Consider the following 72089-nt stretch of genomic DNA (forward strand, 5'->3'; position numbering starts at 1 on the left):
TCTCACACCAAGAAATGTAAAAAGGAAAAGGAGAAACAAACATCTTTCCACTTAGCTGAGAGCCTGTGTTGCTGTCAGAGACTGTGAGAACCCTTGTAATGAAAAGTCCTTGGCCTGTTCCTGATTCAAGTAGAGAATTTTTCCTGATTTGAGAAGGATGATTCCATTTGTGCAGCTGAGAGAACCCACCTGTAGATGAGAGAAGGGAATCCACCTGTCTAGTGGCTAAGTGGTTAGAGCATTAAAAAATGTCTTTTTTATAATTTTTAAAGCATAGTGGGATTTGTCTAGGGCGTTTGGTTGGCTTGGACTCTTTAAATCCTTTATAGGCCATTTTTTTAATTTAAGGATATTTAAAAAATAACTCCCCAATTTTCTGTTGGCTCATGGGCAGCTCTCTTAATCAGTTTTGCATTTCTTAAGTTCCTGAATGCTTTGCTCTAGGGAAGATGTTTGTTTAGAACATTATCCTTAACACTCTCTCCTACCTTCTTCACCACATAAAGATCCTTGGTCCATACTCCCAGAGGGGTAAAGAATGGGAAAGCTTAAGTGCACATGAAGCAAAGCACAAAGGACCACTGTAGGGATTCCAGTTCAAGTCCCCAGCTCCCTACCTGCAGGAGGTCGCTTCACAAGCGGTGAAGCAGGTCTGCAGGTGTCTCTCTTTGGGGATTCAGCAGTAGTGGAGTGGGTTAAGAATGGGAAAGCTTCCCCCACACCATTATAAGCCAGAGATGATCAGTGCTCTGGTTATAAAAATAAATAAATAAGTCCTCTCTACCTTGGTTAATACCTCTATACTTCCTGAGAAGCAAAGAGCACACTATTTTTATCCTTTCCTCTCAGAAAGGATACCACAGTGTTTATGCTAAAGACTTGCATAGCTAAGATCCCAGATCTAATTATTAGCACCACCATAAACTAGACCTGGACAATTATCTAATAAAAAGTAAGTAAGCAAGCAAACAAACAAGAACCAGAAACACAACTCCTTCCAGTTAAGAGGCTAAATTGAAAGGGACAGCTCCCTAACCTCTGCCTGTGTAACTGAGCCTGCTTTAATAGTATGGATGCTACAAAAGGATAGGCAATGGAATTTAACAATCATTATGTTGCCTGTGACAAGACAGAGTCAAACAGTGAGCTTCCTCTTGTGCACCTTTACCTCCCGTTGTTCAGAGCTTCTCCTCCAGGAGGCAGCCATATTGGATTTCCAACCCAGTCATGGATTTCTGTATAGATAAGGGAGCAGAGGGCAATATCTTCAAGAACACTGACAACAATGATGGACTAAAACTGCAGTGTGGTTCATACAATTTAGCTGGTGATATGACTTACTGTGTAGTTGGAATTAAATCTGCACAATTTTATAGGCTGTGAGAAAATGGATAGAAATTCATATATATATATATATATATCAAATCTATCATCTATCTATCATCTATTTATCTATCATCTATCTTTTTTTAAACATAACTCCAATGCTTGTAAAGCTTCTCCATATTCTTTTAATTGTTTTTATCTTTATTTATTTATTTATTGGGTAGATACAGCCATAAATCAAGAGGGAAAGGGGAGGTAGAAAGGAAGAGAGACAGAGAGACACCTGCAGCATAGCTTCACCACTCATGAAGCTTTCCTCCTGCAGGTGGGGACTGAGGGCTCAAACCTGAGTCCTGTGCATTGTAACATGCACGTTCAACCAGTTGTGTCATCACCCGGCCCCTATCTATCATCTATATCTATCTATCTATCTATCTATCTATCTATCAATCATATATCTATCATCTATCTCTATCATCTATCTACCATTATCTATCATCTCTCAGAAGCCTTATCTGTGTCTTTTTTTTTTTGATCTGGAAAGTACAAAGAGATACATTCTAAAAATTAATCAATATCCACCATAGTGAAGGAAGTCATAATTATTATTGAGATGTTCTGAGAGACACGTTAAATATGGCTGTTCTTATTGGGGCTGTTCTATTGATCCCCCTAGCATGATATTTAGATCCTTTCTATCTGGGACCAGAACAAATACTTCATCTTACCCTCAGTGGATCACACAGCAAAGCACTGAGGGGCTTACTGGTGGTGATTCCATCCACTCTAGTGGGACATATCTCACATTCAGGTCAAAACAGAGAGCTTTACTTTTAGCCATGAAAGTAGCTATTAGCCTCACTGTTTATAGCAAATGGAGTGTGCCTGGTATCAAGTTGGCATACTGTCATCTTTATCAAATAAGAGGAAGAAAGGAAAAAAGGAGGGAGGGAGGAAGGGAAATGATAGATGAAGACATAAATATATTTCTTATTAATGTCTCTTTTTAATATTTTTTATTTATGAGAGAGAGGAGAGACAGGAGAGAGAGAAAGAGAGAGAGAAAGAGAGAGAGAGGAGTACACTTAGCACTGGCTCATGGTGGTCCTGGTAATTGGATCCTGGACTACTGCACCTCAGGCATGAAAGAGTTTTGCATGGCCACTATGTTATTTTCCCTGTTTTTCATACTAATTTCTTACAGAAATATTATTTAGAGGCCCAGGCATTGGTGCAACTGGTTAAACACACACATTATAGTGTGCAAGGACCCAGGTTCAACCCCTGATCTCCACCTGGAGGGGGGAAGAAGCTTCACGAGGTGAAGCAGGACTGTAGGTGTCTGCCTCTTTCCCTTTCTATCACTTCCTCTTCTTTTAATTCCTCTCTATCTCTACCCATTAATAAATAAATAAAAATATTTAAAAAATATGATTGAATGTATTGAAATCCAGTAGGCAGGTAGCCTTTCCCTTCAGGATGTTAGAATGAGTCTAACCCAGTTGCAGACAGATGTGAAAGTCAAGAAAGTTCAGCTGTTAGTGCTGCAGGACTTTGAACCTGCTGAGTGAGACCTCAGCAGCAGGTGCTGGAGGAGTGGGGCCGGGACTCACAGTCCTGAATCTCACCTGAATGTCTGTTTCCTGTGGGTCAGGCATTTCCGGAGACTGGAGAAACCACTTGACGGTGGCCCAGGCAGAAGCCTTTGACAGAGCATTCCAGGAGAAGATGGTGGATCTCCCTCCAGAGCTGTTTCCCTGGGAGTGACGTCTGAACCAAGTCTCTAGATTCCTTGTGGCTGTTGCCCATTGTTCTCTCATCTTTCTATGTGTACGTGATGAGGGTCATCAAATAAAACTACTTATTTTAGGTGAAACATGGACTTCTCAAATCCAAGAACCTTTAATGGCTTTGAGAACTATTGTAATGGATTCCCAATTCATTTTTTCCCCTTTCTACCTTTATTTCTCCCTCCTTTCCTTCCTACCCTCCTTCTTTCCTCCCTTCCTTCCTTCCTTTCTTTGTCTATGAGGGTTTTTTGATGGGACTCTGCACCCACAAATTTTCACAGCTCAAATAAGACAATTTTTTTATGTAGGCTCATATAAAAGATAACAGACAGATGTAGAAAGATATGGTGGGTGAATGAGAGATACCACAGCCCTGCTCTACCATTAATATATCTTGCACAGATGCTCCCAAGATGGCTGGGGCTGGAGGCTCAAAATCCAGGCCCCTGCATGGTAAAGTGTGACTGTATCAGATGAACTCTCTTTCCTATTCCCATTTACCTCTGTCGGTCTAGCTTCGCAGTTGGGAGACAGACCACCAGGGACTCATGGCTGAGTGGTACACAGATCAGTCTTTATTCATGCGGAACACAGCACAATATAAGCCATCTAAACTAAACTAAAACTAATCACAATCCTGTACTTATATATACACTAGCCAAGTAGGGTGGGAACAGGCTGTGACATAGAGAGGGTGGAGCGAAAAGTGACTGGTGCAAATCAGGGTGTACTACAAGAGGGGGCAGAGCAAAAACACATCAAGAACCAGTGGGGATTAAACCAATGCCCTGCAGGCAGGGTAGTGCTTAGTTAACAGCAGTTATGTAAATAGAATACAGTGTTAAGCAGGGGGGATTAAACCAATGAAACAGAAGGGGTCTTAGAAGCATACCAACACACCTCTTTGCTTAATGAGCAGGAATAAGGCATGTGAAGGTGTACCCATCGTTTCCAGGCTATGTGCACAGAATCATGGTAGCACTTGCTTGCTGGGGTTTCAATTCACTTTGCCCCCTGATCTCCAAGTTAAGTTTCATTCCTTAAGATCTTCTCCTTCTGATGTTTGTTATTCCATATAGGAACTGTCCTCCTGCTCTTCTCTTTCTCCTTATTCTTCTTCTCTTCCCCTCTTCTCTTTCTCCTTCTCCTCCTTCTCCTTCTCCTCTTTCTTCTCCTTCTTCCTTCTCTTTCTTTTATTAGCAATTTAATATTGATCTACGAAATTATAAAATAATAGTGATATAATTCCATAATGTGCCCACCACCAGAGTTCTGTGTCTCATTCTCTCAAATGGAAACTGATGTAATTCTCCCAAGGTCACAGACATGGGCTCATTCTATAACTATCTCCCTGTATCTATGTATCTATCTATGTATCTATCATCATCATCTATCTATCATCTGTCTATCATCTATCTATATATCTAGATACACACACACACACATCTACCTATATTCCACAGTCCTGCCTTTATTTCCTTTCTAGTTTACCACATATATATTACTACTTCCAAGAGTCTTTCCTTGATTCCTCTTCTCTCTCAAGTGAAACCATGCTTCGTTTCCTCTGGTGTTTTCCAGATTTGCTTCCCATTTAGGGAATATTTACATGGGGTAGTTGGCCATTTGTCATCCCAGGAAACTGGATACTGGTCCTGTGTCCCTGGCAATGGGTGGTCTGTGTTTTCACAATTTTGTCCATCTACTGTGGTGGCATAGCTGTAGCTGTGGGAAGAGGGAAATGAGGTCCTCAGCAATTGGCCATCTTGGCCACACCTTTCTACATCCTCTTTAATGTGGATCTGTTCTTATGACATGGATTTCCTCCCAATTTAGTCAACATATCTCACTTTCAGATTTTGCTGCTTTCTGTAAGTAAAACTGAGAAAACTTTTCATTTGTAAATCAGAAACCCTCAAGGGAAGGAATGAAGTTATTGTGTGTGAACTTTTATTTGTTTTTGCCACAGGACTGCTCAGTTTTGGCTTAAGGTGGTGCAGGGGATTGAACCTGGGACCTGAGAACCTCAAGCATGAGACTCTGTTTTCATAACCATTATGCTGTCTCCCTGCCTGAATTTTTGACATCAATGCATACTGCTTTCTCAGAAGAGAATTCCTTACTCCTGCATTTAATTTATCTGGATTTTCATCAGGGGAAAACATGCATGCATTTCTAAATGTTTATGTTTTATAAAGGATTTATTTCTATATTGCTTTAATTTTTTTCAGGATCAGAAGATTGTATCTATGCTTTCCTTCATTTTCCTATTTAGATTAGTTGAATTTGTCTTTTGGCTGGCGAAATAACTCAGGTGGATAGTGCATTGCTTTGCCATGTGCATGACCCAGGCTTGAGTCTGGCCCCTGATGCATTGAAAGGAGCTTCAGTTCTGTGTTCTCTTTCACTCTCTTCCTCTTCCTCTGTCTCACTAACTCTATCTTCAAAAAAAAGTGAAGTTTTTTCTTTTATATTTAAACTTGAACAACAGAAAATTTTAATATTTATTTATTTTCCCTTTTGTTGCCCTTTTTATTGTTGCTGTAGTTATTATCATTGTTGTTACTGATGTCATAGTTGTTAGATAGAACAGAGAGAAATGGAGAGAGGAGGGGAAGACAGAGACAGGGAGAGAAAGATAGACTCCTGCAGACCTGCTTCACCGCCTGTGAAGCGACTCCCCTGAAGGTGGGGAGCCGGGGTTCCTGAGCTACCAACCGACTCCCCCCCTGAAATTTATTTTTATATGACAAAAAAGTTATTGTAACACTTACTTCCTCTCAGTAGATACCAGTTATCACAAGTGGATGATACAAAAGACTTCTTTAAAAAAACATTTGTGATTTAATACTGATTTATAAAATTATAATATAATACTGGTATAATTCCGTAATATGCCTATCACCAGTATTCTGTGTTCCCATCCCCTCCAGTGGAAATTGCAGTAGTTTTCCCATGGTCACATATATGGGTTGACATTATAACTATATCTATCTATAATCTATCAATCTCTGTATATATTTTTGCCCATATTTTATTTCATTTTATTTTGGTTATAATAACAGTGTAGTTTAATTTACTTTATGCTTGACAGAGTTAGTTTCTGTCAGGCTGAGCTTCATTGACGGGAGACAGACGACCCGGGACTCATGGCTGGGTTGTACGCAGTATCTCTTTATTCATGCAGGACGCAGCGCAATCTATACCAAGCTAAGCTAAAAACTAAAAACTACAAACAATCTTATCCTTATAAATATACTAGCCCAGTAGGGTGGGAACAGGATGCGACACAGAGAGGGTGGAGAGAAAAGTGACTGGTGAAAATCAGGGTGTGACAAGGAGAGGGGGCAGAGCAAAAACATATCATGAACCAGTGGGGATTGAGCCAATGCCCTGCTGTGGTTATGTAAATAGAATACAGTAGTTATGTAAATAGAATAGTGTTAAGCATACCAACAAGTTTCCTTTTTAATTTTTTTATTAATGATTAAATATTAATTTACAAAATTACAAGATAACAGGGATTCAACGCCACACCGTTCCCACCACCAGAATTCTGAATCTCCAGTCTCTCTGTTGTAAGCTATAGCAGATCTCTTAAGGTTGTAGATATAATATAATAATAACTATTATTTTTTCAACTGTCAGTCTATATTTGTATATATTTGTCCTCCTTACCCCTTTTTTCCTATGGCCATCTTCTCTTCCTTTCCAAGTTACACATACACATATTACTACATCCAAATGTCCCTCTCTTTTTCCTCTTCTCTTTGGGTCCTAAGGGAGTTGGAGTTCAGAGCCCTCTGGTCATCTTCCCCACTGTTGTTTCTCTCCCACTGGGAATATGGATCAAAATTCTTTTTGGGGTGCAGAAGGTGGGAGTTTTGGCTTCTGCTGTAATTGCTTCTCTGCTGGACATGGGTATTGGCAGGTCAATCCATACTCCCATCCTGTTTCTATATTTCTCTAGTGGGGTGGTTGCCCATTTTTTACCTATGTTCCTGCCTTCACTTCCTTTCTGAGTCATACCCACAACTATTATTACTTCTGAGAGTCCTTCCTTTTTTCCTCTTCTCTTTGATAATGGACATAGTTTCTGCTTTCCTCTGGTGTTTTCTAGATTTGCTTCCCTCTCTCTGATGGTACAAACACAAGATTCATGGTAACAAATGCTTCAAGTCCAAGTGGAATTGGGATTTAGAGCCCTTTGGTCTTCTTCCCTTATCCTCTCCCTTTTTGAGAGTATGGACCAAAGTTGGTTTTTTTTTTTTTTTTTTTTTTTTTTTTGCAGAAAGTGAGAGGAGTTCTTCTTTTGTGATTGCTTTTCCATTAGACATGGATGTTAGCAGGTCAATCCATGCTCTACCCTGTTTTTATAAGAGATCTCTCCTTTATTTTGATATCCAGATGAGTCAGATCAGATAAGGGTCTGTGGGTACCTCTGTGATCAGGGAGAAGCGCGGGGAGCATAGGGACCCACAACTTGTACGTGGAATTTGAACTCCTGGGAGGAACATAAGCCTTGGTTTTAAGCTCTTATAAAATTGGGAGGGGGTCAGAAATCAATGGAATTTGTTCATTCATTTAGGCCCTAGGAATTGTTGGTGTGAGGGCAAACCTCACCCAAGAGTTTTGGTGTGGGAGAAAGGAGACTTTCTGGGGAAAGCAGAGTGCACAGGGGGAGGAGAGAGTGGGATTCTGTCTGCAGAGCTGGTGGGGGAGTGGACTCCTTTCTGTCAGGTTCCTCTTTCTCCCACAGGTAGATGCCACATGTGTCTCCTTAGTTCTGGCTGCTTGGGTCTGGGTCTCCCTGGCTTGTAGGGGGCCCCTCATTAGTCTTCAGAGTCCTGTAGAGAACAGATGCTCAGCCAGGAGCTGCCAGATTGTGCAGAACAACATTCCCCAAGGCACAAGTGCCACAAACAGCTCCCTCATTGTATCACTGGGGCCTCAGGCTCAGGGGCAATATTTACTTTCTTCCCCAGCGATATTTGAGATGACGCTATAACTGCCATCTTCTTTTGGGTGCTCTTGAGTCCCCTCAAGTCCAGAAAGGGGACTTGCTGTCAGTTTTCCAGCTTCCTCCATTCTCACCTCCCACCCATTTGTACACAGTCTACTGTTTCTCTCTAAGAGCACAAAAAATGGTATGAAACAGATCTAACTTAAGTCTGTAGACTTAAGCCTCCAAACTGTCAGTTCTAGCTTGGGCTCTGGAGCCCTGGTCAGTGGATATGACAGATGGTGACTCTTGCCTTGCTGATCACATAACATCAAGCACAGCTGTCTACAACCTGGAGTTCTGGATCACTGTTGGTAGTTGGAATTTAACTTGACTAAAGTCATCAAGGAAAGTGGAAACCTGCATGTTCCAAATCCTCCTTGGGTCTGTGTTCTGTCACCCTGGGCTCTTTCTCCCTGCTGTGTCTGTAAACTTCTGAGTCCTTTGTCCTTTTGCCCTCACCCCCCCCACTGAGGACAGAGCCCAGATCAGGAATACTGTCACTGACATCATGGACTCCAGTGTAGTGTGAGAAGCCTGTGAACTCAGTTCCCAGAACTTAATAAAATTTACTGGATAAATATTTAGTGTATTCTTATTTCTTAACTTCCATCCCTGAGTGAGATAAGAATAATAAAGGGACAAACAAAATAGAACATGAAATGGGTTTGATGTGTTGCATCACAGCAAAGGATTCTGGGTGGAGGGGTGCTTTCAGGTCCTGGTGCAGGACGGTGGAGAAAGTCTTAGACTGGGAGTGAGAGTGTTCTGCAGAAAATTTAGAAATTTCACCCACATACGTATTTACTGTAAACCATGAGTCCTGCCCAATTAAAAAATTAATTGAAATGCTCAAATGAAAGAAAACAATGTTCATTATGTAAATCATTAAATGGCAAAAAGAGAACCATGTCCTATAATCCAGTAGTAGTTTAACATATTTCAACCCTGTATCTCTGTGAGTCTAAAGCAAGTTTTGACTTTAATGAACAAAAGAGAGATTGGGGTTCTTTCTTTGAATTTATGGTGATCTATCTCTGTGATGATTCATTAAATCTCATATATCACTTTCCATTGTCATCCAAATTTATATCTTTCAAGAAAGAGCACATTATAATTCTCAATGATTTGCCAGTATTAATACTTTGTAGCATTTACAGTATCATTTTCTCTCTTCTTTCAAATTAAATTTGGAGTAATCTTTAGAGATTAAGGGGCCATTCCCCCTGTCTCTCAAAACAAAAATTTTTCTTTTTTTTAAATTTTTTATATGTTTTTAATTCATTCTGAATGAAACATGGCTCCACCCCACCTCTGTGAGAATGTCATACATAAAAAATGACAGAAGTAACAAATGCTGGAAAGGTTGTGGGACAAATGAACCCTCCTGCACTGCTGGTGGGAATGTAAATTGGTCCAGCCTTCTGGAGAACTCTCACTAGGCTAGAAATAGACCTCCCATATGACCCCGTAATTTCTCTCCTAGGGGCATATTTTTCTAAAAGCAAAGATATTTCCTATAAATTCACATCAAGAGAGTAGCAGCAACTGAAAGATTATGCCTGGTAACAAGCAGATACAGCAACAAAAAAGCACATGGGATTTGACAACACTGCAACTGCTAAGTCTGAGGAAATTCACTGAGCCACAGGTGGGTGCAGCATATGGTAAGGGCCCATGGGGGGGAAATAAAACAACTTTACAAACAAGTTTGAACAGGGAGATGGCAGCAGGCAGGCAGCAGGTAGGCAGCACTATTTTAGTCACAGGGTAGAATCCAGAGGCTCAGCTGCTAAGAATGTATACTGGTCACTGCTCAGACACTAAATGTGTGTCCTGCTCAGACTGAGATAATGAGCTGCCAGAGACCAGAGTTAAGTCTGAGACAAGGCAACAAAAACCTATTCAGTCCAAAGCTGCCCCAAGCAATATGAAAGATCTCCTTTCATCACCCACCATAACCACAATTTAGAAACAAAATAGACACAGGAACCACCTGCTTGATGAACAACAGATTCCATTCTCAACCAAAACATGGAGGGAGAAAAAAGGTGCTGGGGCTCACATGGGGTGACTCCAGCTGGGAAGATAGGCTTACCGAGACTCCATCACCAGCTCAAGAGACTATGTGATAAAGAAAGAGACTTGGGGAGGATTCTGATATGAACACTCTCCATTTATTCAGGGGTGGGCTTGGGTATATATAGAGAAAGTTAAACAAAGAATATTTTTCAAATACATCAGAAATTACAGGTTTCTTAAAGGTCAGCTAGCCCCTATGGTAGGGGGCTGGTATGACAAGAATTGATGCAGATACATAAAGGTCAAGATAATTAGTCTCCTGATGCAGGCATTTAATTACCAAAACACAAACAGAGGAGGTGCATACACATTAAAAGTCAAGGTGAAGTTCCTTGAACATTGAGGAACCTTGAGAAAAAAAGAAGAGGTCAATAAACATGTAAGAATGAAGTCAGAGCTAATGGCTTCTGTGTAAAGAGGAAGTGAAGTCAGTGGTGGTAGGTCAGCAGAGAGAGAAGACTTGGGCAGGCTGGTGAGGTTAGCTGGAGTATTGTTTATTGGTGAGGTTAGCTGGAGTATTGTATTATTATTTATTTATTGTTAGTGTAGCAGCTAGAAGAGGCTTAGTGAGAGTGACACTTAAAAAGCAATTGGAGGCATTTGGAAGAGCAGGGGTTTGTTCAACAAGAGAGACAGCATACTGAAGATAGTCTAGCCATGAGATATCATAGCTAGAATGAGAAGCAAGAGCTTTAGAAAGAGCCTGCTCTTGTTTGGTTATTGTGCTCTGAACTTGAATTTCTCTAGAGGCAAGGACTAACTGTTGAGAGATGAAAATGTCAGCAGAAGGAGAGTTAGAAGCAGCACTATAGTAAAGTTTTCCAGTGACCCCAGAGGCCCACCTTGGTGCCAAGGGTCATGGATAGTGAATCTGAGAAATCCCTCACCAGAAAAATATTGTTGGGTAGGGTTATACACTGGCATGGAGGCAGCTTTGTAACACTGAATATAACTAGTAGGAGCTCTGTGGATTTTGCAAGACCAATAATGGCATCCACCATAATAATTCATGGCTGTGAGAAAACTGCCTGAATTATCAAAAGGAAAACAAACATATAAACATCTACAGTTGAAAAAAAATGTCTCTTTGACTGCAAGAGTGGTTAGCTTTGACAATGAGATATAATAGATGGACAATTCAAATTTTTGTAAACATTAAGAAGGTTTAGTGTAGTTACTTCATTAATACTTTAGCAAACTGGATATTGGGGGTTCATTCCCCTTCTTTTTTATTTAATTGAGCCTAAAGGTTATAGTATAGGGTATACTGTCATGAGAGTAATGTTCTAAAGGGAACAAAAGTACATGGAATGGGTATGTCTGTTGAAGCAAAACAGGAAAGCATGTGGCTCATAAGGTTTTTGAGCTTTCACACGTTTGAGCTGTAGCCCACATCAATTTAGAAAAAGTATCAATTGAGAAAAATTGAGAAAAAAAAAAGACATTTTTGTTTACCAAACATGGGCAGGTGAGTCACATCAATCTGCCAGAGAGCATTGGCTTTTAAGCCACGGGGATTAATCCTGAAAGTCTGAATAGCAGACGTCTTAATTAAACTAGCAAAGCAGGAGCCAGTAAAGTGCTCTCACTATGGCAGGGCAGGAGTTAAAATTAAAGAGGCTTGTAAAAGATGAGAGAAGTATATAAAAATTTAAGGATATGAGTGACTTTAGGAGTCAGTACACACCCATGAATAAAATATATGAAAAAGAAAAGTTTTTAGTTTTAAATCTTATCATATGAGCAGTCAGTTTTTCATGTGGAGATTATATTTGTAATCATCTACGTAAGAGGAAGAAAACTTGTACCAAGTTAGAAGTGCACTAGAATTGATGATTTGATGGTTAGAATTGGCTTAAGTACCTTCATATGATTTTAGAAGGCTCTTTGTTTATTAAAATATACCAGTATGTTATAGAAAGTCAATACCTAATATGTTGACATGATAAAATTATTACTGTTGTCTTAGTATGATTTAAAAATCTCTTGCCAGTCCCTGTTCAGGGCACCATTATGCTGGGCTAGTTTTGTGGGCGGGAGAGAGATGACCAGGGGACTCATGGCTGAGTGGTACGCACTTCAGTCTTTATTCATGTGGAACGCAGCACAATCTAAGCTATCTCTAATCACAATCCTGTCCTTATATATCCTGAGGTGGAACTGTCAGGTCGGAAGAGGATGTATGTAGGATAGGGGATGGGGAGAAGAAAAAAGTGCGCTAACCAGTGAGGATTAAACCAATGCCCTGGAGGCAGGGTGGTGCTTAGTTAACAGTGTTATGTAAATAGACAGCAATGTTAAGCCGGCAGGGCAGTGCTTAGTTAAGCAAGATTAGAGATAGAGGCTTTAAGCAGGGGGGAGGTGGCTTACTGCCCAACAATCATATAAACAATTTTAAGTAAAATGTTAAAACTTAGTTTGTTGTTAGGATCTTTGCTTATCACAAAGCTTATCACACCATTGGGGCAGCTATGAGCAAGGGAGGGTACAAGATTTAATAGATTTTACACTTTGATTTTGACATGTAACTTAAAAGGCTAAGATGAACCTCATAGCTTAAATGTTTAAAATTGTTGGTATGCTTCTAGTTCTGCTTCTGGGATCTAGTTCTCCTTCTGTTACATTGCTTGATGTTGTGGTCTATTTACATGGCCATTCTGTTATATTGGTTTGGTCTCACTCCCCTGCCTCTGGGAGATTTTGGTTTAGTCTTTGCCTTTTAGCACTTCTTGCTTCTCCCCACCCCCTATCCTACGTACTTCCTGAGTTCCTGATTCTGCTGCCGGAGAAGAAGGAGGCTGGAAAGAATGGTGTGTGATTAGATTAGATTAGTTTTTTTGAACCATTTGCTTGTGAATAAAGAAATACTGCTTCTCTGCTCAGCCGTGTGTCCCTGGTCTCTGTCTTCCACCTGCGAAGCTATCCTGAACCTTGACCGACACAAAATAAATTTTTACTGTTACATTTCTTTTAGATGACAATTTTACACTAAATAATTTTGTTAAATCAAATTTGCTGAACATTAAAAATTTTTTTATCAGGCCAGGAATACCATGTTTAACTTTTTTCCTGGCAAGGCCACTGCTCCACCCAGACTGGGTTATTAGAAAGCCATTCCAAGTGTGGAGTTTGTTACAAACAGTGGCAGTTGGTATTGGGGTGCTGGTAAGATTTATAATTCTCACAAAAGTGAGAGCAACTCCACAGGTGTCTTACCACATCTAGAGATCTCAGCAAATCTCTACCTGATAAATTGGTGTGTCGGGCTGCGCCGTGGAGAAGAGAGGAGATCGGGAGCAAGAGGCAACACAAATCTTTATTGTTGGGTCAGACAGGTGGTTCAGGCCACGTGGAGTCAGCCAAAAATGGCCATCCCCTGCTACCTCACAACCAGGCAAGAGACAGAGACACACAGAGAGAGAGAGAGCGGAAGTGGGAGGGCTTTATAGGGCAACAACCAGGAGTGATGTGTCGGGACAGGATTGGTTGAAAAGGGCACTGTGAGGATATCGCAGGGAGTGGTAAAACCTGAGGGCAAAGACTGCATCTGTATAATTTCCCAACATCTCCTCTTTTTCCTTTATATCTAATGGACACAGTAAGGAAATGTAGAATGGAGCAGGCTTAAATGATTTTAAGGAATGCTGTGCTCAAGTGGGAAGATGTAGGACATTTTTGTGAGGGAGGGAAGGCTTAAATGGCTGCCAACCTTGTGAGATTTATGTGTCACCCCCGTGCTCAACCCCTCTTTAGAGAGAGAGAGACTTACCTGGAGGGACTCATCTCATAGGTTAAGCTCTGCCTGCTCAACCAACTCCTCACAATATCTCTACATCTTTTTCTATCTTTCCTTCTAGTCATCGCGTTGGAGGGGTGACCCAATCCTTTCTCACACGAGATTCTCTCATGTGGGAAGACCCGGAAGGTTCTACTGGACACTTCCACCCTTTGGTAGCTAATATTAGCACCAACCTACTGGCCAGGGATATTCTGGAATGTCTTGATGTTAGGATATCCACAGATGCCTCTGCAGAGCGTAACACCCGCTCCTGCGAGACCAAATCTAATCAGCACCCCCAATACTGACTGCCACTGTTTGTAGCCAAACTCCTGGCTTAGACTGGCTTTCTAATGTTTTTGTTTTTGTTATAGGACAGAAAGAAATTGAGAGGGAGTGGGAAATAGATGGAGAGACAGACACCTGCACACTTGCCTCACTGCTCATGAAGCCTCTTTCCTGCAGGTAATGCACAGGGATTTGAACCCATGTCCTTGCATATGGTAATTTTTGCACTCAACTAGGTGGACCTCCACCCATACCCTATTGTTTTGTTTTAATCGCCAGCTCACTCTACTTTGGGAAAAATAACGATTCACAAGACTGAACATGTGAAATGGAAACAAGATGAAAGAAATGGTACAGAGTCAAACCAAAAAGCTTCTACACAAGAAAAGCAAACTAAGGGGCCAGGGGTTGACACACCCGATTAAATGCTCAGATTACCATGCGCACGGACTCAGGTTCAAACCTTGGTGACCACAGAGAGTTTGAGAAACTTCACAAGGGGTGAAGCAGGGCTACAGGCACCTCTCTCTCTATATATCTCTCCTTTCACTTTCCCTATGAATTTTTAATAAAAATAATTTTTTGTCTTTTTTTAATTTTTAATTTTTTTGTTTATTTTACCAGTGTACTGCTCAGCTTTGGTTTATGGTGATGTGGGTGACTGAACCTAAGACCTTGGAATCTCAAGCAAGAGAGACTCTGTGCATAAAAATTATGCTGTTCCCCCCCCCAAAAAAAAAAACCAAATATTTTTTTAAAGGAGGAAGGAAAGAAGTTCCCTCCCATAGCTCAGAGCCTGCTGGTATCATCTACTTTGAGACTCTGACTGGAAGGTTCAAATTCCTTTAGCAACTGACCCTCCTCCCCACACTCCCCAGCCACCACCTCCCCCCCAAAAAAAAATTCCTGGCAGAGGGAAGGGTCACTCTTGTCTATAAAAGCTGAGCTTCCAGCTGTCCTTATGACTCCCAGCACTGACTGCTTCCAGAGCTCCTAGTTCAAGTCCAAAGGGCATCATGTCAGAGGATTACATATGGCTGGAAGGGGTCCCCCTTTCAAGGAAGTATTTGACATCTAAATACCAGACTGGAGAGTGGAGGAATTTTATGTTCAAGGAAGATGACATCCTGACAGTGAGTTACCCTAAGTCAGGTAAGGAGGCAGAGCAGAGTAGAGACTGTCTGTGGGCATGTGTGTGTGTGGGGGGGGAGGAGGGGGGTCTTCACTCACTCAGCAGATGACAGGCATCTCTGTAATCAGAACATGTGTGTGACATTTTGAAGGCACATGGAGCTTTACTCTGATGACAATCACAGAGAAATACTGGAGCCGGACAGAGATGCCATAAGAACTTCTGAAGGGACAGGGGGTGTTGAAGGTATCCAAGGAACCCCCATCAGTAGTAAGCCCTAATCCAGATTCCCATGTTATACAGAGATGGAGGAGGACATCCAGAAAAGTCACAGGAAAGAACAGAGAGGAGGAGGCAGGAATTGGTGCACCTGCTTGAGCCCATATATGATCATGTGTTGTTTTCGATGGGTTATGTTGTTTTTGCCGGGCTGGCTTCACGGGCGGGTAACAGACGACCAGGGACTCATGGTTGAGCTGTAGGCAGTATCTCTTTATTCATGCAGGACGCAGCACAATCGAAGACGAGCTAAGTTAAACTCAAAGTACAGTACTGTAAAACTCACAATGCTGTCTTTATATATACTTGCCAAGTAAGGTGGAAACAGGATGTGACATAGAGAGGGTGGAGAGAAAAGTGACTGGTGAAAATCAGAGTGTGACAAAGAGGGGGCAGATTAGGCAAGAATCCTATCACTGAACCACAAATGCCCTGGAGGGAGGGTGGAACTTGTTAACAGTGGTTATGTAAATAGAATGAAGTGGTTATGTAAATAGAATAGTGTTAAACAGGGGGGATTTAAACCAAATGAAACAGAAGGGGTCTCATGCATACCAACAATCATGTGCAAGGGAAAACACTTCAGGGTTCTTCCTGCAAGAGGGGTCTAGAAAGTCAGCCCCAAGAACACAGATAGCAGGATGGTGGCTGCCAGGCGGCTGAAGGTGGATGCAGGGGACTGGGAGAAGAATTGATTCTTGGGGGCAAAGTTCAGATTGAACAGACCTGGTATTAATGTAACAAACACACACACACACACACACACACACACACACACACACACACACACCTGAGATCCACTCATGAAAGTGTGATGTATTGATAGGCAGAGTTAATAACAAAATGTCTTCAATCAAATCCAAAGCTGTGAGCTTCGTATATCCTTCTCATCTAGGGACTCACTGGATGATTGAAATCCTCTCCCTGATCCAAAACAAAGGAGATCCCAAGTGGGTCCAATCTGTGCCCATCTGGGACCGCTCACCGTGGTTAGAGGCCAGGAGACTGTATGAAGCCTTAGAGGCAAAGGAAGGCCCACGTCTCATCACCTCCCACCTCCCTATCCAGCTCCTCCCCAAGTCTCTCTTCACTTCCAAAGCCAAGGTCAGTGCTCTGTGGTCAAGGTCTGTGTGGCCAGTGGTTTAAAGACTGCAGTGTGTCTAGGACTCACCTGGAGGCCTGGAGAAATCTGGTCTCTCTTTGGAGGAGGAGAAGTAGGGGTGGAAAACACCTGTGTGGGCCTGAAACTTTGTGTTTCCTAGTGTCAGCTTGCACACCTGAGGACAGGTGTCCTCCACCCCACAGGCTCTGCACTGGCAGGTGTCCTCAGGGCCAGAGAGTGTCTCATCAGAGTCTAGGACACCCCTGTTGTGCGTCCAGCCAGAGTCTGGGGCAGGACTGTGCACTAGACAGCTGCCTTTGCTGCATGAAGAAGCAGCAGGCTGAGTGGATGGAAGCTGGAGGCCTGTCCTGAGGGGTGGGGGGAGCCCCAGGCCCAGCCTGGCTGTCAGGAGAAGCAGCCCCTTCAGACACAGCACAGGGACCTGGGCTCCTCAGCTGGCTCAGGGAAGGTCCTCACAGCCCAAGTCAGCAAAGGGAGCTGTGTGCTGGTGTCAGCAAGCACAGTCTTTCCTGGGGACAGGCAGGGGGCAGGTAGGGTGGGGGGCTAAGGGTGGGGGGCATATAGTGGTGCTGATCCCTCCAAACTTTCAGTTTCTGACCCCAGGGGATGTTTATTCAGAGACAAAAGAGCAGACAAAACAGGCAGAGAAAATGTCCAGGAAATGGGGATAGTCAGGAGTTTTTCTGGTTTCTTCTCTGGGACTTCACCCACTTGCCCTCATTACCCACCCCCAGCACTCCCAGAACTCCCTCAAGGGCATACTCTAGGGGAAAAGGAACCCTGAGGAGCACAGAGCACCATGGGAATTGTAGTTTCTGCTCCCCTTGTGTATGGACTCTTGGCTCCCAAGCTCATCAACCATGGTGCTGAGATCAGTGTTCCCAGAAGGGGCACAGAGACCCAGGATGAAACCTCCCTACATCAGCTCTGAAACCTAACTTCTGGAAGGTGGGGCTATTTTTCTTTCCACTAAAGGTGGAGGCTTAAATATATTGTGCATCTTAGAATTATTTTTCTTGGGGTTGGCAGTGGCACACCTGCTAGAGTGCATAGGTTATCACTGGTGAGTACCCAGGCAAAGATTCACACCCCACCCAGCTCCCATCCCCATCTGTGGGGGGAAGCTCCACAAGTGATGAAGCAGAGCTGCAGGTGTCTCTCTGTCTCTCTTCCTCTCTATCTTCCATCCCCTCTCAATTTCTGCCATATCAAGTACTGAACTACCTAATTACAAGTCATAACAGTCCTACACTTAGAGACAGAGACTACTGCAGTGTTTCTCGGAGGGGCTGGGATAGATGGTAAACGAGGCCCGTGTATGGAGACAGATGGACATTTGACATTGGGTGACCGTCACGGTGCAGGTAACCAAGTGGACATCAGAATGCTGCACCCCTGAAACTTCATTCAGTGCCATAAACTCTGTGACTGCAGTGTCCATGCCTTTTCCAGAGAGAAGAATGGGAAGGAGTTCACTGATGGTTCACTATCCCATTTGTTTTCCATTTTAGATAATTCACCTCATCAGAGATCCCAGAGATGTCTTGGTGTCTGGTTATTTTTTCTCAAAAATATGTTTTTATTTTCATCAATCAGCATCACTGCAAGCGCATTTTGAGTGTTTCATGCAAGGAAATGGTGAGTGGATGAGACATGGAGCTGGGATGCAGAGTCCCCTGTCACCCTCGGGCCATTGTCGTCCTGGCTGCCCCACCTCTCATCTCCTTGTGGGCATAATGATCAGTGCAAGGAGCCACAGCTTCTCAGAGCATGGCCTGACCTGCACAGCAGCAGAACCCAGAGCCCTGTCAGCTGCCCTGCCCTCCATCATCCTCCCACAAGGATCACAGGGCTTCACTGCTACTCTGTGCCCTCCAAGGAAGGCCTCAAGTTATGCAGGCAGGAAGGCAGGCAGGCAGGCAGGCAGGCAGGCAGGCACACACACGCACACACACACACACACACACACACACACACACACCACCCCTTAGATTCCCAGGACTGTTTTGGACTCATCTTTGAAAACTCCGTTAGTCTTCTGTCCTCTGTGTCTCAAAACCCATTAATGATTCTAGGGGCTCTGTATTGCTATTATGAAGAAACCCTACCAAAGCAAAGGTCTCACCAAAACATCAGAGGCCTCAGGTTCCTCCTCTTACAGAAAATGATTAGAGTGAAGCTCATATTCCAGTCTGCCTCTGTGGTGAACATTCATATTCAGAACCAAGGGACTGGCAATGTGTGTGGTTCTCCCACAAGCAAGAGTTTCCAACAATCCTCAGTTCTGACCCAACAAACCCAGATCACTTACCAAAAACACAATGGAGAGGCCAAGCTGTCTGAATCCAGTAGAGTAAACATGTTACAGTGTATAAGGACCCTGGTTCAAGACTCCAGTCACCAACTGCAGGGTGGAAACTTCATGAACCATCAGTGAAGCAAGGATAGAAGTGTCTCTCTGTCTCTCTCTTGTTCTGTTTCACCTTTACTTCTCAATTTCTCTTTCTCTCTCCAATACATAATAAATAAATAACCAATGAATTGACTGACAATTCCTCCTCTTCCTCCTCCCTTTCCCACTCACTGTCCTTGTTCTTCTCCTCATCGTCCTATTCTTTCCCCTCCTCTTCCTCCTTCTCCCCTCATGGACAAGTTGAAGCTGTTTCTTTCACCGTTCCCTAAGGAACTTTGATGTGGTTGTTTCTTCTTGGCTCCAATGTATCTTCTGCTTTATTCACCTGCATGGTGTTCTTGCATGGGTTCGGGCTGGAGGCCTCAGATATGTAGGGTATGACAGGAGTTCCCTGGACCTTGTTATAGATAACATGTTTACACACAGGAGGAAGTCCTTCTGTTCTTTGCCTGAATAAGCTTTATGGAGACTTGGGCTTGACCACCGGACTGAGAAGAAGTCTCTCCTGAGAATCAGTGTCTCATTACACCTTGACCTTGAAGGATAAGAGAGGTTGCATAGACAACCTGGATGGTTGAAAGTAAGGTTCATGTAAGATGTGTCAAGGCAAAAGATAAGGAGTTGAAGCAAGACTTTATTCTTTTGAAAAAAGACACAGAGCTGACACAATGGGATCAGGCAGCAGCACAACTCCACACCCCTCCCTTTTCTCTCTCTCTTAAATTTTATTTATTTTTCCTTTTGTTGCCCTTGTTGTCTTTTTATTGTTGTGTTTATTATTGTTGTTGTTATTGATGTCATCGTTGTTAGATAGGACAGAGAGAAATGTAGAGAGGAGGGGAAGACAGAGAGGGGGATAGAAAGATGGACGCCTATTGACTTGCTTCACTGCCTGTGAAGCAACCCCCCTGTAGGTGGAGAGCAGGAGGCTCGAACCGGGATCCTTAAGCCGGTTCTTGCGCTTTGTGCCACATGTGCTTAACCTGCTGTGCTACCACCTGACTCCCTCCCCTCCCTTATTTTTTCTATCTGATTCAAAGCTGCCCCCCTCCACCCTGGGCCAGGCTTCAGGGCTCAGTCTCCTCATTGTCTAAATGAAGGCAGGAAGAGAACTGAGGGTCTTCACTGGAGGATAATCAGGCACTGCAAGTATTATCTGAGCCTGAAAGAATGCAGAGAGGTGAGCACAGGCAGCTATAGATGAGAGGAATCTTACCCACAACAACTGTGAATAATAAATGCTCCTCTGAAGAGAAGAACTAGCCACATCTGACACCTGCCAAGCATAAACAGATTATAGTTAAAATATGGTTGACTGACTGGAGAGGCAGCATAATGGTTCTGCAGACTTTCAGGCACGAAGATCTGAGGCCTCAGGTTCAATCCCCAGCACCACTATCAGCAAGAAATGAGCAGGCTTCTTCTGTCTCTCTCTCTCTTTCTCTCTCTCTCTCTGTATGTGTGTGTGTGTATATACCTAACTCTGCCTCTCTCATGAAAATTAATATATATGTTTATGAAATGAAGAAAAAAAATATGAGTGACCTTCTAAGATAATGATCTAAGGCATGGGAGCAGGCTATATATAGAGGAAGCGTGGTGAAGACACTCCTGAATTTATAAAAAACAAAACAAAACAAAACAGTCTCAATTTGAAGACACATTTATGGTCTCAAATGAATTATCACTGACCAGGGCTGAGAACTAGTTCACTAGGTAGGGTGCCCATCTTCCCAAAAATGTGTCCTGGGTTCAAATCGCAACACCAGATGGGCAGGTGCTATGGTACCAGGAGAAGTTCTGGTGCCGTGATGTCTCTCTCTGTCTCTGTCACTGTCTGTCTCATCCATATTCCTATCTCTGTCTGAATGGAAACACTGCCCTGGGAGCAATGAAATCTCACATACTCAAGGCCAGGCACTAGGAAAACAAATGCTAACAAGCAAAAAACAAAACAAAACAAAATCTCAGAAAAAGAAAGAGCACAAGTCAGTCTTCATGGGAAAGCTGCAGTGGGACTCTGAGGTGGGAGAGAAAAGCAGAAAGGCAAAGGCAGGGAGGTCACCTTCCAGCATTGGGTGAAGATATCATTTAGTCCAGATGTGCAGATGCTCAGAGAAGGCAAGTGGGGAGGAGAGGGTGGGATCTAGTCCTAGGACCACAAAGTTTCTGCACAGATCATCTCAGAGACCTGGGAGCTGGAGTCAGAGCCTGCTCTGAGCAAACTAGACTTACCTGGTGTTGAATGACAGCTCTCTATCATGATGCTTCCTCATTCAGCAGATTGACACTGACAGGAGGTGTCAATATGCCAGGTTTGTGCTGCTTACACTCAAAGTCAAGATGGTGGGTAGTTCCTGGGGTATACAGGGCCTTTCTCTCACTGCCTTCTCTCCCCATTCCCGTGCAGTCTTGTATGGATCCTGGTTTGAGCACACACGGGGCTGGATGTCCATGAAAGGGAAGGAGAACTACCTGTTGCTGAGTTATGAAGAGCTGAAGAGGGTAACTATGGTTGTGGAGCTGCCATGCACCCTCTATCTCCACCTGCCTCCCTCTGTCACAACCTCTGTGCTCTGCCACCTTCCTGGTCACAACTGGCTTTGTGTAGGCCATCAGCAGTGACACCAGCCCCTGCTCTCCATGCCATTCCTCTTCTTTTGTCACTTCCAAACTCCTGGCTTCTTGTGTCTGGGTCTTTCTCTGCTCCATCTCTCAGCATCTGGAGGGGTGCTCTTTATATAAAAATGTGTTGCATTCTTTTCCCCAAAATCTCTTTAGTGAGGAAATGATGACTCTGTGGCAGTTGTTGTTTCACTGGGTGGATTATCTGTCTCCCAGCAGTGGTGTCTGCACACTGCTCCCCCCACCCATCCAAGTCTCTCATCACCTCTGCACACCTGCACTCTGGGCTCCCTCCCTCCCCACCACCCTGGAGTCAGAGTCCTTTTCTTGGCTGCAATATCTCACCCACAGTCCCAGCTTCACCCTGTGTTTCCCTTTTCTTCCTTTGCTTCTTAAGTGCCACCTATATATCTGACCATCCATTGTTCTTCCTGCTCCCTTCGCTTATCTCACTTCACACGATTCCTTCAGTTATACTCAAGATCTGGAAAAGAACAATACCCTAGCATTTCTCTCAGCTGAGTAGTATTCCCTGTGTTTATGGACCACGGCTTCCTTTTTTATATTGATAATTTAATATTTATTTACAAAATTACAAGGCAAAAGGGGTATAATTCCATACTGTTCCTACCACCAGAGTTCCATATCCCCTTCTACTGTAAGCTACAATAGTTTCCTAAAGTTGCAGATATGGATTAACTATTATTTCTAAAACCACCTGTCTATATTTGTACATAATGGCCCATTTTTAACATCTCATCCCTTTAAAAATGTTTCTTTTTAGTTATTTAATAACTATTGACAAGACTGTAGGATAAATGGGGGTACATTTCCACACAATTCCTGCCACCAGACTTTCAAAACCCCATCCTTTCCATTGGAAGGTTCCCTATTCCTTATCCCTCTGGGAGTATGGACCAAAATTCTTTATGGGGTGCAGAAGGTAGAAGGTCTGACTTTTGTAATTGCTTTTCCACTGGACATGGGCATTAACAGGTCAACCCATACCTCCATCCTATTTCTATCCTTCCCTAGTCAGATTGAGCTCTGGAGAGGTGGGGTTCCAGGACACATTGCTGAGGTTATTTGTCCAGAGAAGTTGGGTTGGAATCTTGATAGATTCTGCAACTTGGTGGCAGACAGGATGCGAGATATAAAGTAGGAAGATATAAAGCAGTACAAAATGGTCAATGACCAGGAACTAAAAAGTATGAGCAGAGCAGATGAGAATAGGGATCTGAGAGTGAAAAGGAGCTAGGCAGTTCATTTTAGGCATGTTCCTAGGGGCCCATCACCATCGTAGTTTCTGCTTGAGTTTGATAGCTAACATGAAGTTGGATAAAGATATTGTCTAAGAAGATGGTGTCAGAGTAGAGAAAAGGACTAGAATGTTGGCTTAGGGTAGAGAGTAGCCTCCATTCTTGAAAAAAAATCTATGAGTAATACAGGTCCTGGAAAAGGTTGACAGAGGACCTAGTAGGGGTTATATTTTTATGTGGAAAACTGAGAAATGTTATGCATGTACAAACTATTGTCTTTACTGTCAACTGTAAAACATTAATCGCCACACAGCTGCTGCTGGTCCATAGTCCCACCTCCCAATCCCCCAATAATGAAACTTAAAAAAAAACCCTATGAATAAATTAACTGTATACCCCATCCACCTGAGTCAGGGTATATATATATATATATATATATATATATATATATATATATATATATATATATATATATTTACATTTAGCACAGGAGCCTGTGTAACCTGAGTCCCTGCTAGTCTGAACTCACAGTTTATGGTCACAGCTGGGAACACTGCTGACTGCTTTCATTACAGGACCATTCCTGGAGTGGAAGGGCAGGATATCCAAGCTTCCCTTTGGAGGCTGCAGCAGTTCTTACCCTTCCTACTTTATGGTGAGGGCAAGATCCTGGGAAGGCCTGTAAGAGGGTTTATGATGCTGTTCCTGATGTAAGTGACCTGTGATGGTGGAAAGAGGGATCCATTAGAGGTCAAAGCCTATCATATTCGATGATTCCCTGACTAGGGCCCCAGATGATAGAACAGTGTGGTATTGAGCAACAATACCATTATTAAGTGAGCAATTTTCTTGCCTTATCCTAGTTTTACAATGCTTTCTTTATCTGACAGCCTTAGACTTTCTCCCAGTTGTTCAAGTGTTGAGTGGCATTTGTTGAACCCAACCAGAATTAGACTTTTGAGATTGGTCTTCTTTAGGTGTTTCTGCTAGATTGCCAGGATAATTTGGTCTAAGTCTGAGCAATTAGTGAATTTAGGGTGATTGGGCAGTAGCACACTGGGTTAAGTGCACATAGTATCAAGCACAAGGACTCACAGAAGGATCCTGGTTCAAACCCCCGCTCCCCACCTGCAGGGGAGGTCCACTTCACAAATGGTGAAGCAGGTCTTCAGGTATATATTTTTCTCCCTCTCTATCTCCCCCCTTCTCAATTTCTCTCTGTTTTATCAAAGAAAAAAAAAAGGAAAAGAAAAAATGACCACCGGGAGCAATGGATTTGTAGTGTAGGCACTGAGCCCCAGTGATAACCCTTGAGGCAAAAAGAGAAAAAAAAAGAGAGAATTCAGGATGCCTTCTTTAAGAATTTCTAACAGGATTCCAGGCTTATTAGTTCTAAGTCTACTCACAGAGGACCACTGAGCATCTATACCTTGAGTTATATAATTTCTCCTTTCCTGTACACAGTACCCTAAACCCTAGCCTGTTTCTAGCATCTATAAATTTTTTAGATGATGTGCCCTCCAACGTGGAAGCAGGTAGCCTCATATATTGGGAAAGATCTCACTAGACTAGAGGATTTAGCCTGTTGACATCTCAGTCTTGGTGTTTGATGACAATCCTTAATAACATGTCAGTAGCAGCATAATGTGGCATGGAAGCTCTGGTAGCGTTGATTTGGTTGAGATCAACAGAGGTAGTATGGTGTTAAGTAACCAGAGAGATAAGTTATCAAGAAATATGGGCATAGTCCGAGGGGTTCCAGGACTAGGAGAAATGAGGATCTTGAGTGGTTTCTTATAGTCTTTGAAAAAGTTTTAAATAGCAATAGTTAATTATTATTACAACCAAGTTAGTTGGGGGTTGATTTCTCTGAAAATCCAAGGGTTAGTTTCTACTATTTAACCTCACTTTGCTTTGTACCCTTTAGGGATATCTGGAAATATCCATATTTTAGATACTTACAGGGCCAAATGGATTTGATCTATCTAAACTACTCACTAAACTACTAACTAAAGTTGTAGTTAACTTTGGTATTTAAAAAAAAAACTATGTATACAGATATATTTTTTGAGCTCCTTGAGTAATTTGAGCCCAGTGTCAGAGTTTGATCATCTTGCATATATAATACCTTAAATACTTAATATAAAAAATATTTATACTTAGGTTTATGGTCTAGGTAGCTAGAGAACTTGAAGTATTAATTCTATTTCCCCCATGACATATTACATTAATAATGGGGTTATAATTTCATACCTTTTCTACCACTGGAGGTCTATGTGCCTACTACCTCCTAGATACAGTATTCCACAGTATCCAGTATTCTACAGTATTCCACAGTCTGAATATGGGATGAATTTTTGTTGGTTTCAAGTTTATGTGCTCAGTTTTCTAGATTCCACATATTAGTGAAACCCTCCTGTAGTTGTCTTTTACCTCTTATCCAGTCATCTATCAAAAGGGCATTTTGGTTGCTTCCATATTTTGGCAGTTGTGAATAATGCAACTATGAACATGGAGATACATATATCCCTTCATATTCATGTTATTATCTCTTTTTGATAAATGCGTAGGAGTGGGATTTCTGGGTTTTGACATATTTCCATTTGTATTTGTTTAAGGATTCTTGATACTGGTCTCCATAGTGGTTGCACTAATTTATATTCCCACCAGCAGTGTAATTGTGTTCCTTTCTCTCCACATCCTTTCCAACAATTATCCTCTCTTGTTTTGTTGATGAAGGGCATTCTAACAAGTGTGTTGTTGGACCACAGCTTCCTTAATCATTCATCTGTCATGGAACATCTGGGTTCTTTCCATGACTGAACCATTATAAACTGTGCTGATATGAACGTAATTACACAGGGTTTTTTTTTTTTTTTTGATAGGTGTTTTTTTGTTCTTTGGTTAGAAACAATTTTTCAAATTTTGGTTTTGTGGTGGCTTTATATTTTTACTGATGACAATCTGATATCCCTGCTTTTATATGTCATTTTATTCCTTTCCCTTATAGTCAACATCTTTATTTTCCCCTTCCCTCTCATTAGGAAATAAATAAAATATTCAAATATACATTTGAACAAATTGCTTAATAATCAGGAATGTAATGTAAAAAATATTGCAAATGAGATTGTGGTCTTCCTTTTGGAAAAAGCTAGGAAATCAATTTTAAGTATATTCCAAGGGGCCCATGAATATACTAATTTTGCCTGAGCCCAACAGATAACATTCAGGTGGGCTAAAGGTATTTTCTGGAGAAGTTGATGTCAGAGCTGGAAATAGGACTAGAAAGCTGGTTCATGGAAGAGAGTTGCTCCCAAATATGGGAAAAGTATATAAATACCATTAACTGCAAACCCTATTGATCTGATCTGGGGCCCATATTTAGCACAGGAGCCTGTGTAACCTTTGCATCCATGTAGGTCTGAGCTTGCATTCTGTGCTCATATCTAGGAACATTCTAGTCTTCACTCACTTCAGGACCTGCTGGGCTAGCCTGAGAGTGTTTCTTCCCGGGCACGTGCTCTCCAGTTTGGAGAGAACTTGACCGGAGCCAACCTGGGCTGCTGCTTACTCAGCGACTCAGGAGAGGAACCAGGAACCGTGGCTGAGAGGGAATGCAATGCAATCCTTTATTGATCAGAGAAAAATGCCTTTTATATCTTCTGAAGAGGAAGTGGCAAGTGGGAAAAGGAATGGCTAGGAAAGGGAGTGGAGTGCGAAATCTTCCATAGCAGCTGTTGCGAAGGTTCTCACCAGTGGGGATTAAACCAATAGCCTGCAGGCAGGGCGGGTCTCAGGCAAAACAGTGATTATGTAAATAGACCAAAGCAATGCAATGGATCTGGCATAATGACCAACAAGGACCCATCTTCCTCAAGTGGCAGAGTATGTTGAACCAGTCTCCCTTCAGAGAGTAGAGCAGGCCTGCCATTGTTCTACATTGATGGCAAGGTCCTGTAGAGGCCCTCTGGAGGGTCCATGATACTCTTCCTGATAGAAATTGCCAGTGATGGTGGAGAAAGAGATTCATTAGAGATCTAGGCCTATCATATCTTTCTGGGAATACCAGGATTCCCTCACTAGGGGTCTGGATGATGGGGTGGCCCAGTAGTGACCAAAAGAGCCATAATTTAAGTAAGCCAGTCAGAGTTTCTTTAGAAGACCTGGCTGCTTTCCTGTCTGAGTAATAAGATATTCTGAACTCAATTTTATGAGAAAATGCCCTGAACCTCTACAACTTTAACACCAGGTGTTCTCCATTTCACCCTTTCACCTTCCTTCCTCCTGGTCAACCAGCTCAGACAGTTCTCATTTCTACACTTTGTATCTTCAGTATTTCCCTTCCCTTCTACTCATACTGCTGCTTCTGTACTCTCAGCCTTCTCTGGAATCTTTCCTTTTCCTGTCATCACTCTGATTTCTCCAAGGACACAAGGAGCACCATAGAGAAGATCTGCCAGTTCCTGGGCAAGAACTTAGAGCCAGAAGAGATTAACTCAGTCCTCAAGCACAGCTCCTTCCAGGCTATGAGAGACAACAAAATGACGAACTACACAATTCTGGATGACGCTTATTTTAATTTGAATAATGGTCCATTTCTGAGAAAAGGTAAAATAAATGTTTTACTTCACTGGCTATGTCAATACATGGATGGGCTTCTGTTTAATGTTGATAGTAATTAGGACTGGGAGGTATTTGAGTTGTGTCCTGGTGGGAGTGTCTCTTTCATAGTCAAGAAGTGAACACTAGGGGGTTGGGTGGTGGCGCAGTGGGTTAAGCGCATGTGGCACAAAGTGCAAGGACCGGTGTTAAGATCCTGGTTCAAGTCCCTGGCTCCCCACCTGCAGGTGACGCAGGTCTGCAGGTGACTATCTTTCAATCCCTCTCTCTGTCTTTCCCTCCTCTCTCCATTTCTCACTGTCCTATCCAACAACAACATCAACAATAATAAAAACTAGAATAAAAAAAGGCAATAGGGAGTCGGGCTGTAGCGCAGCGGGTTAAGCGCAGGTGGCGCAAAGCACAAGGACCGACATAAGGATCCCGGTTCGAACCCCGGCTCCCCACCTGCAGGGGAGTCGCTTCACAGGTGGTGAAGCAGGTCTGCAGGTGTCTATCTTTCTCTCCTCCTCTCTGTCTTCCCCTCCTCTCTTCATTTCTCTCTGCCCTATCCAACAATGACAACAATAATAATAACTACAACAATAAAACAACAAGGGCAACAAAAGGGAATAAATAAAGAAAATAAATATTAAAAAAAAATTTTTAAAAAGGCAATAAAAAAAAGAAGTGAACACTGCATTTGAGAAGTTGCTGAGATCTGTTCTGTTCCCTTGACTCAGCTGAGGTGACTCAGCCAGTTTTGTCAGATCTGACAGTAGCCTTTCCATTCCACTAAGAGTGACCAGATGAACCCCTACTCCTGCCCAATGATCAGCTGGGATTGATCTGGGACAAGTCATGTTGGTTTCTTCCCACAGGTGATTGAGAACTATCTCACACCAAGAAATGTAAAAAGGAAAAGGAGAAACAAACATCTTTCCACTTAGCTGAGAGCCCGTGTTGCTGTCAGAGACTGGGAGAACCCTTGTAATGAAAAGTCCTTGGCCTGTTCCTGATTCAAGTAGAGAATTTTTCCTGATTTGAGAAGGATGATTCCATTTGTGCAGCTGAGAGAACCCACCTGTAGATGAGAGAAGGGAATCCACCTGTCTAGTGGCTAAGTGGTTAGAGCATTAAAAAATGTCTTTTTTATAATTTTTAAAGCATAGTGGGATTTGTCTAGGGCATTTGGTTGGCTTGGACTCTTTAAATCCTTTATAGGCCATTTTTTTATTTAAGGGTATTTAAAAAATAACTCCCCAATTTTCTGTTGGCTCATGGGCAGCTCTCTTAATCAGTTTTGCATTTCTTAAGTTCCTGAATGCTTTGCTCTAGGGAAGATGTTTGTTTAGAACATTATCCTTAACACTCTCTCCTACCTTCTTCACCACATAAAGATCCTTGGTCCATACTCCCAGAGGGGTAAAGAATGGGAAAGCTTAAGTGCACATGAAGCAAAGCACAAAGGACCACTGTAGGGATTCCAGTTCAAGTCCCCAGCTCCCTACCTGCAGGAGGTCGCTTCACAAGCGGTGAAGCAGGTCTGCAGGTGTCTCTCTTTGGGGATTCAGCAGTAGTGGAGTGGGTTAAGAATGGGAAAGCTTCCCCCACACCATTATAAGCCAGAGATGATCAGTGCTCTGGTTATAAAAATAAATAAATAAGTCCTCTCTACCTTGGTTAATACCTCTATACTTCCTGAGAAGCAAAGAGCACACTATTTTTATCCTTTCCTCTCAGAAAGGATACCACAGTGTTTATGCTAAAGACTTGCATAGCTAAGATCCCAGATCTAATTATTAGCACCACCATAAACTAGACCTGGACAATTATCTAATAAAAAGTAAGTAAGCAAGCAAACAAACAAGAACCAGAAACACAACTCCTTCCAGTTAAGAGGCTAAATTGAAAGGGACAGCTCCCTAACCTCTGCCTGTGTAACTGAGCCTGCTTTAATAGTATGGATGCTACAAAAGGATAGGCAATGGAATTTAACAATCATTATGTTGCCCGTGACAAGACAGAGTCAAACAGTGAGCTTCCTCTTGTGCACCTTTACCTCCCGTTGTTCAGAGCTTCTCCTCCAGGAGGCAGCCATATTGGATTTCCAACCCAGTCATGGATTTCTGTATAGATAAGGGAGCAGAGGGCAATATCTTCAAGAACACTGACAACAATGATGGACTAAAACTGCAGTGTGGTTCATACAATTTAGCTGGTGATATGACTTACTGTGTAGTTGGAATTAAATCTGCACAATTTTATAGGCTGTGAGAAAATGCATAGAAATTCATATATATGTATATGTGTATATATATCAAATCTATCATCTATCTATCATCTATTTATCTATCATCTATCTTTTTTAAACATAACTCCAATGCTTGTAAAGCTTCTCCATATTCTTTTAATTGTTTTTATCTTTATTTATTTATTTATTGGGTAGATACAGCCATAAATCAAGAGGGAAAGGGGAGGTAGAAAGGAAGAGAGACAGAGAGACACCTGCAGCATAGCTTCACCACTCATGAAGCTTTCCTCCTGCAGGTGGGGACTGAGGGCTCGAACCTGAGTCCTGTGCATTGTAACATGCATGTTCAACCAGTTGTGTCATCACCCGGCCCCTATCTATCATCTATATCTATCTATCTATCTATCTATCTATCATATATCTATCATCTATCTCTATTATCTATCTACCATCATGTATCATCTCTCAGAAGCCTTATCTGTGTCTTTTTTTTTTTGATCTGGAAAGTACAAAGAGATACATTCTAAAAATTAATCAATATCCACCATAGTGAAGGAAGTCATAATTATTATTGAGATGTTCTGAGAGACACGTTAAATATGGCTGTTCTTATTGGGGCTGTTCTATTGATCCCCCTAGCATGATATTTAGATCCTTTCTATCTGGGACCAGAACAAATACTTCATCTTACCTTCAGTGGATCACATAGCAAAGCACTGAGGGGCTTACTGGTGGTGATTCCATCCACTCTAGTGGGACATATCTCACATTCACAAAACAGAGAGCTTTACTTTTAGCCATGAAAGTAGCTATTAGCCTCACTGTTTATAGAAAATGGAGTGTGCCTGGTATCAAGTTGGCATACTGTCATCTTTAAGGAATAAGAGGAAGAAAGGAAAAAAAAGGAGGGAGGGAGGAAGGGAAATGATAGATGAAGACATAAACATATTTCTTATTAATGCCTCTTTTTAATCTTTTTTATTTATGAGAGAGAGGAGAGACAGGAGAGAGAGAAAGAGAGAGAGAAAGACAGAGAGAGGAGTACACTTAGCACTGGCTCATGGTGGTCCTGGTAATTGGATCCTGGACTACTGCACCTCAGGCATGAAAGAGTTTTGCATGGCCACTATGTTATTTTCCCTGTTTTTCATACTAATTTCTTACAGAAATATTATTTAGAGGCCCAGGCATTGGTGCAACTGGTTAAACACACATATTATAGTGTGCAAGGACAAAGGTTCAAGCCCCTGATCTCCACCTGGAGGGGGGAAGAAGCTTCACGAGGTGAAGCAGGACTGTAGGTATCTGCCTCTTTCCCTCTCTATCACTTCCTCTCCTTTTAATTCCTCTCTATCTCTACCCATTAATAAATAAATAAAAATATTTTAAAAATATGATTGAATGTATTGAAATCCAATAGGCAGGTAGCCTTTCCCTTCAGGATGTTAGAATGAGTCTAACCCAGTTGCAGACAGATGTGAAAGTCAAGAAAGTTCAGCTGTTAGTGCTGCAGGACTTTGAACCTGCTGAGTGAGACCTCAGCAGCAGGTGCTGGAGGAGTGGGGCCAGGACTCACAGCCCTGAATCTCACCTGAATGTCTGTTTCCTGTGGGTCAGGCATTTCCGGGGACTGGAGAAACCACTTGACGGTGGCCCAGGCAGAAGCCTTTGACAGAGCATTCCAGGAGAAGATGGCGGGTCTCCCTCCAGAGCTGTTTCCCTGGGAGTGACGTCTGAACCAAGTCTCTAGATTCCTTGTGGCTGTTGCCCATTATTCTCTCATCTTTCTATGTGTACATGATGAGGGTCATCAAATAAAACTACTTATTTTAGGTGAAACATGGACTTCTCAAATCCAAGAACCTTTAATGGCTTTGAGAACTATTGTAATGGATTCGCAATTCATTTTTCCCCTTTCTCCCTTTATTTCTCCCTCCTTTCCTTCCTACCCTCCTCCTTTCCTCCCTTCCTTCCTTCCTTTCTTTGTCTATGAGGGGTTTTTGATGGGACTCTGCACCCACAAATTTTCACAGCTCAAATAAGACAATTTTTTATATAGGCTCATATAAAAGATAACAGACAGAGGTAGAAAGATATGGTGGGTGAATGAGAGATACCACAGCCCTGCTCTACCATTCATATATCTTGCACAGATGCTCCCAAGATGGCTGGGGCTGGAGGCTCAAAATCCAGGCCCCTGCATGGTAAAGTGTGACTGTATCAGATGAACTCTTTCCTATTCCCATTTACCTCTGTTGGTCTAGCTTCGCAGTTGGGAGACAGACCACCAGGGACTCATGGCTGAGTGGTACACAGATCAGTCTTTATTCATGCGGAACACAGCACAATATAAGCCATCTAAACTAAACTAAAACTAATCACAATCCTGTACTTATATATACACTAGCCAAGTAGGGTGGGAACAGGCTGTGACATAGAGAGCGTGGAGCGAAAAGTGACTGGTGCAAATCAGGGTGTACTACAAGAGGGGGCAGAGCAAAAACACATCAAGAACCAGTGGGGATTAAACCAATGCCCTGCAGGCAGCTCATTATCTCAGTCTGAGCAGGACACACATTTAGTGTCTGAGCAGTGACCAGTGTACATTCTTAGCAGCTGAGCCTCTGGATTCTACCCTGTGACTAAAATAGTGCCGCCTACCTGCTGCCTGCCTGCTGCCATCTCCCTGTTCAAACTTGTTTGTAAAGTTGTTTTATTTCCCCCCCCCATGGGCCCTTACCATATGCTGCACCCACCTGTGGTTCAGTGAATTTCCTCAGACTTTGCAGTTGCAGTGTTGTAAAATCCCATGTGCTTTTTTGTTGCTGTATCTGCTTGTTACCAGGCATAATCTTTCAGTTGCTGCTACTCTCTTGATGTGAATTTATAGGAAATATCTTTGCTTTTAGAAAAATATGCCCCTAGGAGAGAAATTACGGGGTCATATGGGAGGTCTATTTCTAGCCTAGTGAGAGTTCTCCAGAAGGCTGGACCAATTTACATTCCCACCAGCAGTGCAGGAGGTTTCATTTGTCCCACAACCTTTCCAGCATTTGTTACTTGTGTCATTTTTTATGTATGACATTCTCACAGAGGTGGGGTGGAGCCATGTTTCATTCAGAATGAACTAAAAACATATAAAAAATTTAAAAAAAGAAAAATATACATTTTTGTTTTGAGAGACAGGGGGAATGGCCCCTTAATCTCTAAAGATTACTCCAAATTTAATTTGAAAGAAGAGAGAAAATGATACTGTAAATGCTACAAAGTATTAATACTGGCAAATCATTGAGAATTATAATGTGCTCTTTCTTGAAAGATATAAATTTGGATGACAATGGAAAATGATATATGAGATCAAATGAATCATCACAGAGATAGATCACCATAAATTCAAAGAAAGAACCCCAATCTCTCTTTTGTTCATTAAAGTCAAAACTTGCTTTAGACTCACAGAGATACAGGGTTGAAATATGTTAAACTACTACTGGATTATAGGACATGGTTCTCTTTTTGCCATTTAATGATTTACATAATGAACATTTTTTTTTCTTTCATTTGAGCATTTCAATTAATTTTTTTAATTGGGCAGGACTCATGGTTTACAGTAAATACATATGTGGGTGAAATTTCTAAATTTTCTGCAGAACACTCTCACTCCCAGTCTAAGACTTTCTCCACCGTCCTGCACCAGGACCTGAAAGCACCCCTCCACCCAGAATCCTTTGCTGTGATGCAACACATCAAACCCATTTCATGTTCTATTTTGTTTGTCCCTTTATTATTCTTATCTCACTCAGGGATGGAAGTTAAGAAATAAGAATACACTAAATATTTATCCAGTAAATTTTATTAAGTTCTGGGAACTGAGTTCACAGGCTTCTCACACTACACTGGAGTCCATGATGTCAGTGACAGTATTCCTGATCTGGGCTCTGTCCTCAGTGGGGGGGTGAGGGCTAAAGGACAAAGGACTCAGAAGTTTACAGACACAGCAGGGAGAAAGAGCCCAGGGTGACAGAACACAGACCCAAGGAGGATTTGGAACATGCAGGTTTCCACTTTCCTTGATGACTTTAGTCAAGTTAAATTCCAACCACCAACAGTGATCCAGAACTCCAGGTTGTAGACAGCTGTGCTTGATGTTATGTGATCAGCAAGGCAAGAGTCACCATCTGTCATATCCACTGACCAGGGTTCCAGAGCCCAAGCTAGAACTGACAGTTTGGAGACTTAAGTCTACAGACTTAAGTTAGATCTGTTTCATACCATTTTTTGTGCTCTTAGAGAGAAACAGTAGACTGTGTACAAATGGGTGGGAGGTGAGAATGGAGGAAGCTGGAAAACTGACAGCAAGTCCCCTTTCTGGACTTGAGGGGACTCAAGAGCACCCAAAAGAAGATGGCAGTTATAGCGTCATCTCAAATATCGCTGGGGAAGAAAGCAAATACTGCCCCTGAGCCTGAGGCCCCAGTGATACAATGAGGGAGCTGTTTGTGGCACTTGTGCCTTGGGTAATGTTGTTCTGCACAATCTGGCAGCTCCTGGCTGAGCATCTGTTCTCTACAGGACTCTGAAGACTAATGAGGGGGCCCCTACAAGCCAGGGAGACCCAGACCCAAGCAGCCAGAACTAAGGAGACACATGTGGCATCTACCTGTGGGAGAAAGAGGAACCTGACATAATGGAGTCCACTCCCCCATCAGCTCTGCAGACAGAATCCCACTCTCTCCTCCCCCTGCGCACTCTGCTTTCCCCAGAAAGTCTCCTTCCTCTCCCACACCAAAACTCTTGGGTGAGGTTTGCCCTCACACCAGACAATTCCTAGGGCCCAAATGAATGAACAAATTCCATTGATTTCTGACCCCCCCCAATTTTATAAGAGCCTAAAACCAAGGTTTATGTTCCTCCCAGGAGTTCAAATTCCACGTACAGGTTGTGGGTCCCTATGCTCCCCGCGCTTCTCCCTGACCACAGAGGTACCCACAGACCCTTATCTGATCTGACTCATCTGGATATCAAAATAAAGAAGAGATCTCTTATAAAAACAGGGCAGAGCATGGATTGACCTGCTAACATCCATGTCTAGTGGAAAAGCAATCACAAAAGAAGAACTCCTCCCACTTTCTGCAAAAAAACAAACAAAAAAAACCAACTTTGGTCCATACTCTCAGAAAGGGAGAGGATAAGGGAAGAAGACCAAAGGGTTCTAAATCCCAATTCCACTAGGACTTGAAGCATTTGTAACCATGAATCTTGTGTTTGTACCATCAGAGTGAGGGAAGCAAATCTAGAAAACACCAGAGGAAAGCAGAAACTATTTCCATTATCAAAGAGAAGAGGAAAAAAGGAAGGACTCTCAGAAGTAATAATAGTTGTGGGTATGACTCAGAAAGGAAGTGAAGGCAGGAACATAGGTAAAAAATGGGCAACCACCCCACTAGAGAAATATAGAAACAGGATGGGAGTATGGATTGACCTGCCAATACCCATGTCCAGCAGAGAAGCAATTACAGCAGAAGCCAAAACTCCCACCTTCTGTACCCCAAAAAGAATTTTGATCCATATTCCCAGTGGGAGAGAAACAACAGTGGGGAAGATGACCAGAGGGCTCTGAACTCCAACTCCATTAGGACCCAAAGAGAAGAGGAAAAAGAAAGGGACATTTGGATGTAGTAATATGTGTATGTGTAACTTGGAAAGGAAGAGAAGATGGCCATAGGAAAAAAAGGGGTAAGGAGGACAAATATATACAAATATAGACTGACAGTTGAAAAAATAATAGTTATTATTATATTATATCTACAACCTTAAGAGATCTGCTATAGCTTACAACAGAGAGACTGGAGATTCAGAATTCTGGTGGTGGGAACGGTGTGGCGTTGTATCCCTGTTATCTTGTAATTTTGTAATATTAATGATTAATATTTAATCATTAATAAAAAAATTAAAAAGGAAACTTGTTGGTATGCTTAACACTATTCTATTTACATAACTACTGTATTCTATTTACATAACCACTGCAGGGCATTGGTTCAATCCCCACTGGTTCATGATATGTTTTTCCTCTGCCCCCTCTCCTTGTCACACCCTGATTTTCACCAGTCACTTTTCTCTCCACCCTCTCTGTGTCGCATCCTGTTCCCACCCTACTGGGATAGTATATTTATAAGGACAAGATTGTTTGTAGGTTTTAGTTTTTAGCTTAGCTTGGTATAGATTGCGCTGTGTCCTGCATGAATAAAGAGATACTGCGTACAACCCAGCCATGAGTCCCGGGGTCATCTGTCTCCTGTCAATGAAGCTCAGCCCGACGTATGGCGCCTGAACAAGGGACTGACATAAGCCCTGAAACAGAGACATAAGCACTGATGTGGGACCTAACCGCCCATCGCCCAGATAAGTAAACTTGGCTACCCCTCCGCCATGGGTTGCCTTTCTACTTATGAAGAGGTTTGCCAAAGCCTCTACTGTTTCATCATGAGACAGTTACTCTGTCTCTGGAACATTTTGCTCTGGGCCACACTTTGTTTCCCTGACCGGGAACTTTGGTTTCTTATGACCGGGATCATAGAGCTTGGGAGATCCATGGAGATTTCTCCTTGGACTTTCTGGATTCCCTCTCCCATGTTTCCTCAGGAAAAGGACTACATTTTGCTCCGGGCCACAATTTGGTTCTTTATGACCATGATCATAGACGTTGGGATATGCATGGGGATATCCACTGGGACTTTCTGGACTTCTTCTCGCATGTTTCCCATGGAGAAGGACTACTCTAATTTGAGGAACGTTCTCCAGTGCCGTGGCAGTCCCCAAGAATGGAGTCACGTGGTTAGTTCTACTCTCCTGATTGGATTCTTTCTTTGATTGTTGTTTTCGACGGGTTATGTTGTTTTTGCCAGGCTGGCTTCACGGGTGGGTAACAGATGACCAGGGACTCATGGTTGAGCTGTAGGCAGTATCTCTTTATTCATGCAGGACGCAGCACAATCGAAGACGAGCTAAGTTAAACTCAAAGTACAGTACTGTAAAACTCACAATGCTGTCTTTATATATACTTGCCAAGTAAGGTGGAAACAGGATGTGACATAGAGAGGGTGGAGAGAAAAGTGACTGGTGAAAATCAGAGTGTGACAAGGAGGGGGCAGAGCAGGCGAGAATCCTATCACTGAACCACCAATGCCCTGGAGGGAGGGTGGTACTTGTTAACAGTGGTTATGTAAATAGAATGAAGTGGTTATGTAAATAGAATAGTGTTAAGCAGGGGGGATTTAAACCAAATGAAACAGAAGGGGTCTCATGCATACCAACAATTCCCCCTTTCTTTTTAACTAATGGCCATTGTGGGGTGAACAGAAACCTATATCGTACAGGCATCTTCAAAAGAACTGGCATAAGACATGGAAAACAAAATAGGTGAACAGCAATAACCAGTGTGATGCCAAGGGGAATGTTTCTTGCCTCAAAGGACAAGGCCTAGCAGGCAAAAGGGCATTTCTTGCCTCTGGGAACACTTCATGCCTCTGTGGGCATCTCTTGCCTCTTGGGGCACTTCATGCCTCTGTGGGCATAACCTAATAAGGAGGGGGAGTTTTCTGCCTCTGGGGAAGAGCCTGCAGGCGAGGGGACATGGTCTATAAAGTCTCAAGGCAATTGGCTGAAGTTAGTCTTTGAGAAACACAGTAGCGTTTACCAGTAAGTCCGATGGAGGTGTCAGTCCAAAGTAGCTGACCACAGAAGAAAATGCCAGAGGATGAAATGCTGCATGTCTGTCTCAATGGGGAATGTCGGCCACCAGAATTCCGCTTTTCTGTAGAGAGTGAGCTTTGGAGTCTGTGAATCTGTTTCTTCAGGTCGTGCCAGGTCTCATCATTGGTTTCCGGGGGTGTTATAATCATTCTATCTTGTGGGTGATGTCAGAGAACAGGGGTTCAAATGGATTTCCAGAAATTTTCATTTGAGTAGATGCTTTTTTATGTGAAGACTTGACAGCTGAAATTCACTTACTTGTCAAACAAAACTTGTAGCAGATTAGAAGTTTACTATAATTGATAACTCCATTATAATTGGAAGTCCTTTCTAGTATGATTTTAAGGCTGTTTAAACAGTTTAAGCTCAATAAAATGTGGAAAGGTAAACAGAAGAACCACGGTTAAAAGCCTCAGGCATGAGAATAATTAACATAATCATTGCACTATCGGCCCCACCCATAACTCATACCGTTTTGAGGATTGAACATTTCAGATTTATGCCAAGATAAAAAAGAAATCAAAGGAGGAAAAAACAATTTTGGATTGCTTCTGGATGTCTCTAGAAATCATGGCTGTGTCCAGCATTTTTTTTAAGTCAATGTCAAACAAAAATTCAGTCATTCAAATCATTCTCTTATGAAACGCAACTTGAACAAGATTATCAAGATCTCACCATGTAGGATTAAGAGTCCCCGGAGGGCGTCCTAGTCCAAAAAGCTCCTCGAAATTCCATTTAGGGTGCTTCTGACTGTTCCTGCTGGATTGCTTCAGGCACCCATTTTTAAAAGTGTCTTCCCATCGAAGAAAGAATCCAATCAGGAGAGTAGAACTAACCACATGTCTCCATACTTGGGAACTGCCAGGGTACTCGAGAATGCTCTTCAAATTAGAGTAGTCCTTCTCCATGGGAAACATTCGAGAAGAAGTCCAGAAGGTCCCAGTGGAAATCCCCATGCATATCCCAAGGTCTACAATCACAGTCATAAAGAACCAAACTGTGGCCCGGAGCAAAATGTAGTCTTTTTCCTCAGGAAACATGGGAGAGGGAATCCAGAAAGTCCAAGGAGAAATCTCCGTGCATCTCCCAAGCTCTATGATCCCGGTCATAAGAAACCAAAGTTCCCGGTCAGGGAACCGAAGTGTGGCCCAGAGTAAAATGTTCCAGAGACAGAGAAAGTGTCTCATAATGAAACAGTAGAGGCTTTGGCAAACCTCTTCGTAAGTAGAAGAGAAGACCATAGTGCATAGGTAGGCAAAGTCTTCACTTATCTGGGAGTTGCACAGGTCCGGTCCCACGTTGTAGGCGCCATATGTTGTTTTCGACGGGTTATGTTGTTTTCGCCAGGCTGGCTTCACGGGCGGGTAACAGATGACCAGGGACTCATGGTTGAGCTGTAGGCAGTATCTCTTTATTCATGCAGGACGCAGCACAATCGAAGACGAGCTAAGTTAAACTCAAAGTACAGTACTGTAAAACTCACAATGCTGTCTTTATATATACTTGCCAAGTAAGGTGGAAACAGGATGTGACATAGAGAGGGTGGAGAGAAAAGTGACTGGTGAAAATCAGAGTGTGACAAGGAGGGGGCAGAGCAGGCGAGAATCCTATCACTGAACCACCAATGCCCTGGAGGGGGGGTGGTACTTGTTAACAGTGGTTATGTAAATAGAATGAAGTGGTTATGTAAATAGAATAGTGTTAAGCAGGGGGGATTTAAACCAAATGAAACAGAAGGGGTCTCATGCATACCAACATTTGATGGGAAGACACTTTTAAAAATGGGTGCCTGAAGCAATCCAGCAGGAACAGTCAGAAGCACCCTAAATGGAATTTCGAGGAGCTTTTTGGACTAGGACGCCCTCCGGGGACTCTTGATGTTACATGGTGAGATCTGTTTCATAAGAGAGTGATTTGATTGACTGAATTTTTGTTTGACATTGACTTAAAAAAAAAATGTTGGACGCAGCCATGATTTCTAGAAACATCCAGAAACAATCCAAAAAATTGTTTTTTCCCTCCCTCCTTTGATTTCTTTTTTTATGTCTTGGCATAAATCTGAAACGTTTAATCCTGAAAACAGTATGAGTTGTGGGCGGGGCAGATAGTGCAATGATTATGTTCATTATTCTCATGCCTGAGGCTTTTAACCGTGGTTCTTCTGTTTACCTTTCCACATTTTATTGAGTTTAAACTGTTTAAACAACCTTAAAATCATACTAGAAAGGACTTCCAATTATAATGGAGTTATCAATTATAGTAAACTTCTAATCTGCTACAAGTTTTGTTTGACAAGTAAGTGAATTTCAGCTGTCAAGTCTTCACATGAAAAAGCATCTACTCAAATGGAATTCCTGGAATTTGGATCCTGTTCTCTGACATTGCCCACAAGATGGAATGACTACAACACACCCCCGGAAACCAATGATGTGACCTGGCACGACCTGAAGAAACAGATTCACAGACTCCAAAGATCACTCTCTACAGAAAAGCAGAATTCTGGTGGCTGACATTCCCCATCGAGACAGACACGCAGCATTTCATTCCTTGGCATTTTCGTCTGTGGTCAGCTTCTTTGGACTGACACCTCCATCGGACTTACTGGTACATGCTGCTGTGTTTCTTAAAGACTAACTTCAGCCAATTGCCTTGAGACTTTATAGACCATGTTCCCTCGCCTATAGGCTCTGTCCCCAGAGTCAGAAAACTCCCCCTCCTTATTAGGTTATGCCCACAGAGGCATGAAGTGCCCCAAGAGGCAAGAGATGCCCACAGAGGCAGGAAACGTCCTTTGAGGCAAGAGATGCCCCCAGAGGCATGAAGCGCTCCCAGAGGCAAGAAATGCCCTTTTGCCTGCTAGGCCTTGCCCTTTGAGGCAAGAAACGTTCTGCTTGGCATCACACTGGTTATTGCTGCTCGCCTATTTTGTTTTCCATGTCTTATGCCAGTTCTTTTGAAAATGCCTGTACAATATAGGTTTCTGTTCATCCCAAAATCCTGATACTATGGCCATTAGTTAAAAAGAAAGGGGGAATTGTTGGTATGCTTAACACTATTCTATTTACATAACTACTGTATTCTATTTACATAACCACTGCAGGGCATTGGTTCAATCCCCACTGGTTCACGATGTGTTTTTGCTCTGCCCCCTCTAATTGTCACACCCTGATTTTCACCAGTCACTTTTCTCTCCACCCTCTCTGTGTCGCATCCTGTTCCCACCCTACTGGGATAGTATATTTATAAGGACAAGATTGTTTGTAGGTTTTAGTTTTTAGCTTAGCTTGGTATAGATTGCGCTGCGTCCTGCATGAATAAAGAGATACTGCGTACAACCCAGCCATGAGTCCCGGGTCATCTGTCTCCCGTCAGTGAAGCTCAGCCCGACAGAAACTAATTCTGTTAAGCATAAAGTAAATTAAACTACACTGCTATTATAACCAAAATAAAATAAAATAAAATATGGGCAAAAATATATACAGAGATTGATAGATTATAGATATAATTATAATGTCAACCCATATATGTGACCATGGGAGAACTACTGCAATTTACACTGGAGGGGATGGGAACACAGAATACTGGTGATAGGCATATTATGGAATTATACCAGTATTATATTATAATTTTGTAAATCAGTATTAAATCACAAATGTTTTTTTTAAAGAAGTCTTTTGTATCATCCACTTGTGATAACTGGTATCTACTGAGAGGAAGTAAGTGTTACAATAACTTTTTTGTCATATAAAAATAAATTTCGGGGGGGGGAGTCGGGTGGTAGCTCAGGAACCCCGGCTCCCCACCTGCAGGGGAGTCGCTTCACAGGCGGTGAAGCAGGTCTGCAGGAGTCTATCTTTCTCTCCCCCTCTCTGTCTTGCCCTCCTCTCTCCATTTCTCTCTGTTCTATCTAACAACTATGACATCAGTAACAACAATGATAATAACTACAGCAACAATAAAAAGGGCAACAAAAGGGAAAATAAATAAATATTAAAATTTTCTGTTGTTCAAGTTTAAATATAAAAGAAAAAACTTCACTTTTTTTTGAAGATAGAGTTAGTGAGACAGAGGAAGAGGAAGAGGGTGAAAGAGAACACAGAACTGAAGCTCCTTTCAATGCATCAGGGGCCAGACTCAAGCCTGGGTCATGCACATGGCAAAGCAATGCACTATCTACCTGAGTTATTTCGCCAGCCAAAAGACAAATTCAACTAATCTAAATAGGAAAATGAAGGAAAGCATAGATACAATCTTCTGATCTTAAAAAAAAAATTAAAGCAATATAGAAATAAATCCTTTATAAAACATAAACATTTAGAAATGCATGCATGTTTTCCCCTGATGAAAATCCAGATAAATTAAATGCAGGAGTAAGGAATTCTCTTCTGAGAAAGCAGTATGCATTGATGTCAAAAATTCAGGCAGGGAGACAGCATAATGGTTATGAAAACAGAGTCTCATGCTTGAGGTTCTCAGGTCCCAGGTTCAATCCCCTGCACCACCTTATGCCAAAACTGAGCAGTCCTGTGGCAAAAACAAATAAAAGTTCACACACAATAACTTCATTCCTTCCCTTGAGGGTTTCTGGTTTACAAATGAAAAGTTTTCTCAGTTTTACTTACAGAAAGCAGCAAAATCTGAAAGTGAGATATGTTGACTAAATTGGGAGGAAATCCATGTCATAAGAACAGATCCACATTAAAGAGGATGTAGAAAGGTGTGGCCAAGAGGGCCAATTGCTGAGGACCTCATTTCCCTCTTCCCACAGCTACAGCTATGCCACCACAGTAGATGGGCAAAATTGTGAAAACACAGACCACCCATTGCCAGGGACACAGGACCAGTATCCAGTTTCCTGGGATGACAAATGGCCAACTACCCCATGTAAATATTCCCTAAATGGGAAGCAAATCTGGAAAACACCAGAGGAAACGAAGCATGATTTCACTTGAGAGAGAAGAGGAATCAAGGAAAGACTCTTGGAAGTAGTAATATATATGTGGTAAACTAGAAAGGAAATAAAGGCAGGACTGTGGAATATAGGTAGATGTGTGTGTGTGTGTATCTAGATATATAGATAGATGATAGACAGATGATAGATAGATGATGATGATAGATACATAGATAGATACATAGATACAGGGAGATAGTTATAGAATGAGCCCATATCTGTGACCTTGGGAGAATTACATCAGTTTCCAATTGAGAGAATGAGACACAGAACTCTGGTGGTGGGCACATTATGGAATTATATCACTATTATTTTATAATTTCATAGATCAATATTAAATTGCTAATAAAAGAAAGAGAAGGAAGAAGGAGAAGTAAGAGGAGAAGGAGAAGGAGGAGAAGGAGAAAGAGAAGAGGGGAGGAGAAGAAGAATAAGGAGAAAGAGAAGAGCAGGAGGACAGTTCCTATATGGAATAACAAACATAAGAAGGAGAAGATCTTAAGGAATGAAACTTAACTTGGAGATCAGGGGGCAAAGTGAATTGAAACCCCAGCAAGCAAGTGCTACCATGATTCTGTGCACATAGCCTGGAAACGATGGGTACACCTTCACATGCCTTATTCCTGCTCATTAAGCAAAGAGGTGTGTTGGTATGCTTCTAAGACCCCTTCTGTTTCATTGGTTTAATCCCCCCTGCTTAACACTGTTTGCTGACACTCAGCACACAGCTGCCTGTGCTGACTTGGGCTGTGAGGACCTCTCCTGAGCCAGTTGAGAGCGCAGGTCCCTGTGCTGTGTCTGAAGGGGCTGCTTCTCCTGAGGGCCAGGCTGGGTCCGGGGCTCCCCCCACCTCTGAGGGAAGGCCCCCAGCTTTCATCCACTCAGCCTGCTGCTTCTTCATGCAACAAGGGCAGCTGTCTAGTGCACAGTCCTGCCCCAGACTCTGGCTGGACGCACAACAGGGGTGTCCTAGACTCTGATGAGACACTCTCTGGCCCTGAGGACACCTGCTAGTGCAGAGCCTGTGGGGTGGAGGACACCTGTCCTCAGGTGTGCAAGCTGACACTAGCAAACACAAAGTTTCAGGCCCACACAGATATTTCCCACTCCCCTATTCCTCCTCCAAAGAGACCAGGTTTCACCAGTTCTCCAGGTGAGTCCTAGACACACTGCAGTCTGTAAACCACTGGCCACACAGACCTTGACCACAGAGCACTGACCTTGGCTTTGGAAGTGAAGAGAGACTTGGGGAGGAGCTGGATAGATCCTGAGGTGGGAGCTGATGAGACATGAGCCTTCCTGTGCCTCTAAGTCTTCATACAAGCTCTTGGTCTCTGTTCAGGGAGAGCATTCCCAAATGGGCACAGATTGGATCCACTTGGGATCTTCTTTGGTGTGGGTCAGGGAGAGGATTTCAATCAACCAGTGTGTACCTAGATGAGAAGGATATTATAGAATCACAGCTTTGGGACTGAGTGAAGATATTTTGCTACTAGTTCATCGTAACAATACTTCCATTTCATGGTAGGTCTTAGGTGTGTGTGTGTGTGTGTGTGTGTGTGTGTGTGTGTGTGTGTGTGTGTGTGTGTGTGTGTGTGTGTGTTACATTAAGGCCAGGTCTGTCCAATCTGAACTTTGTCCCCAAGAATCAGTTCCTCTCCCAGTTCCCTGCATCCACCTTCAGCCTCCTGGCAGCCACCATCCTGCTCTCCATGCTCTTGGAGCTGACTCTCTAGACCCCTCTTGCAGCTGGAATCCTGAAGAATTTGCCCCTCTGCCACCGGCTGAGGCAGCTCAGCTCTAAGTCCTCACAGTTGGCTCCTGTTACAGGACTGGCAGAAAGCCGGTCTTCTGGAGGGCTGAATACTATTCTCTCCTGCACACCACACCTAGGGCATGTTGTTGCCTCCTCATCTGTCAGTGGACTGTCCCTGGTTCCCCCTTGTGGCTGTTAGTTGAAGTGCTTTCCACAGATGGCCATTACCCCAACTTTGCGCCACCAGGGCCACTTCTAGTGTCCTCAGCTTCACACAGGTGCAAGTTTTCCTCCCCCTCCCTCCTCCTTTTGGAGGATATTAGCACACACAGCTGGGCCATATCTGCATTTCTGGAATTTTACAGCTTCTACAGCAGCTGCTATTGTCCCTGCCTATCCCTGGGACTGAAAAGATCCCTTCCCACCAAATCTCTCTGAAACCATTCTTTTCACTCCCTTAAGACATTATGACATTTTTTAAATAAATTGTTTTATTTTTTCTGTATATGTAACATTTCATTCCTGCCCTCTGTTCACATGATTCCACCGAGCAGTAAAAATTGCAGGTATTTAAATGGCAAAATGGGACAGTGCAGTCTCTTGTAATAAGATTCCCACAATCACATTAAATTTCAAAGACATCTTTACACACAATACTCCTTCCCATACACACTGTATAAATATATATTTATATTTCGTTCCTGTGGTTTTTCTGGCTGTCCTCTTCTATCTCTGTACAAACATGAAAATCTGTTAGGACTCACTGATGGGGACCACGAATTCCTCTGACATGCTCTGCCTCCTCTGAAGTTATTATGGCATCAGAAAGCTGAATGGCTATGCTAAGCGACTCTCGTGCCTGAGGCTCCAAAGTCCTGGGTTCAATCCACTGTACCACCACAAACCAGAGCTAAGAAGTACTCTAGTAAATACTACTACCACTACTGATAATAATAATAATGAAAATTTTAAAAATACATTTATATATATTTATACAGTGTGTATGGGAAGGAGTATTGTGTATAAAGTATTGTGTATATTACTACCTGGGTTATTGTCTGGGAAAATGGCCTCCAAAATAAATCCACCAGTCTTGTTGATCATTTTCCTTGTTTTTTATTTTCTTTTATTTCATAGAGAGAAAATGAGCAGAGGGGAGATAGAGAGGAAGAGAATGAGACACCTGCAGACCCTCTTCACAACTCGTGAAACTTCCCCATATGGGTGGGGACTGGACTCTCAGACCTGGGCCCTTGCACGATGCACTGTGTGGGCTCACGCAGGTGCACCACCTCCATCACCCACAGTTCATTCCTGTGGTTTTTCTGGCTGTCCTCCTCTATCTCTGTACAAACATGAAAATCTGTTAGGACTCACTGATGGGGTCCACGAATTCCTCTGACATGCTCTGCCTCCTCTGAAGTTCTTATGGCATCTCTGCCCAGTTCCAGCCTTTGTCTGAGCATCATCATCATCTGGGTACAGCTCCATGTACCCCCAAAATGTCACACACACACACACACACACACACACACACGATCTGATGACAGAGTTACTTCCCTTGACAGCCTTTCTCCCATTCTTCCCTGCCCCCTTACCTGACTTGGGGTAAGTCAGTGTCAGGACATCATCCTCCTTGAAGACAAAATCCCTCTACTCTCCAGTCAGGTATTTAAGTGACAGCAAATTGGTTAGTAATGGGATTCCCTTCCAGCCATGTGTACTTGTCTGACATGATGCTCTTTGGACTTGAACCAGGAGCTCTGGCAGTAGCCACTGCTGGGAGTCACAAGGACAGCTGGAGGCTCAGCTTTTATAGTCAAGAGTGACTCTTCCCTCTGTCAACACACTTTTTCCATGGGTTAGGCCAGTGAGTGACTGACTGATCAGCTGATAAAAGAACTTGAACCTTCCAGAAAGAAGCTCCAGGCTGATGATGCTGCGCAGGCTCTGAGCTATGAAAGTGGCTTTCCTTCCTTCCTTTAAAATATATTTATTGAATTTGACAGGATACAAAGAAAGTGAGAGGGGAGGACAGAATGGAGAGGAAGACAACTGAAGCCCTGCATCATGCTCTATAGACTCTCCTCATGCAGATGGAGGCTAGGGTTTGAACCCGAGTCCTTATGCATGAAAATGTGTGTTCTCAACTGTATTGCCACCTCCTGGACCCTTAGTTTGCTTTTCATGTGTAGAACCATTTTAGTTTGACCCTGTCCCATTTCTTCCTTCTTATTTTCACCTCACATGCTAAGTTTTGTGAATCATTATTTTTCCCCAACAAGAGTTAGTTGACTATCATACAAAAGATAACAAAACAAAAGTGGAAGGGCAGTTCTCCTCTCCCCTGCACTTGTCCCTCAGAATCTCCCTCCTCCCCACATCAGGGCTCCCCTCCAGTCTCTACACGCTGAGGTCCCCGCACACCAGAAGGTTGTGTGTGACTCCAGCTGGTGGGTTGGGTTCTCAGTCAAGCATCACCCTTCCCCCTCAGGAATGCAGTCAGAATCTACTGGGGTTTGGACCCAGAGAACATGGGCCCCTAGTTTGGCTTCTTGGTCTCTTTAGGGATCTATCCAAAGAGCAGTGAAAAGAAAGTTGTGCACTGATGTCTATTACAACAATATTGACAGTGCTGAAGTATGGAAACAGCCCGAGTCCAAAGGTGGAAGATCAGATAAATATATATATATATATATATATGATGACCTGGGATCTAGTGTCAGAGAGAGAGAGTTTACTCAGCAGGGTATGTCCCTCAGAAGCACACACAGCCTATTAGAGCCCTGGCTCACAGGGAGGCTCCATTGCACCAGGAGATCTGATGGGTGGGGTCTTTCTCTCTCTCTCTCTCTCTCTCTCTCTCTCTCTGTGTGTGTGTGTGTGTGTGTGTGTGTGTGTGTGTGTGTGTGTCTTTATGTGTCTCTCTACATGAGTCTATCAAAATGAAAATGTTGGCCTAGGAGCACTGAAATCATGCATGCATGGTGCCCTAGCTCTGCAAAAGGAGAAAAAAGACTCATCTATGAGAAAAGATACCATACTTCTCTTTGCTGCAACCTGTCTGGAACCAGAGCTCATGTCACAGAGGAGGAAGAGAAATGCCTATTGAGCTCCCTTCCAGGTGGGAGAGAAAGAAGCCCAGCAAGAGAACAAAGTCCCATGGAAACAAGTCTCAGACTTGAGTGAGTGGCAGAGCTCAGACAGGAGGGAATGAAGGAAGTGGTTTGTCCCCTGTGTCACCTCCCTTTGGAAGGAGTAGATTTGTAGAGGTGGAGGGGACTCAGCAGACACTGGTTGAAGGAGTGGTGAGACTTTGGTGGTGAGAGTCTTGTCACTGAAGTGACTGAGCCACAGAACACCCAACATGAGGGCAATGCTCTTCGCTGTGCTGTGCCTGAACAGTCAGGGCTGAGAGATGAGATGCTGGGGATTGAATGTGGGACCTGGTAGCCTCAGGTATGAGAGTCTTTTTGCATCACGATTGTGATATCCTCCTGGGCCAACATCAAAATTTCAACCAACACAAATGACCTCTTACTGTGTGAGTCCATTATATAAATAGTTTGCTCATAGATTTGTGACTAGATGAAAACCACCCAATTGTACACTTTACCTTTTCTTTTTAAATTAATTTTTTCAAGGAATGGGAATTTATTTAATATTTTTATTTAGAAAATGAAAATATTGACAAAAAAATATTGACAAAAATATAGTATAACAGAGGTACAATTCCACACAATTACCACCACCAGATCTCCATATCCTATCACCTCCCTTGAAAGCTTTCCTATTCTTTAACTCTCTGGGAGTATGGATCTAGGATTATTATGGGGTGCAGAAGGAGGAAGGTCTGGCTTCTGTAATTGCTTCCCTGATTAACATGGGCATTGTAAGGTTGATCCATACTACCAACCTGTCTCTTACTTTCCCTAGTGGGTCACAGCTCTGGCTAGGCAGAGCTCCAGAATACATTGGTGGAAAGTCCAGTTGGCTTTGGGAATTCCAGTTGGCATCATGGTAGCCTCTGAAACCTGGTTGCTGAGAAAGAGTTAATATATAAAGCAGAACAAATTGCTGACTAATCATGAACCTAAAGGTAAGAATATTGCAGATGAAGATTTGGGGTCTCTGTTTTGGGAAAAGCTAGTAGGTCTATTTTAGATATATTCCGAGGGGCCCATGACTTTACTAGTTTTTGCCTGTGCCTCACATCTAACGTGCAGGTGTACCCAGATTATTATCTGGGGTGATGGTGTCATAGTTGGAAAAAGGACTACAAATAAGTGCTGGGCTAGCATGAGGGTATTTCTTCCCAGGAGCATGCTCTCTGAGTTGGAGATAACTCTACCGGAGCCAACCTGGGCTGCTGCTTACTCAACGACACAACTCAGAAGAGAGAATAGAAACTCGTGGTGGGACGGGAATGCAATGTGTCTTTATTGATCAGAGACAATGCTTTTGTATATTTAGAACTGGAAGTGGCAAGTCGGAAAAGGAAATGGCTAGGAAAGGGGGTGGAGAAAAGGAAAGAGCTGGAAGGTAGAAAGCTTCCAGAGTAAAGGTTGCTAGGGTTTTAACTGACTGGATTTAATGTAAGAACTCGAGGTAGAAAGAAGATACATCAAAGGTAGGGATCTTTCACGCAAAACAATGATTATGTAAATAGGCCATAGTATCAGCAATGGAGCAGGGGGGCTGCCTGACAAATATGGATCAGGGAAGAGAGTAGCTGTCATTAAATTAATTTTTTTTTTTTTTTTGGTAAGCAGAGCCCTGCTCAGCTCTGATTTATGTAGGGGTAGTTGGATTGAAAATGAAACCTTGGGAGCCGGGCTGTAGCGCAGCGGGTTAAGCGCAGGTGGCACAAAGCACAAGGACCGGCATAAGGATCCCGGTTCGAAGCCCATCTCCCCACCTGCAGGGGAGTCACTTCCCAGGCGGTGAAGCAGGTCTGCAGGTGTGTATCTTTCTCTCCTCCTCTCTGTCTTCCCCTCCTCTCTCCATTTCTCTCTGTCCTAGCCAACAATGACAACAACAATAATAACCACAACAATAAAACAACAAGGGCAACAAAGGGAATAAATAAATAAAATAAATATTTTAAAAAAAAAGAAAATGAAACCTTGTGGCTGGGTGGTGGTGCACCTGGTTGAGTGCACACATTACAGTGCACAAGGACCCAGATTCAATCCCCCAATCCCCACCAGCAGGGAGCAAGCTTCATGAGTAGTGAAGCAGGGATTCAGGCATCTCTCCCTCTCCCTCTCTATTTCCTTCTCTCTCTCCCTCTCTATCTCCCCTTCTCGATTTCTGACTGTTTCTATCCAAAAAAATAAATATAAAAAATACATATTTAAAAAGAAAGTGGAACCTCACAGCCTCAGGCATGAAAATATTTTGCAAAATCCTGTGCTAGTTCCCCAGAATTAATACTTAATTATTCCTTTTTAAATAATTTTTATATTTATTTATTTATTTATTTTTGTTGCCCTTGTTGTTTTTTTTAATTGTTGTAGTTATTATTGTTGTTATTATCAATGTTGTCATTGTTGGATAGGACAGAAAGAAATGAGATAGGGAGGTAAGATAGAGATGGGGAGAGAAAGATAGACATCAGCAGACCTGCTTCACTGCTTGTGAAGTGACTCTCCTGCAGGTGGGGAGCCGGGGTTTCGAACCAGGATTCTTACACCAGTCCTTGTGCTTTGTGCCACCTGCATTTAACCCTATTATTATTTTTTTTAAGAATTTATTTGTTTTGTGTTATGAGACAAAGAGACAGTTAAGGATTTTGGCCTTTTTCAACACCCACTGACCTCTGGGAAGCCATGGATTTGTCAAGCCTTACAGAGTGATTGATTAAATCATAGTTTGTGCTAGTCTAAAACATGCATAAATCCAAGCTATCACAATTTACATATTGTCTTGAATGTTTCCCAACATATCCCTCTTTCTTCTTAAGGTAAAGAAGTTCTTCAGATACTTCACTTGCTGTGTCAAATTCCAAGGTCAATGGACAATGTTGGGCCCATTGCATGATAGTCAACATGGCTTCTGCATGTAGAGCCCATTGAGCAAGGAGGCAGGCTGTTCATAGAAATGTTAAGAATAAAAGAAACATGACTAAGCCAATACCCATAAGAATACACACATGAAGATTGAGACCAGAAAACCAATATTGAAGATTTAACAAGTGGGTGAAATCTTTGAGATGATCTAATGTTATGTTTTTAGCTTCTTGTTAGAGGCAAATCATTTGTACTTGTAAGCAACTTTGTAAACTATTAACATCTTTTCCAAGATGATCACAAAATGGTCCAAGTAAGTGGCATTGAACTTCAGTGCAGGACTGAATGTGATTAAAAGGCACAGGTATAATACACATAGAATGAAATCCAGAATCACATTATGATTTACTCCATGCCTACAGAGCTCATTTGTGCTTGCCAAGCCAAGATATGGCTGTTCCTAATGCATCTAACTTTGTTAATATTTCTTGCTTAATAGTGGTTTGAGTGATTATCTCAAAGATGACATTCTTAAACTACTGATTGCTTTGTTGTGCCATTTGAATTGAATGTGACAATGTTAGCACAGCAGTAGCTGCAGTTTCTGCCAGTGTAGTAACTGCTACAAGTGAAGCAATGAGAGATCCAAGGAATCTCTTAGGGCATCTAAGACACCCAAGGGCCGTTGTAAATGAGTTAGTGCAGAATCACCCATCCATTCTCTGAATAGATTAACTGGAAACCAGTCTGAATATGGGGTGATTTCACTCACAGGCAGAAGTTGAAAAACAAGATCAGAAGAAAGAACACTAAGCAGAACTCAGGATGCAGTTGGTGTATTACACTAAAGTAAAAAACTCTGGGATGGGTGAGTGGGGGGGAGGTTTCAGGTTCTGGAACATGAGGACAGAGGACCTGGGGGGGGTATATTTTTCTGTGAAAACTGGGAAATGTTATGCATGTACAAACCATTGTATTTACTGGTAATTGTAAAACATTAATCCTCCTCCCGCAAAAGAAAACACAACCCAATCATATGTTGTCTGCAGGAATCTCACCTAACTAAACAAGGCAAACACAGACTCAAAGTGAAAGGATGGAAAACTATTATACAAAGGATGGACCCCCCAAAAAAGGACAGGAACACTTATTTTCATATCTGACATGACAGACCTTAAACTAAATACAACAGAAAAAGATATGACTGGACATTACTTAATGCTCAGAAGATCAGTCAATCAAGAGGACTTAACAATTACTAAAATCTATGCACCCAATGTAAGGTCATCTAAATACCTCAAACATCTACTGAAAGGGCTACAGTAATATATTAATAACAAAACAGTAATAGCAGGGGATTTCAACACCCTACTTTCTCAACTTGACATATCATCTAGGCAGATAATTAGTACATAACCATGGGAATTAAATGAAGAGATAGATAACTAGAACTATTTCCAGATTGTTTAACCCAAGAAACTGGAATATACATTCTATTCAAATCAAAAAGATTCATTCTCAAAAACAGAACATATGTTAGGCCACAAAGACAGTGCCAACAAATTCAAGAGCATTGAAATTATCCCAACCATCTTCTCAGACCAAAGTGGAATTAAATTAGTATTTAACAACAAACAAAATGTTATTAAGAGTCCCAAAATGTGGAAACTCAACAGTAGCCTACTTAAGGACTACTGGGTCAAAGACGAAATTAAGAAGGAATTCAAAATGTCTTGAAAATTCAAAGTAAATGAACATGCAAGCTATGAAAATATTTGGTATCCAGCTAATGCAATATGAGAGGGAAGTTCATAGCCATACAAGCACACATTAGGAAACAAGAAAACAGCTGAAATAAACAATATATAGAGACAAAAAACTGTTAACTAATCATGAACCTAAAGGCTAGAATAGTTCAGATGAAGAGTTGGGGAGTCTCCATTTTGTAAATACCTAGTAAGGCTATTTTAGTTATATTCCAAAGGGCTCATGACTATACTGGGGTTGTTCTGTTGGTTTTTTTTTTTTTTTTTCCCTAATCCTGACTTCTAATATGCAGGTGACCTAAGCTGTTGTCTGGGGATATGATGTCATGGCTGCAAAAAGGACAAGAAAGCTGGATCAGGGTATCCCAAGTATGTTGTCCAGTCTCCCTTCAGAAGATAGAACATTCTCTACAATTGTTGATCCACGTTGAGGCCAAGGGCATATGGGGGCCCACAAAGGGGTCTATTGTGCTGTTCCTGATAGAGATGACCAGTAACAATGGAGAGAGGAATCTATTGAAGATCTAGGCCCATCATGTCTGTTTGGGAATCTCAAGAATCCACAACTAGGGCCCCAGTTGATGGGGTGGCCTGATAGTGAATAAAGAGTCATCGTTAACATATGCGAGTCTCTTGCCCTTATTCAGCTTTTTCAGGCCTTACTTTGATAAGGTTAGCTTTGAAGGGACTGAGAGAAGTATAAGTGAAGAGGGTATCTAAGTATAAGTAGACACTAAATCATTAGGAACTTTATGGTGTCTTTTTTAAGCCTTTCTACTTGCTTGCTACATATATTGACTCACTGAAGACTATTGTGCACTTCTGCTTTCAGGTATATATTTTGTCCTAATTTATCGATACATGTGAACATATGCTCTATCTCATAGGAACTGGTCTATATCTAGGTTTTGGGACTTTGTGAGGAAGTGAACCACCTGAAGTGGAATTAGAGAATCCTATGAAAGGAAAGGTCTCACCCGAGTCATAAGGCTGAAGGGTTGACATTCCATGCTTGACGTCTCTGGACACAGTCTGAAGTGAAGCAGGCTGAGGTGGTACTCATTGCATTGATTAGGTTGGGATCAACAGATGCAATATCATTTGGTATGAATTGAGAGAGGCATGCAGCAAAGTGAGCCCCACCCTAGAGGTTCCAGGACTGGGGATTCTCTATAGGCTCTATAGAGGAAGCAGAAGGTTCCTGCTGTCTTAGGGTTTAAGAAGGCAATAGATAGTTATTGCTATAATCACATTATTTGGCAATTGGGTTAACTTTGAAAATCCCTTTGCTGGGATTTTCTGTATCATACACAACATTACTATAATTTATGTCCTTTGACATTATTTGCATATAGCTGTGTCTTACAGAGTAATGCTACCGGTTGCCTCTGTTTTTAAGAGAGTCAGCATTTCAAAGACTCAGCCTACTGTCTGCATTAAAAAGATTCAGACCTTCAATCAATTTTCCCCTCTCATATTTTATTTATAAAAGGAAACATTGACAAAACCACAGCTTTCTCAGCCACTCATCTGTTGTTGGGCACCTGGGTTGCTTCCAGGTTTTAGCTATTATGAACTGTCCTGCTATGAACATAGGTGTATACATATATTTTTGGTTGGGTGTTATGGATTCCTTGGGGGTATATCCCTAGGAGAAGAATTACTGGGTCATATGGAAGGTCCATGTCTAGCCTTGCGAGAGTTCCCCAGACTGCTCTCCACAGAGGTTGAACCAATTTACATTCCCACCAGCAGTGCAGAAGGGTTCCTCTGTCCCCACAGCCTCCCCAGCATTTGTTGCTTCTGTCCTTTTTGATGTATGCTATTCTCACAGGGGTGAGGTGATATCTCAATTTGTCTTTATTTGCATTTTTCTGCCAATCATTGACCTGAAACAATTTTTCATGTGCTTACAAATAAATTCTACAAAGCCTTCAAGGAAAATTTAATACCCATACTTTTAAAATTCTTCTAAAAGATTGAAGACACAGGAGTACTCCCTTCCACCTTCTATGAAGCCAACATCACCCTGTTACCAAAAGTAGACAGGGATACAACAACAACAACAAAAAAAACTAGAAACCTATACATCTGATGAACTTAGATGCTAAAATATTGAACAAAATTCTAACCAACCAGATACAGCAGTATATTAAAAAGATTGTTCATCATGATCAGGTTGGCTTGGCTCAATATTATATGTATCAATCAATCAGTGTGATCCATAACAACAATAAAAGCAAAACCAAAGACCACATGGTTATATAGATGGTTCATAGATGCAGTAAAAGAATTTGACAAAATCCAACATCCCTTTATGATCAAAACACTACAAAAATGGAAATAGTTGGAAAATCTCTCAAGATAGTTGAATCCATATATAGCAAACCTACAGACACCATCATACTCAATGGTGAAAAACTGGAAGCATTCCCCCTCAGATGAGGTACTGAACAGGGCTGCCCATTATCACTGTTACTATCCTAAATAGTGTTGGAAGTTCTTGCCATAGCAATCAGATACGATCAAGGAATTAAAGGGATACAGATTGGAGGGAAGGAAGTCAAACTCTCCATATTTTCAGATGATATAACAGTATACATTGAAAAACCTAAGGAATCCAGCAGGAAACTCTTGGAAATTATCAGGCAATATAGTAAGGTGTCAGGCTACAAAATTAACATACAAAACCAGTGGCATTCCTTTATGCAAACAATAAGTTGGAAGAAGAAGAAATCCAAATTCCTTTTACTATAGTAACAACAAAGACAATAAAATATCTAGGTATAAACCTAACTAAAGAAGTTGAAGACTTGTATACTGAAAATTATGGGTCACTATTCAAGAAAATAGAAAAGGACACAAAGAAGTTGAAAAATATTCCATATTCATTGGTTGGAAAAATTAACTTCATCAAACTGATTATATAGAAATTTAATGCAATACCCATCAAGATCCCACCCAATTTTTTTAGGAGAATAGAATAAAAGTTACAAATGTTTTTTTCCTGAAACCAGGAAAGACCTAAAGTTGCCAAAACGATCTTGAGAAGAAATAACAGAACTGGAGGAATCACACTCCCTGATCTCAAATTGTATTGTAGGGCCATTGTAGTCAAAACTACTTGGTACTGATACATTAATAGGCACACTAATCAATGCAATAGAACTGAGAACCCAAGGTTCCTGACTATTAAATAAGGAAAGGAGAGTCTCTTCAACACATAGTGTTGGAAAAATTGAGTTGAAACATGCAGAAGAATAAAGCTGAGCCACTATATTTCATCAAATACCAAATTAAATTCCAAATGGATTAAGACTTGGATGTTAGACCAGAAACTGTCAAATACTTGGAGGAAAATATTGGCAGAACTTTTTCCATCTAAATTTTAAAGACATCTACAATGCTACAAATCCAATGACAAAGTAAATTAAGGCAAGAATAAACCAATGGGTCTACATCAAATTAAAAAGCCTCTGCACAGCAAAAAATACCACCACCCAAACAAAGAAACCCTGTGAACAATGGGAGAAGATATTTACATGCCATACATCAGACAAGATACTAATAACCAAAAAATATTTTTAAAAAAAGCTCACCAAAGTAGCAACAAGAAAAAAAAAATGACACCATCCAAAAATGGAAAGTGGATACGAACAGAATATTGACCACAGAAGAAATCCAAAAGGCCAACAAACATATGAGAAAATGCTCCAAGTCATTGATTGTCAGAGAAATGCAAATAAAGTAAAAAATGTAGTACCACTTCACTCCTGTATGAATGTCATACATCAGAAAAGGTAGCAGCAACATATTCTGGAGAGGTTCTGGGGTCAAAGGAACCCTCCTGCACTGCTTAGTGGGAATGTCAATTGGTCCAAACTCTGCAGAGTGCAGTCTGGAGAACTCTCAGAAGGTTAGAAGTGGACCTACCCTATGACCATGCAATTCCTCTCCTGGGGGTATATATCCAAAGGAACCAACCACACTCATCCAAAAATATTTGTGTATACTTATGTTAATAGTAGAGCAATTTTTAATAACCAAAACCTGGAATCAACCCAAGTGTCCAACAGCAGATGTGTGGATGAGAAAGTTATGGTATATATTACTCAGCTATTTTAAATGGTGAATTCACCTCTTCACCTCATCTTGGATGGAGCATGAAAGAATCATGTTAAGTGAGATAAGTCAGAAATATAAGTATGAATACAGGATGCTCTCACTCACAGACAGAAGTTGAAAAACAAGACTAAAAGGGAAAATACTAAACAGACCTTGAACTGGAGTTGGTGTATTGCATTAAAGTAAAAGACTCTGGGGTGGTGGAGGGCTCAGGTTCTAGAACATGATGGCAGAAGAGGACCTAGTGGGGGGGGGGGTTGAATTGTTCTATGGAAGACTGAGAAATGTTATGAAAGTACAAACTGTTGTATTTTACTGTTGACTGTACACCATTCATTCCCCAATAAAGAAAATTTTTAATTGTGATTTTGTGCTACTTACGCAATTTATTAGGAGGCCCGCTTACCTAGCCCGACTGAAAACCAAGAGAGACACAGACAGAGTAACGATGTTCAAAGATTTATTCACACACACAGACATACAAAGTCTCACTCATACAGGGGAACTCAGTGCTGAAGGTTCACTAGCTGGAATTGCTTTCCTGGCTAGGAACTCTGGATAACTTTGAGTCCCTCTATATATACCTTCAAGGGATAGATAGGGGTTACACAAGCAGGATGTCTTTTTTTTAATTTATTCCCTTTTGTTGCCCTTGTTGTTTTTTTAATTATTGTAGTTATTATTGTTCTTGTTGTTAATGTCATCATTGTTGGATAAGACAGAGAGAAATGGAGAGAGCAGGGGAAGACAGAAAGGGGGAGAGAAAGACACATACAGACCTGCTTCACCACCTGTGAAGCGACTCCCCTGCAGGTGGGGAGCTGGGGGTTCGAAATGGGATCCTTACTCCAGTCCTTGCACTTCACATCACATGCGTTTAACCTGCTGCGCTACCACCCAACTCCCCAAGCAGGATGTTTTTAAGGAATATCGATGCATATTACATTTTAATCTTTAACTTGAGCAAAGCAAAGGGTACATTCCATCCTAATTTTTTAGCTATATAGTACACTCTAACCTCTACCTATGGTGCCAATCTTTATCTCAGCAAAGCAGGTATTCCGAAGCAACTGAGCAGGAACTTTTACATTTTAACTGTCACATAAACATTAATTTTTGCCATCATCACTCTTGCAGGCTTAAACTAGTTATCTATATCTGCCCAGATGTCCCTGGCGTTCCTGGAGAGGTCAGCTTGTTTCTCAACTTTTTCTGTCTTTTAGCTTTAGAAACAAGTCTCTAAAATGGAGGAATTCTCAAATGGGGAGATCTTGCTCTCACTACACATGCTTTTTCCCTAAAGAAATGGCTTATATATTACTGTGGAACTACACATACACTGAACCTCATCTGATGGAGTAGCACAAAAGGCAATTCTTCTGTTAAAAAAATACTAGTCATGTGTCAGTTTATGCCATCCTTTATGGTATCCTTTCTTATCACAAGGACCATCTTTTCCACAATCTATTAGTCTATCAGGAGAGGGAAGCTAATTTCCTCCTGTGAAAGTGATGTCGTTTGAAGATATGGGTAACTCAGGATCTCCCCATGTGACCATATTATCAAACACAGGCAGATTTAACACATGGGTCCAATAAACCTGGCCTGTGGCTGGAGTCAGGAAATTACTCATAAACAGCCAAACCTATACCCAATTTGTTACGTTTCTCTGATTTCAGTTAATGGTAGTTCTAGAAATCATGGTCAAATATAAATTCTCTGGTGCCTCAGGATTGCCTAATCTTTTAAGTATATCTTCACTGGTCAGGTGTTTAAATCACCCCATGTTACAGACTTTGTTACTAGATCAGTTGGTGTGCAACAGTCTTCAGTAGTCCTGGGTCTCATCTTCTTCACTGGAACCATGAGCTTCAGTTGCTGGATCTCTGGGAGAGGATTCTTATTGGCTTGATGCCAAATTATGATAGGGTTTCACTGCTTTAGCAGAAATCCAAATAATTCTTGTAGGTGACAGAATTGAAGCATACCCTCTATCCCAGGTTAGTAATTGGGCAGGTTCTTGACAGGAGGGACCTTGTGTCACATCCTTATACAAAAATAATTGTTGGGGGCAAAGCCAAGATGGCGACTTGGAGGCAGCTGCTGGTGTGAGTTCTGACAACAGCAGCCAGATAGGTATGATATTACATTGTCAGCAGGACGGTGAAAAAGGGGTCCTAAGTGTGACACCAAGGAGGTGACTATACCTCAATCTTGGGTTAGAAAACGGAGGAAAAAGAAAAGAAATCTTTTGATTTTTTCCTGAAGCGCACCCCCTCCCTGTCACCCCAAAACCAGACCCCAGGGGCTGGATAGCTGCTACTAGCAGGCTCCCCACTGAGCTTTTTTCTTTACCAAGATTCCTAGCTCAACAGGGGTGTCATTCCAATTCTTTTCCTATTTGATTTCCTTCTCTCTCTCTTTTTTTTCTTCTAAGTGGAAGGAGCTCTAGTTAAGTAACAAAATATCTGACCAAAATATCACCCCTGCCTGGGAAAGACTACCTGGAGGTTTTCTTACAATTGGCAGTCTTTGCTCAGGCTGCCTGAGATAATTATGAGCCCAGCAAGCTGCAGACTGACTGTTAGGGTTTTTTTACTCTATTTTATTTTATTATTACCATTATATATATGCGTGTCCCTCTCCCCCCTCCTTCTTCAGGTTGACCAAAATTAACTGTTATTGTTTTTTCCAATGCTAATTGACTGGCTGTCCTGTCCATTGTGAGAGGAATCTCTCATTCTGCCTCTTCCATCCACTTTCCCCTTTTCTCCTCCTCCTAGCTAATTAAAAAAAAAAAAACACTTTCCTTTCACTGCTCTTTTTTTTTTTTCTTGTTCTTATCTTCTTTTCTTCCCTCCTTCTGCTTTCTGAATTCACAGATACTCGCTTATGAATTATTTTGGGGAAGAAATCTGACTCAGAGTGGAGTCTCTGTATGTATCTCTCTTCTCTACTTCCCTTTCAACTCTTGATATCCCTAGAATTTACAGTGGCCAGTAGGTTTGTATAATTGTCTATTCTTGCTTTCACTTTTTTCCTTTATCTTTCTCATTCATTTATATTTGGTTGCTATTTTTTATTGGACCTGAGGTGGTGTTTGGCTAACTGGTATTGGTTAAACTGCATCAATTCTTGCTTCAGTTGATATTGTTGTAATTCCTGAAGTTGGTGACCACATTTGTCATAAAGGTGTTTAGCACAGTGTGGCTTTTACTCAAAACACAACAGCTGAAGAACGACCAAACAGAAAAATAAAAAACACATCAATAAAAAAAATGGTTAGGTCAAGAGCAAATAAAACTGCAACCACAATGAATCAAAACAGGATCCCAGAAGAAACTCCAAATCAGTCGGAAGTAACCATAGATAAGAAAACTATGCAAGCAATAGTAAACTTAATAGTCACAGAAATGAAGACAACTATGGAGGAAAGGGTTATCAGAATTAGGGAAACAACAAATGAGACCCTCAAGGAAAATACTAGCTACCTCAAGGTAATCAGAGAACTGAAAGCTGAAATAGCTGAACTAAAAAGTCAATTAACAGATCAAGATAATACTATAACTGAACTGAAGAAAGAAGCTGAGTGAAGGGAAAGCAGGCTAACAGAAGCAGAAAACAGAATTAACCAGACAGAGGATGATCTAGAGAAAAGAAAGAGAAAAAAGAGTCCAAAGAGATTGAGAGACACTGAAAACAATGACAGACACATATAGGATGATCTCAAAAGAAGTAACATTCGTATCATTGGCCTACCAGAGGAAGAAAGAGAAGAAAGGGAAGTAAACATTCTAGAAGAAATAATAAAAGAAAACTTCCCATACCTAAACAACAGAAAGGACATTAAGGTTCAAGAGGCCCAGAGAGTCCCAAACAGAATCAGCCAACACCTGAAGACACCAAGACACATCATAGTTACAATGAAAAGAAGTAAGGATAAAGAAAGGATCTTACAGGCTGCAAGAGAAAAACAAAAAGTCACATACAGGGGGAAAACCCATAAGACTATCAGCAGACTTCTCCACTCAAACTCTAAAAGCCAGAAGAGAATGGCAAGATATCTATCGAGCCCTGAATAGAAAAGGGTTTCAACCAAGGAAAATCTATCCTGCTAGACTTTCATTCAAACTAGATGGAGTCATCAAAATCTCAGACAAACAACAGTTAAAGGAGGCTGTTGGTATGCATGAGACCCCTTCTGTTTCATTTGGTTTAAATCCCCCCTGCTTAACACTATTCTATTTACATAACCACTTCATTCTATTTACATAACCGCTGTTAACAAGCACCTCCCTCCAGGGCATTGGTTCAATCCCCACTGTTTCATGATGTGTTTTTGCTCCACCCCCCTCCTTGTCACACCCTGATCCCTTCTTTGTCACACTCTGATTTTCACCAGTCACTTTTCTCTCAACCCTCTCTATGTCACATCCTGTTTCCACCTTACTTGGCAAGTATATATAAAGACAGCATTGTGAGTTTTAGAGTACTTTAACTTGAGTTTAGCTTAGCTCGTCTTAGATTGTGCTGCGTCCTGCATGAATAAAGAGATACTGCATACAACCCAGCCATGAGTCCCTGGTCGTCTGTTACCCGCCCGTGAAGCCAGCCCGGCAAAAACAACGTAACCCGTCGAAAACAACAGGAGGCAACCATCACCAAACCTGCCCTGAAAGAGGTTCTAAAAGACCTCTTATAAACAAGACTATAACCATAACTTAGCATATATCAGAGCAAATAAAAAATTGTTGAATAATGGCACTACAATACATTAAATCTATAATATCAACAAATATCAATGGCTTAAACTCACCTATTAAAAAGCACAGAGTGGGAGGATGGATCAGAAAACACAACCCAACCATATGCTGCTTGCAAGAATCCCACCTGACACAACAAGACAAACACAGGTTTAAAGTGAAAGGATGAAAAACTATAATAAAGGCTAATGGACCACAAAAAAGGCAGGAACAGCAATTCTCATCTCTGACACAATAGACTTTAAATTAAAGTAATAAAAGATAGGCAAGGTAATTGCATAATGATTAGAAGATCAATCAACCAAGATTTAACAATTATTAACATCTATGCACCCAATGAGGGACCATCTAAATACATCAAACACCTACTGAAAGAACTACACAAATACATCAATAGTAATACAATAATAGTAGGAGACTTTAACACCCCACTCTCACACTTAGATCAACAAAACAGAGAATCAACAAAGAAACAAGAGAATTAAATGAAGAGACAGACAGACTAGACCTCCTGGACATTTTCAGAGTTCTTCACCCACAAAAACTTGAATACACATTCTTTTCAAATCCACACAACACATACTCAAGAATAGACCATATGTTAGGCCACAAATATAGCATCAACAAATTCAAGGGCATTGAAATTATCCCAAGTACCTTTTCAGACCACAGTGGAGTAAAACTGACATTTAACAACAAACAGAAAATTACTAAAAGACACAGAATTTGGAAACTAAACAACATACTGCTTAAGAGCCACTGGGTCAGAGAGACACTCAAGCAAGAAATTCAAACATTCCTGGAAACAAATGAAAATGAAGACACAAGATATCAAAATATTTGGGACACAGCTAAAGAATTACTGAGAGGGAAACTCATAGCCATAGAGTCACATATTAAAAAACGAGAAAAATCTCAAATAAACGACCTTACTCACACCTTAAGGATTTAGAGGAAGAGGAACGAAGGAACCCTAAAGCAACCAGAGGGACAGAAATCACTAAAATTAGAGCAGAAATAAACAACATCAAAAATAAGAGAACCATACAAAAGATTAATGAAGCCAAATGTTGGTTCTTTGAAAAATTAAACAAAATTGAACAATTAAACAAAATTAAACAAACCCCTAGGCAGGCTCACTAAAAGAAAAAAAAGAGAGAGAAAACTCAAAGTAATAGAATTGTAAATGATAGAGGAGATACACAAGTGACACCACAGAAATCCAGGAAGTAATGTGAAACTTCTATGAAGAACTATATGCCACCAAGCCAGAGAATCTGGAAGAAATGAAAGAATTCCGAGAAACATATGCCCTTCCAAAAGTGAACCAAGAAGAATTACAAAACCTAAATGCACCAATCACAAAGACATCGAAACTGTTATTAAGAATCTCCCCAACTGTTGGTATGCTTCTAATTCTGCTTCTAAAAACCACTTCTGTTTCATTTGGTTTAATCCCCCCTGATTAACACTATTCTGTTTACATAACTAAGCACCAGCATGCCTGCATGGCACTGGTTTAAACCCCACTGGTTCATGATGTCTTTTTGCTCTGCCCCCTCTTGTAGTACACCCTGATTTGCACCAGTCACTTTTTGCTCCACCCTCTCTATGTCACATCCTGTTTACACCCTACTTGGCAAGTATATTAGTTTTAGTTTTAGCATAGCTTGGTTTAGATTGTGCTGCGTTCTGCGTAAATAAAGAGATACTGCGTACAGCTCAACCATGAGTCCCTGGTCGTCTGTCTCCCGCTCATGAAGTGGGACTGACATAATGGTGCCGAAACCCGGAACTGGCACTGAAGTGGGACCTAACCCGCCCATCCCCCAGATAAGTAAACCTGGCTACCCATCCGCCATGGGTTGCCTTTCTACTTATGTAGAGGTTTGCCAAAGCCTCTACTGTTTCATCGTGAGACAGTTACTCTGTCTCTGGAACATTTTGCTCTGGGCCACACTTTGGTTCCCTGACCAGGAACTTTGGTTTCTTGTGACCCTAATCATAGAGCTTGGGAGATGCACGGAGATTTCTCCTTGGACTTTCTGGATTCCCTCTCCCATGTTTCCCGAAGAAAAGGACTACATTTTGCTCTGGGCCACAATTTGGTTCTTTATGATCGTGATCGTAGACCTTGGGATATGCACGGAGATTTCCCCTGGGACTTTCTGGAATTCTTCTCACATGTTTCCCGCTGAGAGGACTACTCTAATTTGAGGAGCATTCTCCAGTACCCTGGCAGTCCCCAAGAATGGAGACACGTGGTTAGTTCCACTCTCCTGATTTGATTCTTTCTTCAATGGGAAGACACTCTTAAAAATGGGTGCCTGAAGCAATCCAGGAGGAACAGTCAGAAGCACCCTAAATGGAATTTCGAGGAGCTTTTTGAACTAGGACACCCTCCAGAGACTCATCATGCTACATGGTGAGATCTGTTTCATAAGAGAGTGATTTAAATGACTGAATTTTTGTATGACATTGACTTAAAAAAAATGCTGGACGCAGCCTTGATTTCTAGAGACATCCAGAAACAATTCAAAAAATTGTGTTTTCCTCCTTTGATTTCTTTTTTTATGTCTTGGCATAAATCTGAAATGTTTAATCCTGAAAACGGTATGAGTTATGGGTGGGGCAGATAGTACAATGATTATGTTAATAATTCTCATGCCTGAGGCTTCTAACCGTGGTTCTTCTGTTTATCTTTCCACATTTTCTTGAGCTTAAACTGTTTAAACAACCTTAAAATCATACTAGAAAGGACTTCCACTTATAATGGAGTTATCAATTATAGTAAACTTCTAATCTGCTACAAGTTTTGTTTGACAAGTAAGTAAATTTCAGCTGTCAAGTCTTCACATGAAAAAGCATCTACTCAAATGGAATTCCCGGAAATCCATTTGGACTCCTGTTCTCTGGCATCACCCACAAGGTGGAATGACCACAACACATCCCTGGAAACCAATGATGTGACCTGGCACAACCTGAAGAAACAGATTCACAGACTCCAAAGCTCACTCTCTACAGAAAAGCAGAATTCCAGTGGCTGACATTCCCCATCGAGACAGACGTGCAGCATTTCATCCCCTGGCATTTTCTTCCGTGGTCATCTACTTTGGACTGACTCCTCCATCGGACTTACTGGTACAGCTCTTGGACATTTTATACAACTTTACAGCAGCTTCCCTTTACGCTGCTGTGTTTCTCAAAGACTGACTGCAGCCAGCTGCCTTGGGACTTTATAGGCCATGTCCCCTTGCCTGCAGGCTCTGTTCCCAGAGTCAGGAAACTCCCACTCCTTACTAGGTCATGCCCACAGAGGCATGAAGCGCGCCCAGAGGCAAAAAATGCCCTTTCGCCTGCTATGTCTTGCCCTTTGAGGCAGGAAACGCCCCCTCAGGCCTCCCCTTGGCATCACACTGGTTCTTGCTGTTCTCCTATTTTGTTCCTCCATGTCGTATGCCAGTTCTTTTGAAAACGCCTGTATGATATAGGTTTCTGTTCACCCCACACTCCTGATACTATGGCCATTAGTGAAAAAGAAAGGGGGAGTTGTTGGTATGCTTCTAATTCTGCTTCTAAAAACCCCTTCTGTTTCATTTGGTTTAATCCCCCCTGATTAACACTATTCTATTTATATAACTAAGCACCAGCATGCCTGCATGGCACTGGTTTAAACCCCACTGGTTCATGATGTCTTTTTGCTCTGCCCCCTCTTGTAGTACACCCTGATTTGCACCAGTCACCTTTTACTCCACCCTCTCTATGTCACATCCTGTTTACACCCTACTTGGCAAGTATATTAGTTTTGGTTTTAGCATAGCTTGGTTTAGATTGTGCTGCGTTCTGCATGAATAAAGAGATACTGCATACAGCTCAACCATGAGTCCCTGGTCGTCTGTCTCCCATCAGTGAAGCTCAGCCCAACACCCAACAACAAAATTCCTGGACCAGATGGCTTCACAAACAAATCCTACAAAACTTTCAGGAAATATTTAATACCTATGCTTCTAAAGCTTTTTCACAGACTGAAGAAACAGGAATACTCCCTTCCACCTTCTATGAAGCCAAAATCACCATAATACCAAAATCAGATAGGGACATAACAAAAAAGGAAAATTATACACCAATATCTCTTATGAACACAGATGCCAAAATATTAAACAAGAACCCGGCCAACCGGATACAGCAGTGTATCAAAAAGATTGTTCATAACGACCAAGTGGCATTTATGCTAGGAAAGCAAGGCTAGTTTAACATACATAAGTCAATCAATGTCATTGACCACATCAATAAAAGCAAAACCAAAAACCACATGATTATCTCAATAGATGCAGAGAAATCCTTTGACAAAATACAACACCTATTCATGCTCAAAACACTACAAAAAATGGGAATAGATGGGAAACTTCTTAAGATAGTGGAGTCCATATATAGCAAACCTACAGCCAACATCATACTCAATGTACAGAAGCTGAAAGCATTCCTTCTCAGATCGGAGACTAGACAGGGCTGTCTAATATCACCATTACTCTTCAACATAGTGTTGGAAGTTCTTGCCAAAGCAATCAGGCAAGAGAAAGGAATCAAAGGAATACAGATTGGAAGGGAAGAAGTCAAGCTCTCACTATTTGCAGATGATATGCTAGTATAACCAGAAAAACATAAAGAATCCAGCAGAAAACTACTGGAAATTATTAGGCAATATAGCAAGGTATCAGGCTACAAAATCAATGTACAAAATCAGTGGCATTTCTCAGTGGCATTTGGCTCAGGCCAAAACAAACAAACAAAAAACACTAGTATAGCTACAGGCCCTTTAAAATATAACTAAAATATGCCTCCTAGGTATCTACAAAATGGAGGACTCCCCCAACGTTTCACCTGCACTATTCCAGCCTTTAGATCCATAATTGTCCAACAGTTTGGCTTTGTATATTAATTCTCTTTTCAGCCACCAGGTTCCAGGAGCTAGCAGGATGCAACCAGACTTCCCTGGAGAGACAACCTTAGCAATGTGCCTTGGACCTCTGCTTCCCCAGAGCCCTTCCTCACTAGGGAAAGAGAGAGACAGGCTGGGAGTGTGGATCGACCTATCAACACCTATGTTCAGTGGAGAAGCAATTACAGAATCCAGACCTTCCACTTTCTGCATCACACAATGATCTTGGGTCCATACTCCCAGAAGGTTAAAAAGTGGGAAAGCTATCAGGGAAGGGGTTGGTATACAGAGGTCTGGTGGTGGGAATTGTGAGAAGCTGTACCCCTCTTATACTACAATTTTGTCAATGTTTCCTTTTTATAAATAAAGAATTTTTTAAAAATAATTGTTTTGGAATGTCTTCTAAGGAAGCAGTATGTTACTCAGCTGCTGATGAGCCCATAGAAGAGCAATTTAACAAATTTAATGTAAAAATTATTTGGCCTCCCCACCTGCAGGGGGGTCACTTCACAAGCAGTGAAGCAGGTCTGCAGGTATCGACCATTCTCTCCCCCTCTGTTTTCCCCTCCTCTCTCCATTTCTCTCTGTTTTATCCAACAACAATGACATCAGTAATAACTACAACAATAAAACAACAAGGACAGCAAAAGGGAATAAATAAATATTTAAAAAATTATTTGACCTAATTGTCCTGTGTTGTCAGAGAATCCTGGCTATTCCCCCTTTTTTGTTTGGCAAAAGCTATTTTGAGAAGACCATTATCTCTGTCTACAGTTGCTTGTCATCTGGGGTTGTATGTAATTCCCAAGGTATGTTTTATCTGATTGTTGGAGAAAAAGAGAAAATGCTTTAGAGGTATGGGCTCTGTTTTTATATGTAGAGGTTCTTATCTACATGTCTTTTTTATTATTTATTTTCCCTTTTGTTGCCCATGTTGTTTTATTGTTGTAGTAGTTATAATCATTGTTGATGTCACCATTGTTGGATAGGACAGAGAGAAATGGAGAGAGGAGGGGGAGACAGAAAGGGGGAGAGAAAGATAGATGCCTGCAGACCTGCTTCACCACTTGTGAAGTGATTCCCTTGCAGGTGGGGAGCCAGCACTTGAACCGGGATCCTTATGTTGGTCCTTGCGCTTCACACCATGAGTGCTTAACCTGTTGTGCTACTGACTGACCCCCCCACCACATGTCTTACCTACATGTTTTCATATGTAAAGGTTTGCCCATTGTAGGAAAGGTGGATAATAAATTATGGTAAACATGTCTGAAAGATTCACCACAAATGTCATATTGCATGAATAAAATCAGAAAAGGGATCTAAAGAGACATGAATGTAATGTAATTAGCCAAAAGGAGAATAATGTGTAACATCCATTTTCCATAACATTACCTTGATGGATAAACTCCTTGTTGTGGGATTAACTCCTTGTTAACTCCTTCTTGTGGCATAGTAGTATGTCTTAATCAGCAATCAGGGCAAGTGTGGATAATGTCTCTTGCTTGTCTAAGGGGAATATTAAAGGCTGACACCAAGGCCCTAGCTCCTTGATGATAAAACTGATGATATTGTTGAGCTTGTTGAACAGGTGTAGCTGTCATGACTAATTGATCTGCCTTTTCACTTCCCTCATTGATGGGTCCAGGTAGACCTGAATGGTAATGGATGTGAAATATATAATGGGTGTGTGCATCTCTGTATGACTTGTTGGAGAGTTAAAAAAAATGTGAAGAGAACTTTATTATCTTTTTCGTGTAAAAGAGTATTTTCTATGACCTGAATATAGCATACTACATATGTTGAATCTGCCACTATATTGAGAGAATGATCATGAAACTATTGTAAGGTACTTGTGGCACTGGTTAACTCTGTTCTCTGTGTAGGGATTTGTTTACAGTGACTAAGTATTGCCATTCATTGTCTACTTTCCAAGTAAAAGCTTCTTTTCCTGAACTACAAGAACCACCAACAAGAATATAAGGGCAACAGAAATAGGATAAGAGATACACATAGTTTATGGGGAAGAGATAATAGTATAGATGAGTGAAGTAGTTTAACTTTAGGAACTGTAAAATCAATATGACCAAGAAAGTCAGCTAAAGCAATTTGTAAAGACTCAGAGAATTCTAATGGAGAAGAAAAATCATTCTGATGAATACCTGGATGAATGACATCAGGATCAGTTCCTGTGAGAATGCAACAGTAATGTCTACCTTGACCTTTTAAGCTGCACTTAAGTTCAAACTGAGTGCTTATTTTCTTTCTGGGAGTAAGAGGGAGGCACAGCCACTCAATAACTCCTATAAATGGGTTAATCTTGTAACACTCCTGTTGGACTATGGGGAGTGGACAGGAAAAAAAGAGATGAATGGGAACATTTTCTTGAATCCTTTTTTTTTAGCTGTCTTGATTAAATCCAGTCTTCTACCTGTATTAACATTTTCTTGGCCTCTTCTGTAAGGAAGCAAGGAGAGGACAGAACTGTATCTCCCTTTAAACAATTAAACAAATGGGTTAATTTATATGATGGAATTCTCAGGGATGGTCTAAGCCAATTATTATTGCCTAATAATTTTTATTACTCATTGAGAGTCAAATATTCAGGGATGTACAGTTTAACATGTTATGGTCTAACATATCTTGGAGAGATAATATAGCCTAATTATTCACATGGCTCTACATCCTGAAACTTTTCTGGTGTTATAGCCAAGCCATTCAAAGTAGTTTGCTGTTATACATGAGCATCTGCTTCTCCTAAAATTTTTTCATCTGGGTGTGCTAAGAGAATATCATTCATATAACAATATATAAGGACATCAGGAAATTTCTGATGAGCTGGCTTTGCCACTAAGTCAACATAGTACTGACAAATGGTAGGGCTGTTTTTCATTCCTTGAGGAAGAACTTTCCACTGATATCTCTGTAAGGAGGAGCCTACTCAACATTAGGTGTTAAGAATGCAAACTTCTCTTTGTTCCTCAAGTAAACACAAAAAGCAGAAGCAAACAAATTGCTACTCAGACACTGTGAAGACTATGGTGGTTATTATTATCTATTTTCTTTGGGAGGTGGGAGGGTGGGGATAACTTGGTGATGAGCGCTATAGAGAACTATCCTGTGTAAATTTACAAACTTGTAACCCACAATTAATCACAATAAGTAAACTACTGAAAAATATTTTACAAGATTATATTACAGGGATACAGTTTCACATTGTACCCACCACCAAAGATTGTTGTTTCCCACTCCCACTTTAATTTTTTTAAGTATTTATTTATTTATTTATTGGATAAAGATGCAGACAAACTGAGATGGTGGGATATAGAGGTAAAAGGAGAGATATCTGAAGCACTGCTATGCCACTTATGGAGTTACTTGCCCTGAAGGTGAGGACCAGGAATTTGAACTAGAGTCCTTATGCATTGAAACGTGTGTTCAATTACTGTGCCGTCACCCCAGTCCCTCACTTTAATTTTTGACCTAGCCCTATATGCTACCTAGGACCTCCACTTCATGCTTCCCTGTATATTGTCTCTGCTTGGCCATTATTGCATAGTGAAAGAAAAGCTTTCACTGATGTCAGGGTCTCTGGCGGGGTGATCTCCAGGAGAAAGGTAATGGACCAGTTCTTTCTCACTCACGCAAGGGACAACACGAAGTAAAGACACCAGGGAGACTGCAGCATGCTCAGATCGCATTTATTAGCAGGTGGGCAAAGTTTAAATGGAAAACCAAAGAACATTATTCAAATATTTCAGAAATTACAGGTTTCTTAAAGGTCAGCTTGCCCCTATGGTAGGGGGCTGGTATGACAATAATTGATGCAGATACATAAAGGTCAAGATAATTAGTCTCCTGATACAGGCATTTCATTACCCAAAGGCATTTGAGAGGAGGAGAGGGGTTGAACCAGTTAAGGCAAGATAGAGAGAAGATAAGTGTCAGTCTGGCTTTGTGAGAGGAGACAGACAACCAGGGACTCATGGTTAAGCTGTACACAGTATCTCTTTATTCATGCAGGACGCAGCGAAATCTATACCAAGCTAAGCTAAAAAACTAAAAACTACAAACAATCCTGTCCTTATAAATATACTAGTCCAGTAGGGTGGGAACAGGATGCGACGCAGAGAGGGTGGAGAGAAAAGTGACTGGTGAAAATCAGGGTATGACTAGGAGAGGGGGTGGAGCAGGTGAGAATTCTATCACTGAACCACCAATGCCCTGGAGGGAGGGTGGTGCTTGTTAACAGTGGTTATGTAAATAGAATGAAGTGGTTATGTAAACAGAATAGTGTTAAGCAGGGGGGATTTAAACCAAATGAAACAGAAGGGGTTTTTAAAGCATACCAACAGATAAGCAAGGTTTGATGCAAATTGAGGACATCAAAGGGCACTGCTAGGAGTGTGTGATAAGGTGTGTTCTCCTCTGTGATCAGAAGGTGAGGTGAACTTTGAGTAAATGAACCTTAAGGCAGGGGCCATGTGGCCTGCATTAATGAAGAGAGGTAGTGAGGTTTCGTGGGCCTGAGAGTCAAGAGGAAAGAACTAAGTCTGAGTTTCTCCCCTTTGCTCACCTTAGTTGAGAGAGACTGACAAGAGAGTATCTTCTCAGACCTCCATCCAAGGATGGGGAATTCTCCCTAAGCTCTATCAAGCTTACACATAGCCCCACACACTGACAGAGAGAGAGAGAGGGAGAGAGAGAGAGAGAGAGAGAGAGAGAGAGAGCCCTTGGGTTCATTGAGAATGGAAAACTGAGAACATCACCATCCTTCAGGAAGTAGGTCAGATGCCCCATAGAAAGAACACCAGACACAAACCTCACACCATCATGCTCTCTTGAATTTCTTTTTTTTCCCAGAGAACCTTGTTTTATTACAACATCACATTCATGTACAAGCATCAACCATCTATATTCCCAATGGCAAATGTCTATCAAATGTTAAAAATAAAGACAAAACTCTACAAGACTACTGAGCCATATAACAAGGTCATATCATAAAACAGACCTGGTGAACACTGTTCAGTGGAGGTCTGAGTCATACTAAGCTTTATCTTGAAGAAACAGAGTAGATGTTCTTATTACCTCCATTTGTCATTTGGTTGCTGGGAAACAAGACTAAAGAGAGGCATTATCAGTCAGAAATCTCGGCTTTGAGGTGTGAAGAAAAAGTGTAGCTAATTAAAGAAATGGCTAAGAACAATATTGATCTGTTATATGGCACAGAAACCACTGGCTTTAGCCCATTTCTCCAAAATACCATTTCTCCCAAAGTAAAATATTTACGTTCTGTCAGGCAAAACTTTATTGGCCACCATACTTATTAACATTGGGCTTCTACACAGCAAAAGTCTCGTTTGAATTTCTGCCTCTTCAACTTCCTCTTCCTCTTCTTTCTTTCAAGAGCACTGAGTAACAGAGCAGGACTGTGGTATCTCTACTCACTCACCATCGCCTTACCTCTGTATGTCTCTTATCTTCTCTGAGAAAAGTATAGTCTGCTGTGAGCAGTGGGTTTGAACAGGTAAAGAATCCAATCAAACATGCTCACAGAGGAAGGAAGGAAGGAAGGAAGGAAGGAAGGAAGGAAGGAAAAAAGGATGGATGAAAGGAAGAAGGGAAGGAAGAGAGGGGGGAAGGAAGTAAATAAGGAAAGTAGAAAGGGCAGAGGATGGAATAAAATTAGAAAAATGAATCAGTAATCAATTATAATAGTTCTCAAAGACTTTTCTGTATTTGAGAATTCCAGGTTCCCATGTGAAATAAGTAGTTTTATTTGAGAATCTTCATCACATACAAAGACAAGTGAACAGCTGGCAATAGTCATGTGAAATCTAGAGACTTGGTTCAGACGTCAGTCCCAGGGAAACAGCTCTGGAGGGAGACCAGCCATCTTCTCCTGGAACATCCTGTCAAAGGCCTCTGCCTGGGCCACCGTCAAGTGGTTTTTCCAGTCCCCAGAAACACCTGACCCATAGAAAAGACACTCAGGTCAGACCCAGGGTTGTGAGTCCTGGCCTCTCATCTCTTCCATCACCTGCTGCTCAGGTCTCATTCAGGAGGTTCACTGTCCTGCAGC

General features: G+C 41.7%; 3 protein-coding genes across 3 annotated transcripts in view; 2 read left to right on the forward strand and 1 right to left on the reverse strand.

Annotated features, from left to right (window-relative positions):
• The window catches only part of LOC132533117 (sulfotransferase 2A1-like), a 16501-nt gene extending 13293 nt beyond the window's left edge, over positions 1 to 3208 (forward strand). The window contains exon 6 of the mRNA XM_060173119.1: positions 2981 to 3208. Coding sequence (XP_060029102.1) covers positions 2981 to 3093 — 113 coding nt within the window. The 3' untranslated portion in view covers positions 3094 to 3208. The remainder of the gene's footprint in view (positions 1 to 2980) is intronic.
• Positions 3209 to 15213: 12005 nt separating this feature from the next.
• Positions 15214 to 31789, forward strand: LOC103127695 (sulfotransferase 2A1-like). The gene is made up of 6 exons (XM_060173129.1): positions 15214 to 15418; positions 16573 to 16781; positions 18312 to 18438; positions 21624 to 21718; positions 27525 to 27705; positions 31568 to 31789. The coding sequence occupies exons 1-6, from the start codon at positions 15283 to 15285 to the stop codon at positions 31678 to 31680; spliced, it is 861 nt and encodes a 286-aa protein (XP_060029112.1). The 5' UTR covers positions 15214 to 15282; the 3' UTR covers positions 31681 to 31789.
• A 39933-nt stretch (positions 31790 to 71722) lies between these two features.
• LOC132537074 (sulfotransferase 2A1-like) overlaps positions 71723 to 72089 on the reverse strand; it is a 25885-nt gene continuing 25518 nt past the window's right edge. The window contains exon 7 of the mRNA XM_060186516.1: positions 71723 to 71977. Within this exon, the coding sequence (XP_060042499.1) occupies positions 71865 to 71977 (113 nt within the window). The 3' untranslated portion in view covers positions 71723 to 71864. The remainder of the gene's footprint in view (positions 71978 to 72089) is intronic.

This window comes from Erinaceus europaeus, chromosome 2 (assembly GCF_950295315.1).
Source record: "Erinaceus europaeus chromosome 2, mEriEur2.1, whole genome shotgun sequence".
Lineage (NCBI taxonomy): Eukaryota > Metazoa > Chordata > Mammalia > Eulipotyphla > Erinaceidae > Erinaceus > Erinaceus europaeus.

Excerpts from the sequence above, each read along its gene's own strand:
- LOC103127695 (XM_060173129.1), top strand. The coding sequence starts at position 15,283 with ATGTCAGAGGATTACATATGGCTGGAAGGGGTCCCCCTTTCAAGGAAG. Across the intron at positions 15,419-16,572 it reads AGTGAGTTACCCTAAGTCAG|GGACTCACTGGATGATTGAA; the intron begins GTAAGGAGGCAG and ends CTTCTCATCTAG. Across the intron at positions 27,706-31,567 it reads TGGTCCATTTCTGAGAAAAG|GCATTTCCGGGGACTGGAGA; the intron begins GTAAAATAAATG and ends CCTGTGGGTCAG.